The 72,089-nt window shown below is 35.3% G+C and overlaps 1 long non-coding RNA gene and 1 other non-coding gene across 3 annotated transcripts; one reads left to right on the forward strand and one right to left on the reverse strand.

Moving 5' to 3' along the window:
- Positions 1-19,746: 19,746 nt before the first annotated feature.
- LOC138698336 (uncharacterized) lies at positions 19,747-25,576 on the forward strand. 2 transcript variants are annotated; one of them, XR_011331835.1, is made up of 5 exons: positions 19,747-20,864; positions 20,971-21,221; positions 21,484-21,609; positions 21,836-22,043; positions 22,274-25,576. It is a non-coding gene; the product is annotated as an uncharacterized lncRNA (long non-coding RNA). The 2 variants fall into 2 exon arrangements; XR_011331834.1 differs by having other exon boundaries at positions 21,484-22,043.
- A 37,996-nt stretch (positions 25,577-63,572) lies between these two features.
- On the reverse strand, positions 63,573-63,644 carry TRNAC-GCA (transfer RNA cysteine (anticodon GCA)). Its single transcript has one exon. It is a non-coding gene; the product is annotated as a tRNA-Cys (tRNA).
- Between the last annotated feature and the right edge of the window lie 8,445 nt (positions 63,645-72,089).

Consider the following 72,089-nt stretch of genomic DNA (forward strand, 5'->3'; position numbering starts at 1 on the left):
TCCTTTCATCCATTATCCCGTTACTTCTTCTGATTTTCAGATCGCTCTACAGGCGGCTCTCCAAAGCTGCTGCCTCTCTCGACCGGCCTCCGTGGATTGTATTCATATGATGATGGATAGCTTCTGCAACGGAACCCGGGACAGACCTTCTCGAGGGAGGACTTCCTCCTCGGACAGTTATGGGAGCCTTCGGGGCGTTGCCGAAGCAGGAGTGGTATATGGACTCTGTTGGCTGTAGGGACCGGTCGTTAAGGGGATCAAGTGGTTAGGTCGGTGCGCGTAGAGGATCGGTGGGCACGCAACTCATCCCATATAGGGGGTGTACAATAGACCTCAGGTCGTAATACGTGGGATGTTCTCTCTCTCCCTCCCTCCTAACAAAAAAGGCGTATACTAGTACATTTTAAAATGCAAGTTGCAATTTCAAGTATTCACAATATCTGTCGCAAAGAATTATCTTCAATAATAAATTATTATGTTCATTACTACACTCATTAAAAATGTTGTTTTAAGCACTTAGTACAAGCACTAAACCAAAATGAAAGTTTCAAATGCCATTTCCTTCGAACACGGTTTTCTGGTATACGCCCCTTGTACACATAGCTCCTCTATTATGTTTATTAAATTAATTAGTTCGATATATACTTTTTACTTTCTTAGAGGAATTCTACAAAAGAATACATCTATGAAATCGGTACCAAAAAACGATTTCTCACAGACTGTTTCATTTCGACAGTCATTTTTAATGATTCTCGTAATGTGGACTCAACAAGTGTCTGGACTTCCACTTAATGTAAACCCGACGACACATTGACAATATACAGATAGGCCTACATTTGTTGTGGTAGAATTCGAACCCATGACTTGGAAGTAACACAAAATTTGCATCTTAATCACCAATTCAAATATATTTATTTAATATCATGTTCAACTGCTCGTCCTGTGATTTATTACGCAACCTGTATTAGAATATGTATCAGATATATTATAATACATTAATTATTGCTGTATATGTTGCTCTAATCAGTTAGTAACTCTATAAATGAATACAAAGTTACTGTTTTGTTGTAACTCGCAACCATCACCACGGAGTTGATAGTATGTTACAGAATGCTGAACAGCTGCCATCATGTATACCGAATTAAACGCCGTGTTTTTACCTTCTAACAATGAAACAGATAATAGAGACGTGCGTGTTTATTTTTATTATCAAACAACAAGTTGCATTACAAAGAGTAATACTATGTACACTGGTTTGGTTTTATGTACTGTTATTTACAAAAATTCCTAGCATATATCTTATTGCACATTATTTCTGATAATTATAGTTTTATACGTATTAAAATACAGTATTGCAGTCCGTTCCAACTGGCCGTCGAGCGTGTTTCCCCTCTTGGAGCAGATCTGGTAGAGCACGTGAGGGAGGTTAATGTGTCTCCGCTATTTAAACATCTCAATCCCTTCCATTGCCACTCCCCCTACTTTACCAATGAGCGTATTCCGAATCTCAGCGCTGAGCAATCTCATGGCATCACGGTGTTCCGAATTTCAACGATGACGTCACTGATGTTCCACCGGTGTCATACCGGTGCCATCAGCTTACAGAGGTTGTGGCAGTCTCCATCAGCCCCCACCAGTGAATCTGATTGGTTCTTGTATAGGGCGGGAATTAGCAGACGAATGACATCATACACTGTTGTGTCATGGCGGTGTGTTCTGCTTTAGTTCTGCTGTATTGTTTGTAATGAGCACAACGTAAAAACAGTATGTTAATGGCTTGTGAGCAAACATGTCAACGGACCAGTTATTACTACTGGTTCAAGAAATAAATTGTTTATGCTCTCTTTTCTTTGAGCGAGATGACAGTATGGAATTTTCGCAAAATCTTGCTAGCGTAGCACAATAACTTGTACAGCCGCCATGATAGCCATTGAACCTTCCAGCAGTTTTGTTCCTACTCCGCTGCAGCGTGACGTCATTGATGTTCACCGGTCCGGTGTGATTCGGAATACACTCAATGTTTCCTCTCTCGAGGCGCTCGAGAGCAGAGGCGTGTGACATCACAGAGCCAGCAGTTGGAAATTCCTACAATTACTTACTTTGTAGGCCTACTCTATAATACTTTTGTATCTTATAAATTCTGTGAATAATAGCATTGATAAAGTTAAGATACTTTTTTCATAAATTGTTTTACTAGTTTGTGTGTATATGTGAATGTGTGTGTGCGCGAGCATACGCGTATGTGTCTTTTTTTTCCAACCTTTTATTTACAGCATGCCCCAATACAAGATGTAACACTAGACTCATTTACTGCTAGTTTTAATATACAAATAATATAGTATTTTACATGAATTGTTTTCCTGCCACTTATGCATTCCAATTTGTTTGTAATGTGTGATATGTTAGAAGTATTTAAGGTTTTGGCCATGAGTTCATTTTTGTTCATAGGTCAGCAGCCACCTGTATTTAATACAATCCTACGAAATTAGTTTCCTTCAGAATTTAGCAACTCTCACTCCCAAAGGATATGTGAGGGTGTTTGTTTGTATACTTCTATAGGGGAGAGTTGGGTAGTATTGGATATCGGGTAACATCGGACAGTGAGTTTCTTTCATCTACCACCAGATAATAACACCTGATTGACACGGTTACGTTTCTGTGATGTCGCATACAGAAAAGTAACCATGTCATTTAGGTACTATCATCTGGTGGTAAATGAAAGAAACGCACTGTCCGATATTACCCGATGTCCGATACAACCCAACTCTCCCCTACACATATACATATGTATATGTATAGCTGTATGTGTGTGGGGGGAAGGGGGAATGATATTCTTCAGCATTCACACAATTTTATTGTTGATCAATTAGACGAACAATCTAAAATGTTGATTTTCTGTTTAAGTAGCACAACAAAGATAGTTGAAACAGTTATTTAAGGGTCACCAGGTTATGAAGACTATTCTAGTATCCCATCAGGCGTCCGTTGACTTATCTCGACACTGGAATGGCCATAACCATCCTGTAAATTAGATCTTGATGTGAAATGACATGAAACTAGAGGGAAGTATTGGATGCCATAATATTTTTAATGATGAAATAAGCGGAAAAATCTTGATCTTGCTTTCTTGTCCACAGTATCACTATCGTCAACGCTGTGAATATAACCAAAGTTCGCGGAAAGAAAAAAACTTCGTAGCACTGAGAGACAGGGAGTAGACTAAGGTAATATTGTAATAGTGTCATTTTCAGATTCTTTCCCGAGGTGAAGTTTACAACACGGTTGTCATGCATAAGTGAGTCCATGAGTATTGACGTGAGTCTGTGAGTGGCCATGTCAATACTCGAGTAAATTAATACATGGGTCAGTGAGTGAGTGAATGAGTCGGTGAATTAAAGCGTCAATGACTTAACCAATTAGTGAGAGAACGATCTTGAGGGATAATGTTTGGGTGAGCGAACAAGTGAGTAAATCGGACAGTAGTTACCGAATGAATTATTTAACGATTTGGTGAGAGTAAGTAAAAATGATTATTTTCGTGAATCAGTGAGGGGGTAATGTTTAAATTCGATATGAAGCGAGTTGATTAGTAAATGAATTCACAATAGAGTGAGTCGGTAATTAAATTCACTACCCGAGTGAGTGAGTTAGTGATTGATAAGCTACCGAATGAATGAGTTAGTAATTAAATTCGCGATCAAATGAACGAGTTATTGATTAAATTCGCGATCGAGTGAGTTAGTGATTAAATTTGCAATCGAATGAGTTTGTGATTAAATTGGCGATCGAGTTAGTAGGCCTATTGAATTCCCGATCGATTGAGTTAGTATTGAATTCCCGATCGAGTGAGTTAGTATTGAATTCCCGATCGAGTGAGTTAGTATTGAATTTCCGATCGAGTGAGTTAGTATTGAATTTCCGATCGAGTGAGTTAGTATTGAATTCCCGATCGAATAGGTTAGTATTGAATTCTCGACCAAGTGAGCGAGTTAGTGATTCTTTTCTCGATTAAGTGAATGAGTCAGAGATTGAATTCTCCACCGAGTGAGTGACTTATTAATTGAATTCTCGATCAAGTGACTGAGTTAGTGATTGAATTCGCAATCGAGTGAGTTAGCGATTTAATTCGCAACCAAGTGAGTGTGTTGGTAATGAAATTCGCGATCGAGTGAGTAGGTAGTTAAATTCGCGATCGAGTGTATGAGTTAATGATTGAATTCACGATGGAGTGATCAGCCGACACTGACAGGTGGGCAATCCAGCCTGTTTATGTATTTAATTACTTATTTAATTATCCATTAATTTTTATTTGTTTATTTATTTATTTAAATATTTATTTACTTATATATTTATTTATACTTTTATTTATTTATTTATTTGTATCTTTATTTATTTATTTATTTCTTCATATCTTTCTTTCTTCATTTATTTATTTATTTACTTATTTATTTATTCATCCATTCATTTATTTGTTTTTATTTACTTTCCCATTTATTTATTTATTTATTCATTCATTTAATTAGTTATTTGTTTCTATCTTTCATTTGGCTCGATAGGTGAAATTGACAGTATTAATATTAAATTAAGGGTTCAGAGCCATAGTGGGCCAAGCGCCATTTATTAAAAACGGAAAAAGCAAGGGTTAAAGTTAAGTGAATACCATACTGGGTGTTCAGTTCAAAGTGTGTCATGGCTCGCTGTATGCCGTCATGTGGCTAGCCGATGAGTCTAGAAAATTCAATCTTCCTACACTTCCGCAAAGGTGTATTACCTAGGAGGCAGAGAAGTTGCCTAACAAGTACGGCGTTCATTCTGAAGAGTACGTACCGATGCGTACGATAACGCCGGTAGTGGCAGGAATGTGAACTGTTTGGAAATACGTACTGTCGGGATATGGGGAGAGGGTTAAGACGATTACTTACGTATTTGTTGACATTAACTTCGACGGTCAACATGGACTAGGAGTATTTTATTTGTGTTGTGGAATGTTACCGTACGCAACCGATGATAACAAATACCCTGCGTACGACTTGCCGGCGCAAAACACAGTTCGAAAGAGGTTATGGTAGCACACAGACCGTACAGACCGCCATCTGTTGCTACGACGTTCAAGTTATACCGTACATGTTCTCAAGTTCAGATTAAAGAACGCCTTGAATAATAGGCAACTTCTCTGACATACAAGCTGAAACTCGCTTCAAATTGGTGACTCAACAACAGTGACGTCATGACACACTTTGAAATGAACACCCAGTAGTTGAAGATTGACATATCATTTAGTTTGAATGTGTATACTTTATATTACTTGCTATATGTTTGCATTGAATTATGGTGATAACTTCATTTTAACCCTTTTTTTCTACGGTTTTAGTAAATGGCGCTTGGCCCTCTATGGTTCTGAACCCTTCAAATAACACAACAGACACAAAAGAGATGTATGTATGTATTTATTTACACTGCAAGTGGGCAAGCACCCGGTGGCAGTTGTATATACAATATTAACAATACACAATAAAATGATAACCAATACACAATAAAATTTACAATACACAATACAATTTTACAACACATATACAATTTTACACACAATACAATAATAATACACAATACAATTTAGCACAATAATAATAAAACATAAAATAAAGTACCTAATTTTACAATACAACCTACATAATTATCTATAGGTCCTACATAAGTTTCAATAGTCTTTCACTTTACTCTCATCTCATTCCCTGTAGTGGCACTATGACGCATTTCACTGACACTTTAGCACACATTTCACTGACACTCTGTAACACATTTCACTGACACTATAGAACACATTTCATTGACGCTATAAATTATCACTGATCGGAACTGTTCACTGCACTGTAAAACCATAACTTCACTGACTCACCTCGCTTCACTGATACAACAGTTCAAATAAGTCAAATAATTACATCTTTATGCATACTTATAAACAGAACTACATTTAAACTAAACATTTCTAGTCTAAGGCCCTCTTACACGCTAGTTTTAAATAATTTACAATTCAAACCAAGGAAGTAAATTCGTCAGCCTAGATAAATACATGTCACCTTAAAAATAATTAAATGTTGAATGTCACCTTAATTTTAATTTTCACTTTATATACAACTTTTTAAATTATTCTTGAATCTCCTTAAGGAAGGACAGCCCTCAAAGACCGCTGCAGGTAGGTCATTCCAATCATTTATAGTTCTATTTAAAAATGAGTATTTACCTACATCCGTTTTCTGTTTCCTACATTTGATTTTAAAATCATGATCGTTCCTACCATAGTACGTTGGCTTTTCTAACCGAGCCGTTATGTCTACCCATGCTTTCTGACCTAGATGTGCTCTATACAATGATGTTATTCTAGTTTTCCAACGTCTGTTTTCCAAAGTTTCCCATTTAAGTTCTTTTATCGTATCGTTTCCATCTTCTCTTTTACCTTTAACAAATTTCGCTGCCCTATACTGGATTCTTTCTAAGGAATTTATCTGGTATATTCTATAGGGATCCCAACATGTAGTTCCGTATTCCATTAATGGTCGCACTAACGTTAGATATGCTATTTCCCTCGATTTGGGGCTAGCCTTTCTCAAGATTCTCATAATAAAGTGAAGTGCCCTCCATGCTTTACCCGTAACATTATCAACATGCTCTCCCCAAGAAAGTTTGGAGTTTAAATACACTCCTAGGTATTTACAACATTGTTCTTGCGGAATTACAACACCACTGAATTCGTAATTAAGACTAGTTTCCTCTCGGATTTTACAAAATGTTATAGATTTACTTTTAGAACCATTTATTTTCATCCTATGCTTTAACGCCCAGTTAACTATGCTTTAACGCCCAGTATGCAATAATTATTATTAAAATTTAAGTTCACATAAATCAACCAGACAAAAATTCATCATTAGTATAAAGCAGTGTCACCAATGTACCTTTTTATAACTGTTTCAAATTGCTGAACAGTGAATTCCTTAGCTATTTCACGCAATCTGTGAAGTATTTAAACCCCATTACAGTGAAACTATTTAGATTTTCACTTAACCAAGTATGAAAAATATTAATATTGTCTCTGTTCATGAGGTGTGACTATTAAGCTCCTGTTTTTTGAGCTCACTCTTACAAACACAGTAAGAAGTCACAGCAATAGAGAAGAGATGAGGCAATTATGATTAAGTTAACTAAGAGCTACCAGAGGAATTGTTACAGCCACGTAATCGTACATTCAGGAAAGTTCTATTTTATAATTCTGCTGAAGACAGGATAAAGCACTGCCAAGAAAGATATGGACGCAACTTCATTAAGTTCCTTGGTATCAGAAGGTTTAATTCCAATCTTTGAATTCAGAAAAATAAGAAGAAAAACAAAAATAATATGAAACGATGAAAATACTAGACCATGAAAGGACCACAAAATCAGATTCCCTCTTCTGTACAAATAGCATTTCACGGAAGCACGTAGCGCTGTTTTACAGTGAAATGAAGCGGGCAACTGCTGGGAGTTATAAGAATTCCAATTGAACTTTTATCGCTTGTAAGAACCATTGATTTTATTGAAATATATGGGACGTGTTTCTTGGGGGTTAAAAGTTGCGCAGTAGCACGCTAATGGTCGGGGCAGGTTCGATAAATACAGAGCACCAACTGCCGATTTTTTCCATCATTACCTGCTGCTACATGATAGAGCGACCCCGCAGGGAACGTGCGACAAGGGCGTAAAGCTGTGATTACAGCTTGGCGCTATACAGAGTGTGCCAAGAATCCTCTACTTCAAGAATGAAGTGTTTGTAGAATATTTATAGACTGCTCGTTGCATTTTATTCCCTTTCTTGTCAAGCCTTCGTCTTTATTGTTAGTCCGTGTGCGGCTTCAGTAATAGATAAGTTTTCCGAAAAGATTAATAAACTTTTCATACTAAAATATTACTCTTAAGAGATGAAATAGCTTTTCATACTCAAGTACAACGTGTATCTCTTAGAGGTATCGAGAAATAAATGCACACCATTTAAAATCAAATAAAGATATCGTTGTGATTTACATCTGACAAGATGCAGAAACTGTCCAAGTTTATGTACCAATGGTTTAAAAAAAGTTGCATGTTCATGCGCATGCGCAATAACGTTTATCGCGGAAACGAGCCTGACGCCATTCAGTAGAATAATGTTAAATGTTATGTTTTATTTAACGACGCTCGCAACTGCAGAGGTTATATCAGTGTCGCCGGATGTACCGGAATTTTGTCCCGCAGGAGTTCTTTTACATGCCAGTAAATCTACTGCATGAGCCTGACGCATTTTAAGCACACTTAAATGCCATCGACTTGGCCCGGAATCGAACCCACAACCTCGGGCATAGAAGGCCAGCGCTATACCAACTCGCCAATCAGGTCGATTTCAGTAGAATATTCCGTCATTGAACCATTTTTCTTCATCAAGGCAACAGTCACAGGGAATGTGTACCTTGACATGGTGCAGAACTTTTGTTGTTGATCAACTCCTCCCAGAATCGGTTTTTCGGCAACATGGGGCTCCACCCCATTACTCTGGAGCAGTGCGTGGCTTCTGGAATGCAAACTTTCACAATAGGTTGATCGAAAGAGGAAAACCCTTACCTGGCCACCTAGGTCAACCGACTTGACGCCCATTGACCTTCCTCTGGGGATTTGTGACAAGTGTTGTGTACGGGTGCAATGCATTTGCGCCAGATTTATTGTTTATTTGCAATTGGAAAGTACGGTCATATTTAAGAGTAATGAGTTTGCGCCAACGACTGTTTTGGGTAAGAATTTTCATTTTTCTTAATTAGTAGCGCACGAAATCTACTAGTGCACGATACCCAGGTGGTGTGTTTTGTTTTAGTAGTATCATTGAGTGGGAGGACATAAACATTGTGAGGGAGACTAATGACTAGTGAAGGTTGTCGTGGAGGTAGTCCAAAGGTGCAGCAACAGAGGACAAGACTTACTTGTAAGAGATGGTTTTAAGTTTCGCAAGGCGTACACATATGTAGATGGACGTATACGTTGGCGTTGTACAGTGAAGAATTTCCCTGCAAACATAATAATTTTAAACAGTGAAACGAAAATTTAGGCGGTCATAATCACCAAAGTAATGAAAGAGATCTCGTACGGCAAAAAAAAATACGTGCGTCGTGTAAAAGGAAATGGACTAGTGATTTAAGTGAAAAACCAGGCATCATAATATCTACAACATTCAATGAGAATCCAGAGCCTTGTGCTAGTGTACTGCATTTCACTGACATTAAACTATTACGAGAAGCAATCTACAGAGAACCACGTCTCCATATGACAAAACTACCAACAACCTTACTTGAAGTTCACGAAGCTGTAACTGAATTGCAACCAATGTCCTCCTCTAACGAAGATTTTGTATCGTATCGTAACATCTTAAATATTTTTTACCAACCTACGAACAAAAAATTTGCATATGACGTTTGAGTTACTGGCGCAAACGCAATACGGATATACAGCAACCCATTTGGCGCAATTATAAGTGGCGCAGTCATGGTGGCCCGTTGTGTACCAACGTGGTACAGTTGACACTTTGGAAAAACTGAGACAACGCATTATAAATGCAGCCGCGCTAATCACTCCACAAATGTTATGGAACACTTGGCAGAAGGTTGAGTACCTTTTAATGTTTTCAGGGTAGCACGACGCGCACACATCGAGTTGAACTGACAATTATCCGAAACTCGAACAGTTTTTACATCAAGTTATACAAAAAGTTATGTTATAAAACCATTATTTATACTTTAAATTAGCACTTATTTCTCGATCCCTCTAAGCGGGACACGGTGTATTGCAAAGTAGGCTTATGCATATTTATATCTTTTATAAAATCATAAATATAGGGTTATCATAAAATAACTCAACTAGTTGAAATTAATATAAATTCTAAACAAAATTAGCAGTCAAGATGAACTAAATGACTAAAGAATGTATGAATAATGGAATTTTGTTAATTCGTGTTAAAGCAAATGCTTCCACTGCTTAGAGCAGCAATTAAGAAGTCACCGGCGTAGCTCAGTCGGCTAAGGCGCTTGTCTGCCGATGCGGAATTGCACTCTGGCGCGGGTTCGAATCCCGCCTGGGTTGATTACCTGAGGTTTCCCCAACCGTAAGGCAAATGTCAGGTAATCTATGGCGAATTCTCGGCATCATCTCGCCAAATATCATCTTGCTATCTGACGCTAAATAGCCCCGTAGTTGATACAGCGTCTTTAAATAACCAAGTAAAAAAAACAATATTTGAAAAAAAAGTTTGTTAGCAATTTGTCTTATTTAATACACACTCCTTCCAAGTTTCAAAAAATGAATTCAAATCTTCAAACAAGAATTAATCGTCACGTCCATTAACTTTGGATAATGAGACATTAATGGTGAGTGGATCCGTATGAACTGAAAGAACTGCTCCAGCGACGTGTCATTGTCCGTAATCAACTACTCGGAAATCAAATTGAAAAACAATTGAAGCTTAATTGTTTGAAAGTTTTAAGGCCGACGCCAGTAAATTTGTTTTGTTTATGCCACGAAAGATATTTTTATTGAGAATAAAATCTTTTTTCTTTCCATTTTCAGCCACAATGTCATAATGATAAAGTCATGGCATAATATATTAATGAACCTGATGTTAATTACTAAAATAATCGTAAAAGAGAAAGGAGCCATTATGTATAGTTTGTCTCTCTCAAAAACAGAACAAAAAAGAACATAAAAACACGAGGTTGTAGTCGAACGCAGGGCCTCACGAATAAGAGGCCTGAACGCTACCATTACGCTATCGAATAACACGCAGAATACTTCAATTATAACTGTAGATATCAGGCAACGTGGTCCAACAACATGTAACATCGCCTGTCTCCGAATTGTAGCGAAGATACCAGAAGGGAACTTTGTTTCAGGAGAGCGGCCACTTTTTCTTTTGACAACTGTACAGTAGCTAGTGCAGAAATATATTAATAACTGACGCGACTGCACCAAGTTTTGAGGCATCACTGCGGTACTCAGCTCTGATCGACAGAAAGCGTGCACTTCTTGATATTCCAGCACATCGGGCAAAATTAACTAAAATATTCATAAATTGAAAGAGGTCTAAGTGCTGCTTCATGCAGTATGCAGTTCCATGTCGCGCCGTCAGATTACAGACTGTCGTAGTGCATGGAAACATTTCTGAAAATATGACTGTTTAATGCATTTCAAAAAGATAAAAGTGTTCTGTCAAGAGTTTCTCAATTCCAATTGGAAGCATTAGCATCGTAGAAAAGTTCAAGTGTGGCAGATATTTTGGTAGCGTCGTAATTTAAGATGTTACGCTGCAAGCAGGAAGGTCATTAGTTCAATTTCTGATGGGTTCTTTCTGGCCGAATTATGGCACTGAGCTCACTTAGCTCGTAGTAAAAATGAGTACCAGGAGCATAGGCGACGAGTTCGTGAAACTGACACCCACACTGCCACTCAGTGTCCCTGGATGAAAGAATTCCACGCAAAATTAAGTGTCAATTTCAGCCAAATTAAAAATTTAACCTCGTTTCCTTCGCGCTAGTTTCACTGCTAAAGGCTTTGCTCGTGAATTCGATGTTCAACGAAATCATATATTTTCTCCATTAATCTAATGCTTCCGGCCGCACAAACTTCTGGATTTGACTCACCTCTGACAGATATGAATAAAATTAAAATCAACCTCATGACAGGCTAAATCGGCCCAGAGGGTGACGATAATTTAAGGCTCCCATCTTTAGAGACAATCGGTATTTAATGGCAGTAAGGGTGTCAATCCTACGTGCCCGCCGCCTTTACCCCAAGAAAATTCTACTGGTACTCATTTCTGTTAGAGGCTGAGTTGACCCCAGGGTCATAGTGTGGTTGGAAGGATTAGATCAATGTAAAAGCCATGATACCATCGGGAATCGAACCCGCAACCTTCCGTCTTTCAGCGTTACACCTCATCCGCGACGCTACCGCGCGCCCAAACATATATGAGTATCAGAGTCATTATCTTGAGGCAAAAGAGTCCAGCACTTAAAACTGACTTCCCTACTCCTGAGTGAAATAATACAAAAATAAGTTAATATACAGTTTGGCGCGCGTGAATGACATATTTTGAATCGATTAACGCAAAGTCATACTTGAAGTCGGTAAGACTATGATACCGCCATACTGTTTCTTGAGCAATGCCATTTCAGTTCCATGAGGCAGTGGTTGGAAGAGCATCATGAATTCGCAGTGAAAACAATGATGATTGTGTAGCTGCAAGACGAGAATTTCGATTGATAGATGCAGTATTGTCACGAATCTTAGTCTTTAGTTCATTTAGAGTTTGAGGACGACTAGTATAAACACGATCCTTTAAAAATCCCCCCAGAAATCGCACACTGAAAAGTCAGGCGATCGCGCGGGCTAGTCCATGTTGCTGTTGTCCCACATTAGACGCTTTCAAAAGAGCTGTCGTAATGCAGTGATGAATATTGATCTTCACATTTTGCTAAAAAGAGTTCTGAAAAATTATTCCTCTGTTGGCATCGCCGGCTTGCAATTGTTGGACGGTCTGAAGCTTTTACTGATGCAATTTGAGATCTGAAGGCAATATTCTGGCCACAGTGCGAGTTCATAAACAGTGTAAGACGCTTCAAGAAGGTAAATAACTTCCGCGCGGGAGCGACTTCAATTATCGTTCCTTTCTTACCACCACTGATTCGGAGCGACTTCGTTACCAGCAGAAATTCTCGTCGTGCAGAAATGTCAACAATCATTGTTTTTACTGCGAATTCACGATGCTCTTCCGTACACTGCCTCATGGCAACTGAAATGGCATTGCCTAAGGAACAGTATAGCGGTATCAAAATCTAACCGACTTCAGGTATAACTTTCAGCTAATAGATTCAAAATAACCCGTTCCCGCGTGCCTGTACTACATTTCACAGAACAATTTTGTATTATTTTTAGCATTAGTTACCAAATAAATTATAGGTTTACTATCATAGGAAGAAATAATCAAGAAAGTTTAATAAACACGGCATTGATTCAGCCTGAAGAAATTAAAAAGTCCTTTGCGTAATATGAATAGGTATATTATTCGATTATTTTTTATTAAATTTAAAGCCAAATTACAATGTGATAGAACAGCTGAAAACATTTCACACCGAATGACAGTTCCTTTAATTTTCCTGAGCCAACGCATTACACAAAATTACACAATCGTTAACTATGAACTACACATTCTACCCCCTGGTACGGATTGTTTTCACGACGGGGCAAACCGGTGTTAATTACTATACTTTGCTTACGTTTTGTTAATTACATCATATTTGTTAACGTCTGGTCAACCCACATCGTGAATACAATATCCTACTTCATGGCATGCGAGTGTTCAATCGCTTGCGATCTACTTACTGGAAACCACTCACAGAGTCGGAGCTACCTTACAGTAGTGCAACAAGATTAATTCCGCTCTGCATGTGGCTCGCAAATAACGGGCCATCGGTGCATTCGTCATTTTTCTTCCATCCCATTCCGAAGGCCAGTCGTTACCCCTGCCCCAGACCCCCTGATATGGAGAAACAACATGTGGAGTAAAAACAAAGCAGAGGATAGGGTTTCAATATCGTAAAAATGAATGGTAATGTTATCCCGATAGATGGCTCCACTGGGGCCTCATCAAGAAAAGTTGCTGCGGGTTGAACTCCCTCCCCCACAGATAGTGGAGAAATACACGCTAGCAAATTTCGATCTATAGTGGCACAAGTAACAAGCACATATATGTACAGTTTCGTTTTTTTACTCGTGGCAGTTCATCTGAGCATTAGAGGAAATAAAAAGGGAGCTAATTGGGAGACGAAAACCAAACAAACTCATGGCAAAAATTTCCAAGAAGACATGATAGTAAATAATGTGCATCTGTGACAAATTCAGGACTAGATGTACGTAGGGCAAACAAATTCCTTCAGAAAAAGCACCAGGAAAGCAATGGCAAAAATTTTGTAATCGTTCATTTGGATGAAGTCTATTTCATTAAAATCAAAAGTGAAATAATTAATACCAGAAATAGCACCAGGAAATCATGGGCAAAATTCTGGAAGTTTGAATTCATTTATTTCGGTGAAGGCTATGGTATCAAAATCAAAAGTAAAATACTCGTAATTAATAACACAAATAGCATCAGGAAAGCATGGGTAAAATTTCTGGAATCTTGAATTCATTCATTTGAATGAAGGCTATAGAGTCAAAATCAAAAATGAAATAACACCAGAAATAGCACCAGGAAAGCATGGGAAAAATTTTTGGAATCTTGAATTCATTCATTTGGATGAAGGCTATGGCATCAAAATCAAAAGGGAAATACTCGTAATTAATACCAGAAATAGCAACAAGAAAGCATGGGAAAAATTTTGGAATATTGAACTCATTCCTTTGGATGAAGGGCATGGGATCAAAATCAAAAGGGAAATACTCGTAATTAATACCAGAAGTAGCATCAGGAAAGCATGGGCAAAATTTTGGAATATTGACTTCATTCATTTGGATGAAGGCTATGGAATAAAAATAAAAAATGAAATAATTAATACCAGAAATAGCACCAGGAAAGCATGGCAAAAATTTTTGGAATCTTGAATTCATTCATTTGGATGAAGCATATGGCATCAAAATCAAAAGTGAAATAATTAATACCAGAAATAGCAACGGGAAAGCATGGAAAAAATTTTGGAATATTGAACTCATTAATTTGGATGAAGGCTATGGCATCAAAATCAAAAGGGAAATACTCGTAATTAATACCAGAAATAGCACCAGAAAAGTACGGCCAAATTTTTGGAACCTTGAATTCATTCATTTGGATAGAACCTATGATATTAAAAACAAAAATGAAATAATTAACACCAATGTTCTCCCAATTATTCTGTATAGAATCAAAACTTGGCCACGAGAAGAAGAAATGCTGAGAATATGCCAAAGAAAACAGAAAGGAAAATACCAGTATGTGAGGCTACAAGACAGAGTTAACAATAAATAACTGAGGAGAACAAGGGTGAAAGAACCTGAAATCAAAGCCAGACGTCTCAAATGAACCTGGGAAAGGCATGTGAAGAGGATGAATTCATCCGAACCACAGCCGGGATCCAAGAATCGGCTTCAGAAACGTGAGTGGACAGAGAAGAATATGGGAGGACGACTTAGATTAATTTTAGCAGCCACTAGTTCTACTGTACAACGACGAAGAAATGGGTATAATTGGAGACAAATCACAAAAGATGCGTCCAAGAGCTTAGTTCTATCTTTCTCGGTGAGGCAACCCGGGATTTCACAACTCAGTCATTTTGCTTTGGCAAAAGGCTTTTGATCTTTACGGGATTTCATAGACACATTTATTGTACTTGTAATTGTAATTTGGAAGTGAACATATAAATCTGTTTCTCTGCGAGATGTGAAGAGAGAAGGCTAGCACTGGATATATAACTCTAGTGTCTAATGATATATATATATATATATATATATATATATATATATATATATATATATATATATATACTAGTGTCCAATGTTTCGCGAAAACTCAATTTCAATACCAAAATCACTTCGCCACATTTCAATTATTAGACTGTACGACATAATATGTGTGTCATCCAACGTTGGAAATGCTGATCAGAAACTACCACTAAACATGCCACGGCCAAAGACGCGACTTCTGACAGCTCCCCAACTCCCATTGCTCGCTGGATTCGATAGCCAATGAGAACTGGATTAGTCACTTACCTTCCTGGCGACAAACAGAAGTTACGGCAGCGTTTTTTTGCTTACTTGCTCGCTTGCTCGTTGGTTCGTTTATTTGTTTCCTTCTTTGTTCCTTTTTTTGTTTCTTTCTTTGTTTATTTCTTTGTTCCTTTATTTGTTTCTTTCTTTGTTTCTTTATTTGTTCCTTTATTTGTTTCTTTCTTTGTTTCTTCGTTCCTTTCTTTCGTTTGTTTCTTTGTTTATTGATTTATTTATTGATTGATTTACTTAATTTTTACTTACTTTTTACTTATTTACTTATTTATTTATATATATATATATATATTTATTTATTTGTTTATTTATTTATATATATTTATTTATTTGTTTATTTATATATATATATATTTATTTATTTATATTTATTTATTTATTTATTTATTTATTTATTTATTTATTTATTTATTTATTTATGCATTTAAAAATAAAAATCTCGAGTAAATACGATATTACCACAAAAATTGTAACTCTCAAAATGTTGCCTCTCCTTGTGAGTTGAAAAAGGTTCGAATTTAAACTTACACGAGGTAAGAGTTTACAATTACTATAAAAAACAAATTATTAAATTTATTATTTAAAGAACTAGTAAAATTTAAATAAAAACACTCCAAAGGATTACGCGCGTTATGAAAGCACCATGAGAAAGAAATGGCAAACTCACAAAATACACGAGAAATACAGCTGACCTCTATTGACACCACGGTACATTATTTTTCATAATTTTATTCAGGAAGCAAGGAATAAGGGGTCTCTGCGGCCCACTGTATGAATTGTTGCTGCAGCCCCTCACATATCAGCCCCTGGGAAATGGAATATTTTTTAATCAGCAGCTGGAATGGGGCGGAACATTCGAAGGTCGACCAGCGCTGGCTGGCCTACAAACAACTGTTAATAAATACAGACTTTTTCATTCCCAGTCGAGTCTCATTATATCTGGCCTCCGCTGTTATCTTGTTATAGCGCTCTCCAAACATCAATTTATTGTTAAACATTCTGGTTGGGTTCGCACAGGGTGCACCAAAGAAAAAGTTACCTTTATGATCATTATTAAATATGTAGCAGATTATAGGGAAGACCAGGTAACTTGATACCCCAAGGGTGAAACCTAACCATTTTTCCCCCCATTACTACAAATGCTAGTGGATTATGGTGATTTTCTAGTTTGAAGGTTGAATTTTCTTTTGCCAACTTCGTTTCGAATTTCGATACTGACAAATACTATAAATGGTAGTGATTTTGTAACCGGTATGTTGGCAGCTGAGGCAAATATCGACAATATTTGCCGGTACTGGAGTTCCATGAAATTAAAATTGTACTAGATTTCTCAGCCGGTTACTGGAAGATAGTGAAATTCGAACTTATTAATAATTAATTAATATTAGTATTAATATTAATACATAATAGTTATGTTATGTGTTGCGTTGTGGTTATAATTCAAGAATAGTCAGATAAGTACGAATGAATATAATATACTTGGGCGTGATAATGCACGTGGGTAATGGATAGAAATATTATTTCAAATTTTAATGAATTTCTTTCGTGTTTAGATTTTTATTACTATGTCAAAAAAATGAAATAGTGTTGCAGTGACTCCTCCAAGGAAGAAAATGTGTGGCATTCAGAGTACGCTTCAGAAATCTGTAGTTCACGTGTATAATGAGTTGAAGAAAGAAGATAATGAAGAAGGAATTATGCTAACGGAGACAGCAATTACAACCAGAATAGGACAATTATTAGGAGTAAGTATTCTTAAGCATACATTTCAAAGTGGTATTCAGTTTTAGGAGTTTGCACTAATAATTTCATGATTGTGGTCAAACAAAACAAATTTTTAGGTAGGCCTAATGTTTAATCAAGTCAGTGATTTTCATATTGCCAAACTAAATAACATTTAAGATACTGTAATACTGCAGTAGGTGATAGCTTAAATACATTTACAAATTAGACGAACAAGTAATCAAACAGCACGAAAGTAAATTTCCAGTTTTCTCTTTTGGTATTAAATTAACCGTTCAGATCACAATTTACATGCCACATCGGCCGAAGAAAATACAAGTCATATTGTAATTATTAACTTGATATTGCAGCAAATATTACATGAATGTTGGCCTGTTATGGTGCTTAAACATAATTCAGTTTTATATAATAACTATATAACATACTCTATAAAGCATAGGAACGTTGACTCTGGCTGAATAATTTATTCATGACTGGTCTAAGTAATATTAAATATGGTGTTTCTTCAGAAAAGCTACCCCACCCAAAGTACTTGTTAAGATATAACACTCGAGAGGACGAGGACGCACTACTGGGAAACTAACCATTTCTCTTCGTCCTGGACCTCTCGCATGTTATATTGGTAATTAGCAGGGAAAGGATTTATATGTAAATACATATTTACTTATAAAGCTAATATAATTTATATTTTGCATTATCTTTATGTTTCACAATGTGTAGGGTTGAAAAATCCTACTTTTATTTTCCATATTTTTCCATATTTTAGAGTTTAGTACATATTTTCGTTAATTTCCATATATTTTCCATATTTCATATAAAACAGTCCATATTATATTAGGTTTAACAATAAAACAAAACAAAATTCCATTAACTTTTAAAAATACATTTCAACAATAGAGATTTAAACACATGTTCAGTAATCCCTTTAACATCAGAGTTATTTGAAAATTAGCAGTCCTATCAACAATGGGAAAGTAAGTTACAAAACTGTATTAATTTAATTTAAAATTTTTAACAGACTTCAGTTGTGCAGCTCAACAGTTAAATGCCAGTCAGAGTACACATAGGTTCAGTTTTGTAAATCATACTATAAAGACGGTAAATATGCCAAAAGTACGTCATTCAGTCAATTTAAAATCAAAACTAACAAGTTACATTTCAGAATTTAAAGAAGATGGTTTATCAACTGACAATAAAATATTATTTTGTAATTTGTGTCAGTGTGCAGTATCATCTACACAAAAGTTCCTGGTGCAACAACACATTACAACTAGTAAACATCAGGCCAACAAACAACTAAATTCCAAGCAGAGACAATTGTTTTTAACACAACCAACAACATCGAATGTAAGATCTGAGTTTAACATCGACCTGTGCCGTTCTCTCATCTCTGCTGATATTCCTCTCTACAAACTAAAGAATAAGGTCTTCAGGGAATTCCTTGAAAAATATACTCAACATACAATCCCGGATGAGTCAACACTTAGGAAGACGTATGCTCCATCCATCTACGATGAGACAATACAGAAGATAAGAGATGAAATTAAAGATAGTTCAATTTGGGTTTCCATTGATGAGACTCCCGACAAAGAAGGTAGACTTGTTGGTAATGTAGTTATCGGTTTGTTAAGTGAACAATATTCTGAACGAATTCTTTTACATTGTGATGTTCTAGAAAAGTGCAATAACAAAACTATAGTTAAACTGTTCAACGAAGCTATGGGTATCCTGTGGCCAAAGGGTATTATGTACGATAATGTGTTATTCTTTATTAGCGATGCTGCCCCTTATATGGTCAAAGCTGGACAAGCATTATCTGTTGTATATCCTAAATTGACTCATTTTACTTGTGTGGCGCATGCATTTCATCGTGTGGCAGAAGTGGTCAGAGACAATTTCCCTAAAGTAGATTTGTTGATTTCATCAGTGAAAAAAGTATTTCTCAAAGCTCCCAGTAGAGTTAACGTGTTGAAAGAAATGTACCCTGAAATTCCATTGCCACCAAAGCCAATTTTAACTAGATGGGGTACATGGCTAGAAGCAGTTGAATATTATGCCGAACATATAGACTCTATTAACAATGTTCTCCTTGCATTGGACTCTGAAGATGCAGTCTCAATTGATACTGCGAAAACAGTTACCTGTGACATAAGTGTGAAGAATGACTTAGCTCACATTCAGCATACATTTTCATGCATCATAAAAACGCTCAAAAGTCTCCAAAATAGGCACCTTTCACTATCTGAAAGTTTTGAAATTATAAATAGTACTGTGGAACAACTGAATCGTGGTAGAGGTAAAGTTGCAGATGCAGTAAGAGCTAAGGTGGACACTGTACTTTCAAAAAACCCTGGATATGAAGAACTACAAAAGGTTGTTGCTGTGATGAGTGGTGAATCAACAGTGAAGATTAACTTGGACTTATCCCCAGCAGACATTGTGAAATTGAATTATGTACCAGTTACTTCTTGTGACGTCGAACGCTCTTTTAGTCAGTATAAATCTATCCTCAGAGACAATAGAAGAAGATTCACTTTTCAGCACTTGAAAGAAATGTTTGTAACCTATTGTTATGGTAACAGACAATAAAAATTGTGTTTTGTTGAAACTACATTGGAAGATAAGGTACGTCCATTATATTTTTTGTTTAGTTTGATTAAAATGTACCAATATTTAACGTACATAGTCATTTTTTTATAATTTTAAGTCCATATTTAATTCCATATTTTGGTAAAAATCCATATTTAATTCCATATTTTGGTAAAAATAACTACATATATATTTACATATTTCATATATTTTTAGTCCATATAAATCCGTTCCCTGGTAATTAGTAACAAGTTTGAGGGAGGGACTACAACAATGCATTAGAATATACAGGTAAGTGTCAAAGGATTTTTGTGCTGAAAGTATTTGTGGCTGTGCCCTAAAACCACGTGTTCATCACTATGTAAATATCACAGAAATCAATTAAACAAAATAAAATTATGCCTTCTTTGGTGTATTTTTTCTGGAAAATTACCTAAATATTAGCCTACTTAAACCTATCGTAGACCCAACCTAACATGTTGATCATTTTCTATTCATATAGCTGTAAATGTTGGTATCATGCATGAATTTTATGATATAACAATTTTTAGAAGTATTATGTTATTGTTTGTTATTACAGCTTGGCTTAACTACAGCCACGAAAGTGATAAATTCACACAAGGGGACCCCACTCGTGACACCAGGAAAACATAGACTACGTAAACATCCAGTGACTGATGCTGATGATTTTACGAAAGATGCAATTGCGAGATTTATTTATGACAAGTTACATAAAGGTAGGGAAGTTACAGGAATTATTGTGTTGATTTATGCAATGTAATTCTGATATTAGTCATAGGCCTATGTATAAAAATATGGCATAATTTTCATTTACTGTTACAGGGGAAGTACTAACAGCAGCAAAAGTTCTGGAACATATGAATGATGATTATGAAACATATTTATTTAGAGTATCCTTATCATCGGTGAAAAAAATTTTGAAAGAGATGAAATTTCTATGGAGCAAAGGGGATCCTTATACACATGTATGAGAAAGTGATGTTATTCGTTTTTAAGAGAATATATAAGAAATGTGGAGCGTGAGAACCCTAAACCCGTAGTATTCTTGGATGAGACTTGGATTTTTATGAATGGTAAATTTCAATGTATTGTGAGACATTGAGTGATTGAATTTTTTACTAACAAATAGATTAACACTTATGTGGAATATGAAATTGCAATTAATATAGGCTACTAGTAATGAATTCAGGTGGGAACAACATGTTTTGCAATTAATAGTTTCATATTATAACTAGAGGTTAGTTATAAAATTCTTGAACGGTTTTCCTGTCTTTAAAATTTTTGTGTCTCTTAGAGTGTCAATGTGAATTGCTTTTCTCTCTCTGTTTTTTTAAGTATGATCACCCACTTATTCATGAAATAAACCAGGTGAAGTTTCCAGTGACATGAATGGTGTTATTCATAGACCAACAAATGAGGGTGGAAGATTAGATGCCGGAACGAAAGGTGGATTTATACTCGGTAAGTTATATTGATTTATATTTTACATAAATTTGGCAAGAGTAATTTTTTAAATCAGGGTACAAAAATATAAAAATTGGTGACTAAATAAAAACGTGGGAAAGCCTTTCACCAAAGAGGATCTCATGTCATGTCATGTTATGTTATGTTATGTTTTATTTTCTTTATTTAAATGCTGTGAATTCATGTGACGTAATTATATGCCCAGGTATAATTTTTATTGCAGGTGCTGATTTAATTTTTTCATGCAATTGAAAGAAAAGTCAGGACTACCATAGTGCTATGAATAGCCCTGTAGTTGAGAAGTGGGTGCAAACACAGTTGTTGACCTGAGAACATTAGGGCAATGCGTTATTGTCATGGATAGTGCTGCATATCATAGCAGACTTGTGAAAAATCAGCCAACAACAAAATGGAGGAAAGAACAGCTACTGGTGATTGCAACTGAATATAATAGATTTGTTGTACTAAATGATAAGAGTTGATGGTGTGAAATCACCTTTTGATATTACATTGCAATATTAATTTCCATACTTTACAGTCATTATTATTATTATTATTATTATTATTATTATTATTATTATTATTATTATTATTATTATTATTATTATTATTATCATTACTACTACTTCTACTACTTATAGATGCTACTTTTTTCTTTCAGGTGAAATTGAATCTACATAAGAATCCTAAAACAACAGAGCCTTGCCAATTACTGTTCTGAAGCGGCCTTGTCTTATGTGTTGTGTCTATATACAATCAATTCTTTCAGTTTTTTTTCCCCCTTCAATGTAATGAAGTTGTTGGTTGATTGATACCAAGTGTTCAGCAGTTGATGTCATTTGTTATCTTGCACTCCACTATTTAACCAGATGATTGAAAGCTGTGTAAAGTTAAACAGTCAAGACAATGATCCATATCTTCATTGAGATTTCAGAAATGGCATGGGGAGATTCTGAAATATCAGTTCTTTGTAAATATTTGAGACAATCATGGCCTGTGATAATATTAGTACTGCCACTGTAGATTTTCATAGAAGTTCAGTTATTAAATTAGGTGTATTATTTTTACTATGTATTGTACTATATTTTTGTTTCGCTTAATTGATGAATTATATATGCTGTAAATTGAATAGTAGACTGTAGGTCTATAGCTTAACTGATGAATTGTATGTGCTGTAAATTAAATAGTAGGCTGTATACCACAAGTGATGAATTGTTTATGCTTGTAATGTGAAGTAATTTGCATGATATTTATTATCAGTTTCTGTATATTTTAACTGATTGAATTGTTTATACTTTTAAATTGAATTAACTTGCTTGCTATGTATTATATTTTATAGCTTAACTGATGAATAATTGTTTAGGTTTGTCAATTTAATAATCTGAGTGCCATGTACTTCATATTTTTAGTGGAGCCACCAATGTAGCTTAGTCGGTAGACTCGTTGGCCTGCAAATTCAGAGCTGCACTCGAGGGTAGTTTGGATCCCCCATTTGGTCTGATTAGTTGGTTTCTTCTGAGGATTTTCCTCCATCGTGGAGCAGATGCCGGATGGCCTATTGCAATTTTTTCATTTGCTTTAGAATCATTCCGATTTTTGTTACCACATTGTCATGTTCTGATCTTGTTATTCTTTTAACAGTGTGGTAAGATGCAGGTATAGATAACCTTACAGTAATTTTGCTACCTTTCAGCTACCTCATTACCTCCCACTCCATAAAGTTCATGGATCCACAGAAGTACCAGTCGTCGATGTAATTCGACCATTTTGCTTAAAATATTAAAACACTGTAAAATATTGAGATTTCATGCTGTTACGTCCATTACTGCAGCGAGAACATCTGATTTTGAATCTGATAGTATGACAGCCTTCTCAGATTTATGAAGTCGATACTGGAGATTTTGTAAGCTTAAAAGTGTATCTAAATTTTCACTATCAAAATTAGTCAGTGTTTGAAGTTAGTTAGTCAGTTAGTGGCATTTAAAAAGGGCGCGTCAGCTACTATGGCTATTTGCGCCCTTATCTAAAATCTTTCACTAAACACAAACACAATACAATAACCAGAATGTTTAAAAAGCTAAAAAGCGTTGTCACGGTTAAAATGGGGCAAACAAGTGTTTGAATATAATTCCCTGTAAAAGGGAATATACTGGTATTGTACTACAACACCACTACATCTATGGCTTGGTAAACGGGATCCATCTATAAAAAATACTGTATGTAGTCACTCACTGACCAGATCATTTATCGTTTCTAATGATTTTTAAAATGTCTGGAGAAGTATCACATTTCTTAACATCATCTGTTAAAGTTAACTTATATACTATTCATTTTGAAATAACTTGGGATTGTGTTTTATTAGTAAAGTTTCCCTTAATTGAGCAAGTTTGAGTTCTCCAAGTAGAGTCAAAAAGTCTGTTGGGATTTTGGCTCAGTTTATTAATATTTGTGGACTGTGATTTTTTGTTCTAGACAACCATATTATCTGCAAATGATGAGATTATCATAAGATCTATTTCTTTAGTTAGACCATCGACATTAATATTGGGAAATGTATTCCTGAAAACAACAATGTGGGAAGCCCAGATGAATCTGTCTCTATTTACATATTTGTGACAATGAATCAAATAATCAAGTCACTGACCCAGTGTAACACTTTATCATGGACACCCTAAGTTTGCAATTTCTTAAGTGATTTATATCTACAGAGCCATATGATCCTTGAAAATAAATTAAAATTGTTAAGTTGTTTTGTTTTCTGTTTAAAATATCTTTAATATCTTGACTAAAATTTAAAATCTGTCCATTTGTTGAATGCAATTCTCTAAAGTCAACCCAATAAAATGAAAGTTAGTTACTAGATTCCAGGAACCAATTCAATCTATGAAATCATCTCTTCCATAATTTTGGCTATCATACTAGTAAGTGGTATCTGTCGATAACTCGAAAAGATATTAGTTGAATAATTGCGTTTCAAAATTGATGTTATGATAGATTTTCTCCAGACAGATATTGTATTTTAGATGAGATTACAAGATAAAAGTAGTGAGTTTGCTTGTTTGCCAACATGTTTAAGAAAATCAGCATGTGTATTGTCTGGACTTGGAGATGTTTTGGGTCTTATGTTATTAAATTAATAGTAATATTCAGTTCTTGATTAAATATTGTTATGTAAAGTAGATAGTAGATTTAATATTTCTTTCAGTTTTTCCTTAATAGTCTGACGTACACAGATAAAACTAACAACCACACCACCAACTAATCTAATAGAAATTAAAATATAATTAAATGTAGAAAAAGTAATTAAAATTATAAATACACGTAATAAACCATAACCCCCTAATTTCAACAATATACTATTTTATTCCCTTTTACAGCTTGTAGATAATTATTAATTATAGTTATTACTTATTAGCATAATATTTATTGAACTTATTGGCTATTTCACTTCGTTTGAAAGATGTTATTGTGTACAAAATGCATTTTTTGATGATCGTTTCATGCTGTATGTTGTGTATAAATCTATGATTTCTGGCCATCTGTTCTGTGTAATCCATCTTTTGTATAGAATTAATAAAATATTCTTTTGGTAGTAATTATTTTATTAATTGAGTATTTAATTTTCACCAGCTCACATTTCTTGAATCATTTGCTTTTTCTTATTTAAATTTAGGACACAAGAGCCTAAAAGAGACTTCACAGTTATGTATCATACATTTTTTCAATGACAGACGTGGAGTTGCAGAAATAATAAGTGTAAGTGTAGCATTATTAAGCAATTTACAAACAAATGAAATCTTTAAAAAGGTATCTAGAAGTGAAATTACTTATGGCTTTTAAGGACCAAAATTATTTTTGTAAGTTGATTTATTATTATTTCAGTTTTAGCATAGTTGTTATTATCCATTTCCTTACTAATTTCAAAAGATAATCAGAAGTTCATTCGAATTCCAACCAAAAGTCAATTGGTTATTAATTTATCTACCTTTAGGAAGTAATTACAGTATATGTACGCTGGAATCTTTGAAGTGAAGTGACAATAATTTAATTGGTCTTGGAACAGATTTGATTCTTGAATATTATATACTATACTTTGTTGTATATTTACGTCTAGTAACCTATTAATGCTAATACTAATAATAATGTAAAGGAATAAAAGAATAGAACATAGCAATACATTTCTCATTATTATTGAAACTATTTAGAATAACCTTCCAACATTAAGGTAAAGTACGGTGAGTAAAGAAGTCATTCAGTACATAGGATCGTGATTTTACTACATGTGATATCTGGTAACAGTTGGCAACACTGACAAGGCGGAAATATTTGCTGTTTGGGAACTGAACTTACGTGATCCTCACTATACTCGATTTTATGCTTCTCTATATCATCCCTCATAATTTTTCCTCTTTACACAGTTATCCTCCAATCTCTGTCTGGCTTCTTATATGTGTCATCTTTCTGTATATTTTGTTTGTGGTGCTGAAAGAAAGATGCTGAAACTGATCAGGGAGAGAAAAAGGAATTGGTTGGGTCACTGGCTGAGAAGAAACTGGATATTGAAAGATGCACTAGAAGGAATGGTGAACGGGATAAAAGTTCGGGGTAGAAGAAGAAATCAGATGATAGACGACATTAAGATACATGGATCGTATGAGGAGACAAAGAGAAAGGCAGAAAGTAGGAAAGATTGGAGAATGTTTGTTTGCAGTGAAAGATCTGACAGTTGGAGAAAACTATATATGATTATACACGGTATTAAAAAAGTATCCATCTGGCCGCATCTCCCGAGACTTCAATCGCCGGTCCATTTTGTTCCAAAGGTGCTCAAAGGATTGAGATCAGGACTCTGTGCAGGCCAGTCCAACCGGTGAACATTATTGTCTGCATACCACTGCATAGTAGCCACCGAAACATGGGGCCAACTTCCATTGTCCAACTGAGTGCCATGTTGCAAGAGGAATGGCGACGCATTCCAGTGGATATCCTACACAAACTAGTGGAGAGCATGCCTGACAGGGTGGCTGCTGTTATAGCAACAAGAAGTGGTACCACGAGGTTCTAAAGGGGAAAAAAACAGTGCCCAATTACTTTTTGGTAGATAATGTATATAAAGAATCATATAAGTGAATATCAGTTAAAAATAATGTAAATTGTGGCGCAAGGGACTTCTTATATAAACCAATACAATATTTTATTAAGATATTAATAAAATGCAAACCATTTATCATAGAGAGATGACATTTTCTACATGTGTTATTATTAACCAGATACACCAGTGATAATAGTTTTGTGAATGTAGCTTTAAAAATACGGAAGTTATTAATTTCAGTACAGTGTCTCCCTAAGGTGTGTAAAAACAATAGGTCTATATGTGAATTGCAAACTAACAGAAATGTTAAAGGTAGTTTTTTCATATATCGATATTTGTCCCCGGAAATTGTGAAAAGGATCTGGTAACCTTATACATTCGTGTTAAGTAGTATAGGCCTACAGTGCCATTCGTTTAGTTGTCCGCACGCTAGCGGTGCCTGCAAACGGCGTGTTGCGGTAGCGGTCACAGACAAGAAGCTTGGAAGGACGGTCGTTAGCAGCACGTTGCTTTTATACAAGCACTCATTCATTGTCACAGGCGCAGTTTCACGAAAGTCAGTTCTGAGTAACTATTCAGTAGTGTTGTTGTTTAAATAATAAAAGATGTGCGTTTTGCTCCGATGCCATGATACAAATATATAATAAAATATAGAATTATATGTAGACCTACTACTCAAATGTAACAACAGGTCCTCGAAGGGAAATGACAAACGAATTCACTGCTCAGCCGACTCCACATAAAGTTAGTGTGCTTAAACGTGTGAAGGAAAATTAATTTGTGTGTAATAAAACTCCGAAAATAAATCGACTTTTGTTTACTGACGAAAAATTGGAAAATATTGAAGAACGACTAGACCACTATCCTCTAAAATCTCTTGGGAATGTATAACTTCTGAGGAAAGGAAGTTTCAACATTTATCTTTTTCTCTTAATAACGTACGATTTCAATTCATTAATGTTATATTTTATTTAACGACGCTCGCAACTGCAGAGGTTATGTCAGCGTCGCCGGATGTGTCGGAATTTGTCCCGCAGGAGTTCTTTTACATGCCAGCGCTAGACCAACTCGCCAACCAGGTCGACTTTCAAATCATATTCCACTATTATTCAAATGTTTGTTTATAGATTTTAGAAATAAAAAATTAATTCTCATCCTCCCATAACCGACAAATCTCTGTAGCTTGCGTCTGTATGTGAAACAACCCTCCTTTTTTGTGTTACGAGAAGAAGTTGTAGAGAATTTTTTACTTCTATCTTTCTTTATTTATATTGTTAATCTCTTTGTACCGCTGTTTGCTTGTACCTATGTTTTTTGTTTGTAAACTTATTTATTAAAAGCTATAGGCCTACTTCCGCTTTGCTTACATATTAATCTATCACTGATTAACTTTACAACTTCTCTGCTGTGTTAACATTTTAGGAAATTACCTGGCTGACTAGTTTCGAAGTGTTATTCTTCATTGTCCAAAGCTTAGTGAAGGTCCCGCGCTATCTTCTGGTTTCCTCTTTTGGTGGGGTGTGTTCATGATTGTCCCGAGAAGGGTGTGTGTTTTGAAATAATTGAGTTGAGTGTTCAGGATGTGCTGGGGGTATGTTTTTGTATGTTTCTCAATTTCATACTGTTCCAGAGCAGCGGTCATCAGCACAGTGCACCCTCGGGCTAGCGTCTTTTACCCGCGGATAATAAATTGCATTACCGTGCATCCGTGGTTGCTAGTGGGTATGCTTTCGCTCCCCACCCTCTCTCTCTCTCTCGCTCTCGCTCTCTCCCCCTCACTCTCTCTCTTCTGCACGATGGTGCATATTCCAAGAGACTGCTTATACTTTACCCATTTCAGCGCATGCTGACGACCACTGTTCTAGTGTCAAGTTTCAGGTTTTTTTGGCTAAATATGTAGTATTTTTATGCCAGTGCCTATGTTGCTGTAGTTGTGATTTGAGTTTTTGATGCATTCTGCTTAGTTGAATTGTTGTGTAGTTTGGTTATGGCTGTGATATTTTCCTTGTAATGTGTTTGAGATGATCTTCCAGTCTGTCCAATGCAGAAGTCGTAACTATTGCATGATAGTTTGTATACTCCTGTTAAGTTGTATTTATTTATGTGTCTTGTGTGTGTGTTAATATGTTTTTGTAGTGTGTTCTGTGTTAATATATTTACACGTTCATTTATTTATTTCTTCGTTAATTTATTTGCTTACTGATTTAGTTACGCACTCGTATATTTATTTAATTATATTTCATAATAAAAAATTATTTTTATAAACTATTTAAACGATTGCGACTTAGTGAATAAAAAGAAATTTTGAAAAAGTCTTCTGCGTTGTATTTCATTTGTTTGGAAAACTCAATGCGGCATCTCAAAAATTCCAAATTCAATTAATACAAAAGCATTTCGCTGGTTGAAAATAAAGCGCTTCCTATAAAACCTTTCTCTTACTCTAAAGAACGTATATACGCTTGAAATGCGTATAAAATTCTCTCAAATTTGGAAATAGACGGTAGAACCCTCTCCGAGTCCTCGCCTTGGCTGAGTTCGTAATGAAGTTAATACTGCCAACGAGCTATGAGAAGGTCTCATTAACGTCTTTTCACTGTGAACAAATTGTGATTATCCAACTACAAAATAAAGGCGGACGAGGGAATAAGAATAAGACTCCATTGTGGGGAAGCTACGTGTTTTGAATTGCACTGACAGCTGTTCAATGCAAACACTGTTACCGCTATACACGACTGGGAACTTCATGGTGTACTGTTGGGTTATTCAACAATAATTATTATTTCTATCTATGACGAATAAAAAAGTTTAATTCTAAAACAGGATTTCATCTCTTCTTTATAGCGGTTCAGCCATAGCTCAATCAGCTAAGGTGCTCTTAGCCTTATTAATGAAAATTGGATATCAATTTCCAACAAATCCGTGGGATGCGTATTTTAAGAAGAGTGATCAGGCTAGGTTTTCTACTGAACTGTCTTTGCTTTTGTCTTTATTCCACTACTGCATTTTTTTAGTCATATTAGTCCCTTACTCAGGGTGCGAATTAACAGGGGCATGGGGGATTTCCGCCCTGTTGGAAAGTTATCCCCCTTTCATAAATTCATATTAACATCCCTGCCAGGGATAACTTCTATCCCCCCCTCACAAAATATAATTGCTTTAATACAAGTAGGCTATACTTCATAAAGTACAGTATAAAGTAAGCAAAGAAAATAATATTGATGTATTATATCACCGGCAAGCTGACAACAATCAATAACTTAGGAATTAGGCATCTTATCTTAAGCCTGTTCAGGGTTATAAGTAAGTATTAATATAATAAAGATGCAAGACAAGCAACTCAGTGCGACCAAGCGTTGAGCCGTATCGAATGAGGACAATAATAATTATATGTACGGTATTCTTTGTCTAGGATTCTATCCCCCCTCCTCATCAAAAATCTTAATTCGCACCCTACCCTTACTTAACGTAGTACTGGGAAACAGGCTTATGTTTCCGATAATTCAGGATTGAATCCCTGTCGTTGATTTGAATTATACGAGTATTTCTATTGAACCAAATAAATGTTATGTTTTATTTAACGACGCTCGCAACTGCAGAGGTTATATCAGCGTCGCCGGATGTGCCGGAATTTTGTCCCGCAGGAGTTCTTTTCATCCCAGTAAATCTACTGACATGAGCCTGTCGCATTTAAACACATTTAAATACCATCGACCTGGCCCGGGACCGAACCCGCAACATTTGGCATAGAAGGCCAGCGCTATACCAACTCGCCAACCAGATCAACTGACCAAATATGAGGAATCCGGTTTTCAAAGGATCTCCTCTTATCCTTAATTTCATAAGTTTCTTTTCAAGAACACATTCAATTTCTTCGACGCAAGAATGGATGAAAGAGAACGAAATGTTAGGAGAAGCAATTAAAAGGTATGCAATCGCGCGTTCTATCAAGAGAATTTGGGTTGTGAGGAAGAATCAACGTGAGTTCCAAGCCGGTTGGCCATTTGTCTCACTCCAATTCTTTGCTATCTCGCTGCAAGAACGTAGATAATTCTGAAGATAAAATTCTGAAAATGAACGTAGCCTAACAGGTGTGATATGAAGGGGAGAAATATCGCAAACACTAACCGCAGCAGGGCAGAATCACTGAAAATGTTATAATCCTGGACACAGTGAGTGACGAGAGGTAAGAGCCGCTATCCTCGCTAGAAAAGGATTCTAGCCTTTGGATCAGGCGAGTGATGGTCGAGTAAACTCTTTCATAAATACCTACGACGACACGCGAAAGCCAAGGCACCAATTTATATAGGCTTCAATTTGAAAAGTATGAAAATGTACATGAACGGGAATTAGGCCCGTACAGCTTGATTCAGGGATTTTGGCCCCTGCAAAAAGTAAATAGATAGAAGTAGATAGACTAAGAGCGAGTTACTCATCACTACTGACGAGCTGGGTCACACAGGTCAGGCCGCGCAGTCATAACACCTAACACTTCCTTCTTATCATGTCGCGGTACATTCCATCTTAAAACACAATATTCTTCCACACGTTCCGTTACTAACCACTACGTCTGTTGACTAAACAATGTCATGATGACTTATATTTTCTTGACATGAGTGTCCATCAGCTACGAGCATAGATATATTAAAGCTCGATTCACATCACTGTCACATCACGGACCAGCAGCGTTGCATCAAAACGTTGTACAACGCGTTTTGTGTGGTAGCGTTCACATATACAGGCAACGGCACGGACCGTCTGGGATTCTCGAGGAGAATGTTTTGATGTGACGTGGACGGTTTGATAGCGTGAAATGTTTATGATTTCTTCTTCCTCCCTGTTATTTATACTCACTTTAACATCTTTGGTCATATTGCTAGTATCTTTTGATTGAAATCCGAAGGTCTGTTCTATTGTTGTGAACTAGATGGTGACTGTATATGTATTACTGATTTGTTATGAATATGATTTCGGTGATGAATGAGGCCGATTCCATCTTTTCAGGTCCAGAATGCAAAGTGAGGTGGGTTTCATTAAGGGATCAGTTTAGAAAGGCATTAAAAAAGAGGAAGACTAAGAGCGGACAGGCAACCAACAGCGAAAAAAAATGGAAATATGAAGATTATATGTTATTTCTGATCCCGTTTATTAAAGAAAGAGAAACTATAGGAAACGTTGAATCTCAAGGCAGTGACGATTCGAACAAACAAGGAGAAGAAGAAAGTTTGAACAATGATACAAATGAAGAGACTGCAGAGATTGCTGCTTCACATCCACAGGAAAATCAGTACTGCCAGAAGCAAGAACACTGATCCTCTAGTTACAGGGTCACAAAGGCGTCCAAAGAAAAAGGTGCAGGAGAAGGAAACAGCGTCATCTCTCGTTATGAAATATTTATTAGAAAACAATGAAAAATAAAAGCAATTGACGTCTACCTGCAGTGCGGACCCAATATATGCATTTTTCAACGGCATAGCTGCCACAGTGAAACAGTTTTCACCATTAAGACAAAATCTGGCAAAATAAAAAATTTTCAATATAATTTCTAATCTTGAATACGAAGAAATTCAAGAAAGTATGTTCCAGTCCCAAAGCAATGAGCAGCCTTCGATCTCTTCAGCACCACCAGCTCACTATCAGCATCCCGTACTGCAACACAATCAGCTGCAAACAGACGGGGTTACTTATCGGACGACCTCAACTACGTCACATGATCTGACAACTATGCAAACACCGTCGCCTACACCATCACACGTGTAAGGAATATCATCAGTTCAAACCTACTATTAACAATTTTTCCCTGTGGAATAATTAACGTTTTCCTGTGAGTGATTTTATGCAAGGAATGACAAACAATAATTTGTTTTAATTGACATAATTGCTTTTCCATTTCATTGTTTAGACTACAATCTAGGACGACTTACCTTAAACAAACCATCAACTTTTCTTTTGCTGAAATTTCTTCTCTAAATGTTGTGTTTTGTTTTTGTATTTGTATTTATATTTTTTGAAGCAAAATATAAAACTGATATTTTGACATTCTAAAATACTTATAGAAGCAACTTTCATCATCCTCCAACTGGCGGTATAGTGTATGATATTCACCTATATACTTCCTCTTTCTGAGCATTTCTTTCATCCATATTCTGTTTCGTTTTCTTCTTTCGGCCTCTTCTTCGTCCAACAAGACAGCAATTATCGCAAGTTTTGCTAAATATCGGCATTATTCGAGAGCACAGTTCCTACAGTCTTGATGGCGGCAAACTGACGGTCACTTGCCGTTAAATGTGAATGAGTTTGCAAGTGATGGTCCGTGACGGTGATGTGACGTATAATGTGAATCGAGCTTAATTCTTCCTCTTCCCTCTTCCCCTCCTATGCATATTTGTGGTTAAATTTCTTTCTTATGAACCAACACACAGCTCGCTCACTAGCCAAACAACCAATGACGGGGGCCATTAACGCTTAATCGAGCTGTACATCTATTCTTTTAGGACCCATCCTGGCATTTGCCTTAGCGCCTTATGAAAGCCACAGGCAGAATTAGTTGTCTCTATTTAGGAGACTAGCTAATATATATATATATATATATATATATATATATATATATATATATATATAATGCAAACAGCCTCAAGGAAACTTACTTTCTAAACGGCCTCCTAATTGCGCTCGAGTGACTAAAATTTGTAGAGGCTTAAGAACTTCTTTTGACATTATTAACATGGTGCAAAAAAAATTAACTTTTTCAACTGCCCCCATGAGAATATTTGCTTGTTAGCGAACGAATTAGGCCACAGCTAAATGATGATAATAAGTATGACTTCAACTTTAAACGAGATGGCGCACTGCTGCATTTTTACCGTGAATGAATATTACCCACTTACTAGGCGTTGGGCAGGACGTGCAAGAGGAAGGTGGCCTGCCCGTTCGCCAGATGTAACGCCCTGCGACTTCCTTCTGTATGTTCCACTTCTACCACACAGTCTTGCTGAGCTGAGACTGCGGATTATCAGGGCTGTTGACAACATTGATGGTGCTATGCTGAGAAGAGTGTGGGAACAGTTTCATCACCTTATCGACCGGTGCCGTGTAATACGGGACAATTATAAAATGAACAACTTTAAAAGTTTGAGAGGTTTGCCTCTTTGTGGTGTAAGTTACATGAGTCTAAGTAAAATAAAAAATGTATTAGTAATTAAAGAAAATCATCTAAAACTTTGTGTTTACTGTTCATATCAAAGCATCTCTATGGACAATACTAATTTTAACAAGAGATGGAGCGCACACTAAACTCACGTCCTGACTTGATCTTGATCCAAATAAACACTAGCTGATTAATGCGTAATAGCAATAAAGTTTCGAACAAAAGAGGAGTCCATCTCACATCAAGATCGTGTTATTCAACCGCGAGACGGACACTCGTTGTAAAGTACAGAAAAAAAAGTAGCCTGTGCAATAACTTCTGAATGAACGTAATGTTTTAGCAGTGTGTGGAAGATAAAATATTAATTTTTATAGGCATAAATTATTTTATCTATCTGTGTTACGTCAAAGTCTCGTATTTATACTGGCTTATACACGAAAATAAAAATCTGTGTAGCTTCAAACTTATGAATATTTATTTTTACGATCTATTCGATCTTGCAACAAGTCCAGTATTTATATAGTGTCAAAGAGTGACGAATATCGATTGTGAATACAATACGTGCGCGAATCTATGGACCTTATGAATATGAATGTGTGCAGAATGTTGGCAAGGCAAATAATCTTCAAATGCTGTACAACATTTCAAATTCCATGAAAAACACAGCTTAGCCATCGTGCCGTCGGAAAATGCAATCCCTTTAAAGCGGGACATATCCTCCTGTATGCAAAACATCTACTTTACATCACAAACAACTGCACTGGAATTTAAATCTGTTACGTATGAATCACAGAACATTAATCTCGTCTCTGAAATCATAACGCTCACAGTAAGTCAAAAGGCTTCCTTCGGTATAGAACTCTGCTAAAATTTAAGCGGAACCTCAACAAAGAAGAGATTACTATAGGCTGCATTGCTGTTCGGGGCTTGAACTACACCTTCTCTACCTAAGTAATCAAACGGAAGCGAAAGGTCGATAGAGCGCGGGTTTATCATTACGCAACCGGGCGTAATCTGAAATCATAATTTTATTCTACGTAAGACTGCAGGACGTACGTTTTCCCGAGTTTCTTCCGTTTCCTGAAATACTCCAAATTTTCATCCTACCACCATATTTACGTGGTTTATGTTATTTATCTACGTACATACTTATCCAATTATTCGCGTTTTCATTTATTTTTTTGTTTATATTTTTATTTACTCGTTTCTTTGTCTATTTATTTAATATTTTCCTGTCTTTTTATGTATTTGCATACTTATTTACTGATTTATTCATTATATTTATTTGCTTACATATGCATATATTTATTTACTCATTTATTATCTGTTTAGTGTTTATATCTTTATTTATTTAGCTTTCCTTCATGCCTTGATTTATTTAATCATTTATTATCTGTTTAGTGTTTATATCTTTATTTATTTAAATTTCTTTCATGGCTTGATTTATTTACTCATTTATTATCTGTTTAGTGTTTATATCTTTATTTATTTAACTTTCCTTCATGCCTTGATTTATTTAATCATTTATTATCTTTTTAGTGTTTATATGTTTATTTATTTAACTTTCTTTCACGCCCTGATTTATTTAATCATTTATTATCTTTTTAGTGTTTATATGTTTATTTATTTAACTTTCCTTCATGCCTTGATTTATTTACTCATTTATTATCTGTTTAGTGTTTATATCTTTATTTATTTAGCTTTCCTTCATGCCTTGATTTATTTAATCATTTATTATCTGTTTAGTGTTTATATCTTTATTTATTTAAATTTCTTTCATGGCTTGATTTATTTACTCATTTATTATCTGTTTAGTGTTTATATCTTTATTTATTTAGCTTTCCTTCATGCCTTGATTTATTTAATCATTTATTATCTGTTTAGTGTTTATATCTTTATTTATTTAAATTTCTTTCATGGCTTGATTTATTTACTCATTTATTATCTGTTTAGTGTTTATATCTTTATTTATTTAACTTTCCTTCATGCCTTGATTTATTTAATCATTTATTATCTTTTTAGTGTTTATATGTTTATTTATTTAACTTTCTTTCACGCCCTGATTTATTTAATCATTTATTATCTTTTTAGTGTTTATATCTTTATTTATTTAACTTTCTTTCACGCCTTGATTTATTTACTCATTTATTATCTGTTTAGTGTTTATATCTTTATTTATTTAACTTTCCTTCACGCCTTGATTTATTTACTCATTTATTATCTGTTTAGTGTTTATACCTTTATTCATTTAACTATACTTCATACCTTGATTTATTTACTCATTTATCTATTTAGTATTTATATCTTTATTTATTTAATTTTTCTTCATGTATTGATATATTTACTCATTTATTATTTACTTAGTGTTTATATCTTTACTTATTTAACTTTCCTTCATGCCTTGATTTATTTATTAATTTATTATTTATTCATTCATTTAAATATTGTTAAGTTATTTATTTACTTATTGATTCATTTGTTAATTATTTTAACATTTACTCATTCATCCATTCAATCAATCAATCAATTATTCATATCCTCATTTATTCAGTTATTTGAGGAGTTTGGTATCAAAGTTGGACAACTCTACTTTCACTTTTTTTTTTACAGGAGAGATGAAAAAGTCGATCCTTGGAAACCGTTATACGTACATTTTTTTAAAACATTCTCATGGGTCATAGAAATATTTTTCAGCCTCAAAATGTGGTTAAAATTAACATTCAGGGCGAAATTTAAGTTTAAAAATTGGAGTTGTCTATCTCTGAAACTGAGTCATGGAGTTGTCTGTTTTATTAAACAAAATGAAGCCATATTTAAAGTGGAGTTGTCCACTTTGAATTAAGTCTCTTCTAACTCGGTTTCAAAGCAAATTTACGTAAAATAGTACTTATTCATCCACAAACCGATTATATAAACAATCAGCCATGTTGGATTCGCGATGCTTGATGGGAAAAAGTGGTATGAATGTGGGCTTCTCATTGGCCTAAATTGAAGCCAAACCACAGTGGAGTTGTCTACATTTTGAATCTAAAACGCACCATTAAGTGCTATTTTCGCTCTGTTCCGTCAGTTTTTTAACCCAAACAGTTCCAGAATAGCATTCAGCACACAAAATTCTACGAGAAACAGTCAATATATGCAAATCTAAAGAAATGGAGTTGTCTAACGTTGATACTATGCTCCTCACATGTATCTTTATTCTTTTATTTATTTGTATAGGGTAATTCCGAGTTAGATGGTCATAGTTTTTTAATCACATAGAACAGGATAACCGTTTGGTAAAGAAATACGAATAAAATCAAATACGTTCCTTTAAGGTTGTATTTCATCACCTGAGACATGGTTGCTGCCGAGTATTGCTATATATTTTGTAGGCATCTAGAAATAACGATACTTTTAACATAATAATACTCCTCAGTTGTAGGCCATCTATCCTGGAAAAATGCTAGTCATCTCTCCCTTTTTCCCCCCCTTTTTCAGTACATAAAATGACTTTAAGCTGCAAAAGCCACAGCTTAGATCAGCGATGTCAAGGTCAAGAGCACGTACACCGTTCTGCGTACGATCAATCGCTCATTGGTTGCGATGAATCAATTCTGCAGGCAGCAACAGAGAATGAGAAGGGGTATTGGCCTATCACTGCAAGATGAATTAAACTCTTTTAAATAATAGCTAGCGTGTTGCATTCATACAAGACAACAAGTAATCAGAACATGTTTTGTAGTGTACCTCTCTAATAAATGCAATGAATTATAAAATAGTAGGCTACAATAAATAATAAACATAGCTTCTCCTTAACTTATATAGTTTCAGATAATAGCTAGAATATAATTAATTTTTATATAATTATGTAACAATCCAACTAGTATAAAATCACTGTTTTCCTGTTTTAAACTTATCAATATAGAAGTGAAAGAAATTACAGTACATTGTGCATACGGAAAAATGAATAAGGAGCCTGCAAGAAATAATAAACATAGTAGGCCTACATTTTCTTTATCTTAGCGCTTTTAGATAATGACGCCTACCTAATTAATATTGTTGTGTAACTGTTACATACTTATTATATGAACAGCACATTTCTATAAACAAATTAAATTCCTGACTTCTCGTGTAATACAGAAGTGTTTTTTCTTGTTTTCACTGACACCAACCTTCTTATGTCCGACGAAATTATGTTTCCTGCAGCATGACGTAGCATAGCACGCTTATTAACTTCTGATAATCTTGATATTAGTCTCGGTTTTGTGAGGTTCATAAGTGAGGAAAATTGCTTACATACGTGCTTACTGCCAAATATAGAAATAATTTGCTCCGCAAATATTCGTACCCTGGATATATTACTCGGCAAAGCGAACTTCCAACTTGGCTCTGTTCACGCAATTCAAAGAACCTGGAGAGGACTTTTCCTCGGCTTAACCAAAGAACATCACAATGGTAAGGAATATTGTCAAACTGAAAATCTATGGACGACATATCTTCACAATTTTTAGACAGAGTTCGTAACGAGTCTACGCTATTAGTATCATACTCTGTTTGTACTTTATTCTGTAAACTTAAATGCAATGCAGTGCGAAAGAACCTCTACAGTATATCTGAAAATATATTTATTACTATTTAATGTCAAAACAACAAAATTTTAGTACATCATTATGTACATCAATTAATAATTTCAGGCTTTCACATTGCTTCTCTTTGCAACTAATGCTTTCCATATATCAGACAAAGAAAATTATCTCCTCTCTCACTCATAACAAGTGAAGAGTCCAGTCAGCCTAAAACTTACTGAACGACTTCTTCCTCAATGGATAAATGACAACCCCTGAGTTCATCAGTGACTTGTACCTGCGTGCCGTACGTGCTCTGAACAGCGCATACGGATCATGAGGCAGCTTGCGCTCTCTTTGACTTCACTGGCTTAGATCCCATCCATTTAGAAATGATTCTTGTAATTCATTGCCATGCCAATTATAGCAGGCAGAACCAACAGGAATGAAACCATTAAACAAAAAGCTAATTATCTCATTGTCGTGTTAATATTTGAACTTCAGTATTTTTAGTCATGAAAGTGACCGATCAAATTTTATTCAGTGCCCATTTTGTTACCATAAGTGCCTATTTTGTCTTTGTAAATATTTATTTATTTATATATTTATATTTATTTACTTATTTATTTACTTATTTATTTATTTATTTACTTATTTATTTAGTTATTTATTTATTTACTTATTTGTTTACTTATTTATTTATTTACTTATTTACTCACTCAATCATTTATTTATTTATTTATTTATTTATTATTTTGCTAATAATTGTAACATAAAATATAATATATACAGAAAAACTTTAGCTCGCCCCTGAAAGAGTACAACTCGTGTTCAGGGGCGGATTCCTGAATTGAAATTAATAATTATACAATACAATTTGTCTTATGTCTACTATGCAATTATAGTATATAAATTTAAATTTACAATTTTTCAATTTTTATAAAATCCATACATAACTTTTTTAATTTAATACTAGAACTATTAGAATTGACAAGATTAGGATATTTAAATATAAATTTGTTATATATTCTTGGGCCTAAATTACTACTATGATTAAATACTGTAACAGTGTTGCATTTTAGTTCAACAATCTTAAAGAGTTCATACCTTTTGTTTCGTAACTATGAGAATACAATTCAAAATTATTTCGATTTTTATGTATGAATTTTATTAATACAATATAATAAATTTGTCTTACGTTAAGTACATTAAAGTCTAAAAACAAATTTTGAGATGGAAAATCAATAGGTTTATGAAGACATATTTTAATTATTTCCTTCTGTAATAAATAAAGTGGATTAAAATTGGATTTAAATGAGCTACCCCATCCTGTAATTCCATACATAATTATCGATTGAAGTAAAGTTAAACATGTTGTGCGTAATAAACTTATCGACAAGTAATTCTTCAATAAAACAAAATAATATACTATTTTACGTAGGTAATTAATGTGTTGGTTCCATTTTAAATGATTATCGAAAATTATACCTTCAGAGGACTCTTTAATAATCGGACATTTACACTGTATACGACAACGATCAGAATTATGTAATTTAATACTTAATATAGATGTAGGAGGTTTGTTACATTTTTCAGATAATGAGAATGGAATAAGGTTGGCGCCTAAAATACACAGTTTTAATGCCTAATCATTCGAGGTCTAGATACAAGTGTAAAATAATATAAACCTTCTTAATACAGCCATGAGGAATGCTGGGTTTGCAGTGAAATTCCTGCCCTTGGGCAGAAAACAATGAATGAATTAAATAATCCTGGAATAGAACAGTGGGATATGCAGTGTCCCCGCGTATTTTATTTATGTCGAGGATTATGTGGACAGCTCTGCTTACTGGCAGCCTTCGTGACTTAGTTCGAGTGTGGCTCGTTTCAGTAGCTGCTTTGACCTTGCATTAGTGAGATATATCCTGTGTGTACCGCTGTGCTTGGGGCATCACGTACCCCAATGTTCTTTTTATGTCACTTTATGTACTATTATTCATGTAGGGCTAAGGACACAAAAACCACTGTTACTTGCAGCTAGTGCGGGAAATTTGTTTCCAAGGAAAATAGTTTACCTTTCTGCCAAGAACAAAACTATCCTCAGTGTTAAAAAAGAATGAAGAGTAATATCATATTTGTGAGTACAACTTTTTCTTTGTTAATTTAATCCCAAAATGCTATTGTACCCAATTTTGATGTATATCGGGCAAACAATTGATCCTCTCTACTTTTCCCGCCAAGCGAATGCCTCCTTCTTCTAGCTGTCTCCATCTGTCAGTTGCTATGGAGCTTAATAGTACATTATGCAACGAGCCTATAATGGTAGTAATTAAGTCACGAGTATGTTTATGAAACGAGCGCAAGCGAGTTTCATAATTTTCATAGGAGCGTCTTAATTACCATTATAGTCAAGTTTCATACGACTTTTTATGCTCGACCATATTGATTTTTTCCGGAAATTGGTGAAATTAATTTGCGGGAATATGCTTTGTGAAAGGTTGGAAGATGACGATGAATTGATGTTAATTTGTGTGTTGTTTTTTTCGACTGAGTTTAATATTGTCTAATCTCGCGTTAGTTGTCTTTCGATTGCATATCCGAGAATAATCGATACTTGCGCTTTCAAATTGCTAAAATGGTATTTTCTGATTGGTGGGATACCTGAACTTTAATGAATAGGTGTACTTTAATGAGGTCTATTAAAGGGCTGCTACCAGGTGTATAATTACTACATTTCGACATGTTTGAGCATAAAAACATTTTTTCACCTATTACGTCATTTATATGTATCAATAGCAACACAGTACTACTCAATGACGATAGCATTCTAGAGTTAAATGTGTTTTTTATTGAAGGCAATAACGTAAGTGTCCAGGTTATTATTAATCCAAAAAAGTTATTACCAGTTCTATTTTTCAAATTAAATGTGTCCGGTGTTAAGAAATTGATTTTTAATTTATGGGGCCCTCTGTGTCCCACAATTCCATCTTTGCTCAAATAATCCAACTGTTCCATTCTAGGGTTAATACAGGCAGTGGCGCTATAACACCTTCTTGCATGTAATTCATTAATTTAAGTCCGACCATAACACCTATTCTTACATACAGTTTCCCTTTCTCGTTTCTAATTATAATGCAGAATCACGTGAATAAGTAGTTAAAAATTATTTTTAAAGTCAAATGTTATGCAGTAGTGTATGTAACTTGGAAATTTTTATTGCACTTCACCTTTAGGAGCCGTGCGTCCTTATAATGGCCAGCTAATATTATAGTCATGACGTGATATAGTATGTTATATTTTATATAATATATATAAAATACGTAGTAGTAGTAGTAGTAGGTTATTTTACGACGCTTTATCAACATCTTTGGTTATTTAGCGTCTGAATGAGATGAAGGTGATAATGCCGGTGAAATGAGTCCGGGGTCCAGCACCGAAAGTTACCCAGCATTTGCTCAAATTGGGTTGAGGGAAAACCCCGGGAAAAACCTCAACCAAGTAACTTGTCCCGACCGGGAATCGAACCCGGGCCACCTGGTTTGCGGCCAGCCGCGCTGACCGTTACTCCACAGGTGTGGACTATATAAAATACGTTGATATTCTTAAATTTTATATAAGAATAAGGCCATTGCACTTGATTAAAACAATTTTTTTTTCTTAAAAAAAAAGGAGCAAAATCATTTCAACTGCAGTCAACTGAAACCCCATCAGCTTCCATGCGTACCATTACACCGATTGTTTTACATGGACCGTCAACATCCTTTACCACAGGCTCAATTGACTGCAGTGGTCGGGACACGAACCTACAATCTTTACAATCTTAGACACGATAAGTTGGCCGGACACATTTTGTGCGCCTTAAACCGCTCGGCTAACGAACCCGACACAGACTTACCCGATCACCCAGGTATACGAACCCCTGGTTAAGAGTTACACATTTGCATGCAATAGTGGTATAATGTTTCTAAGGGTTAAACGTATTGTACATTGTGTGTACAACTAAAAATGGCAAATTTTTGTTATGTTCCTATATGTAAACACCAGGGAAAGCTTTTTTCCTTCAATCATGTCCCGAAATATTTTGAATATGTATATGCTTTAAACCTTAAAATATATAAGTAATTAAATTGCTCCTCGAAAGTTCTAGCTATTAAATAAAAGTAACTACTTCAAGTAAGGAATTGTTGACTACAGTTTCATTTTGGAAGAGGAAAAAGAAAAATTAATAAAAACATATGCAACCTCGACAGCGAGCTATGTTAGCTTAGATTATATGCAGTAGTTGTAGAAGTCTCCGAAGTTTACACCTGCAGTAAACTCTCGATAAACTGGGATGTTTATTATTATCCAGGACGATCCGCAGTGAAATCCATTTCGTGAAGAATGCTTTTAATGTACTGTACCATAATTATTAAAACCATGTTTTAACTTCAAATTTTCAAAATCATCCTACACAGTATTCAAAACTGCATGTCCTTAACCTACAAAACGCACGACTAATCGTGATACTACTGCGATCATATTATATCATCCTATTAAAAATTTCATTTGATCTTTCTGCAACTACAGAAAAAAATACAAGGAATTCAATCTCGATAGTCCCTTCCCTATTTAAAGAAAAAAACATTGGTGGCTGCACATCCTGCTTTCAGCGTACGGTTCTTAAATACTAATGATTAAAGAGGGCAATATTCGCCTTCGACATCCCGGTAGTTCCTATTTTTTTTTTATTCGTGCACCTCGTTCTCTGAGTTCTCGTTTAGGTTCATGAACATTCAATTTACTCGCATCTATATTCTGCATATTGCAGACTTCCCCACCCATCTCGGGGAATCGCTCAATATTATACAGGTTTACGTTATTATTTATTGTAAATTAAATTAAATTATGAGATAAGAAAATATTGAATTATATTAAATTATACTAGGTTATACAAAATAATTGTAAATATAATTTTGACACGCACGGAAAACCAACAAGCGGGAAAACGTAATCAACTGTAGCATATGACATAACATGGCCCTACAACATGTTGTGCCGCATGGAACGCTCCTGCCATCTAGCGGTAAAACTTCGCATAAGATATCCCTATACCACAGTTACTCTATGTCTGGCAACACTGTCTCTGTCTTGTCGAAGACATATTGCCAGACTTGTGAAAACTGCGTATTCTAGCTCCTCCTCCTATTTGCGATTGTTGTCACGCAATCACTATGAAGCCGTTGAGATGTGATCTGTTCTTTGAAAGCGGATGCCTGACATTGGCTATTTTAATTTTAGAGAACAGGTCTTAGTTTCATGGACTCATGTCTGGTTAATTAGGTGTGCCTTCAGAAATTTCCCACTTCTTTTTTGCAATAGATTTATCACTATGGAAGCTGCGTATCGCCCAACACAATAGGTTCCACCTAGAGGAGATGTGGTTAAGACGCCGTTCTGCATTCGTATGACGTTCCTAGAATGTACAATGAGAAGCTGCATCTATTCTTGTACCAGGAGCTATTGTTTGCATGGGGATTATCTCCTTGTTCCTTGCAATTAATATCTTTAATAGACCCTCCATTACGCGGTATCTTAGTGGGAAGGCCATTCTGCAGGTCGTCACTTACTTGACTGTATTCTATCTCGGATTTAAATGAGTTTACAAGAAAACCTTCCAAAATTTCAGGTCTTAATTATTATCATTTATTCCCTTAATATCAACCAACAAAGATATCGACAAAATAGAAGCTTCGATAAAATATTTTATTCTACGAGCTTCAACATCACCAAGTCTATTATTTTTAATTATTGGGTTGATACAAAAGTTCGTAGCGTTTTTTCGCTTTGAAAAAATTTTTTGAGATGAACAAAAGACAGAAATTGGTCAGCAATATATTCTCCTACATTATCTACAGTATGACACTGCCAATGCTGGAGTAGTTTCTCGATTCCGCATCTGAACAAATTTGCTGGTTTGGAGTTAAAGAGGTCTTCAAGCCAAGTTTGTGAAGCATCTTTAGTTACCAAAGGAGTTCCCTTGAAGATTGTTGGACAGAAACGGAAAGGGTGGAAATCTCAGAGCGCAAGATCAGGAGAATATGGGGCATGTAGAATCACCTCCCAACCAAGCTCCTGCTTTCGTCATGTTAGCGGAGTCCTTATCAACGTGTTCTACTTTCTTTCCCTTTCTCTTTGTTTCACTTTCTACTTCATTTCTCTTTGTTTGACTTTATTTTTCTTGTCTCCTTGTTTTACTTTCTACTCCTATTCTACTTGTTTTTCTTTCTTATCCTTTTCTCTTTTAATTTCTTCTCCTTTCCTCCTTGTTCTACTTTCTACTTCATTTCTCCTTCTTTTACTTCCTACTTCATTTCTCCTTCTTTTACTTCTACTTGTTTTCCTTTCTTATCCTTTTCTCCTTTAATTTCTTCTCCTTTCCTCCTTGTTCTACTTTCTTCCCCTTTCTCCTTGTTTTACTTTCTACTTCATTTCTCTTTGTTTTACTTTCTACTCCATTTCTTCTTGTTTTACTTTCTACTCCTGTTCTACTTGTTTTTCTTTCTTATCCTTTTCTCCTTTAATTTCTTCTCCTTTCCTCCTTGTTCTACTTTCTTTCCCTTTCTCCTTGTTTTACTTTTTACTTCATTTCTCCTTCTATTACTTTTTACTTCATTTCTCCTTCTTTTACTTTCTACTCCTGTTCTACTTGTTTTCCTTTCTTATTCTTTTCACCTTTAATTTCTTCTCCTTTCCTCCTTGTTCTACTTTCTTCCCCTTCTTCCTTCTTTTACTTTATTCCCCTTTTCTCCTTGTTTTACTTTTTTCTCCTGTTCTCCTTGTTTTACTTTCTTCTGCTTTTCTCCTTTTCTCCTGACTTTGTTTTCTTTTCTCTTTTCTACTCTTCTTCTCCTCTATTCTTATGTCTTCAGGTTCCCTTATTCCTGCTCTGATCATATTTCACTTCTCTACTGCTTTCTGTTTGCCTCCATTGTTCATCTTATCGTGATTTTTACGAAATTTTTTTCACTCTTTCATCCTAATTTTTTATCACTCTTAGTATTTAAAATTCATTCTACGGTCCGCGAGTTGTACTCGAATAAAGAACCCACTCTATATAGCAAAGGAATGATGAATTGCAGGATCATAAAGGATTCCAAGGGATACAAGATGCAGCAAGAATTTCATTGACAGACATAATTAATTAAATTTTCTCTGAAAGACGTCCTTTCGAGGGGAAGATACACCTTAGACCTGAAAGCATCTTCTTCTACTTCATTTTTCTCTGCTCTTTTCTCGATATTAATTTATCAAACACGTTTTAACGGTTTTCCCATAGTTATTCGGGAAATATCCTTAGAACAGGTCTCTTACTTAAAAGAGGAGCTAGCTCTATCGCGTATAATGCATACATATTTAATTAGTGCCAATGTTAAAATCCCTCCCAAGTCTGCCTTCTCCAACCCCTGCCTCAGGTCTCACTTACAATATTCTTCTTTTTGTTAGCATCCAGAATAAAAAGCTTTCGACTTTATTCACGAAGGTTCTCTTATAAAAGCCTCTTCCTTTATTTTGTTTCTTTTCACAAAAACTTCAAAGTCAATTTGATCCTGGGCATGTTGATTTTCCACTTTGATTAATTTGCTTGGAGAAAGAGTTAAATTGGTTTAAAAAACACTCTTTTGCCGTAATTAAGCATCGATGTGAAAGCCATGCTTTTATGTAAAAATTTGAGATTGCACAAACGTTAACATGGTATCAATCCTATTAATTATAGCTGAAATATCGTCGACATGTCAAATTCTGCAACTCGCAATACATCCACTTCACAGGAGAGATTTATTCTTCCTGCAAGACGAGATAAGATGGAATAATTCATAGTTGAAATTGGATGTATTTAAATTAAAGCAGGGGCGGTATAAATTATGTTGTCTGCACCTGATCATGCCCACGATTTATTAAGCAATTAGAAACCAAGTGCGGGGACACCCTCCAACCTCGACGCTCTCTCCACTTCATTTTTTAGTCTGGTTATAGCGCAAAGATAGCTGGATCGGCAAAGCATTTTCTATCCACGACCGAGTCCAAGTTCAAAGCCCGTGGGTCAAAGGAGGAAAAAGTTCAAAATCGAGTCGCTACTCCCTTTTAAATAACAAATACAAAACCTTGCCTTCATTTACATGGTATACCGCGTGATAAAAAAACAAATCCACAAATTTACTCTACTTGTAGCTTACCACTAGAGAAATATTCAAGTGACTATTACACTTTTACTACGTCATACCACTTTTGACCAATAAAATGGTACGAAAGGACGTCTTTTAACCAATCATGGCTGCTTAACGCACAATTTTATCGCGTCTCTAACATTTGTTTAATTTTATCGCCTCCCTAGCATTTGTTTATTTTTATCACTACCCTAGCATTTGTTTCTATGTTTGCCAACATTTCAAATTGCACTGGTCTGGACGTCAAAAAAAAATTACAAACCACTCCAGTCAATGCACAGCAGTTTCAAATATGACTCGCATTGGCATTCAAGAACAAGAATTAGTAAAGATCACTGGTCATAACTATGCATCTTCCCTGAAACCCTATTTAAAAATAAATGAAGAGTATCATTCGAAAATCCTGAGTAAGTTGAGGAATATACCATGTATGTATATCAACGAGTTCCATTTCTTTTATCCACACGTCCAATATAACATCAACTGAACTACCAACCACTAAAACATTCAAATTTGAAAATTGTACTTTCAATAATTGTTCCTTTTAAAATTACAGGCCAGTTACTTTATGGTGACAGCTCTGGCCTGGCGACGCAGTGGTTTGGGCGAGTTCACTGTTTGTTCGAAGGGGTGTTCCTTTTAGTCTTCCCCTGGGTGCGATAGCGGTCACATCTCGGGAGCGTTAGTGTGGGCGTACAGTCGCGCTAAGGAAGTACTATACCACCACTGTCTTGTGTATTGCAATTTAGTGTGTTTGTTACGTACATTTCATTTAGTTACTTAAATAGTTGTGTGCTTCTGTTTTGTATTGTTTAGTATGTAGTATTTATTGTCTAGATTCACTGCTATTTTCTGTTTGTGAAAATACTGCCTGTTAGAAGCAAACTGAAAGGTCGGGTATTGCATTCGCAGTCGCGAGAAGTCGTGAGCAACGTGTAGCGCTTTATGAAGATAGCGTCGGAAGAAAAAACGTAACAAATGTTGGAAAACTTGTAGCAGAGTTTACCGCTGTGTCTGAGAGCTGTGTTAGCCAAATAATAAGGGAGGCTAGATACACTGATAATCGGCGCCAAAATCAACTGTGGACAACTTTCATGAAGCTGTCATAAGACGAACCAAAGGACGAGTTCTATATTTCACAGAAACAGCGGCCCACACTTAAAAAATATATATATACATATATATATATATATATATATATATATATATATATATATATATATTTGAAATTGAAAGACTATCGACTTTGAGGAAAGTTATTTTGAAATTAGGATTTCACTGAAAAAAACACACACACAAAATAATCGCCAAATTCTGGTCGAGCATCACAGCATTAGAGCCAAAAGTTTGCAGTATTTGCGGAAAATAAAGAAGTACAGAGAAGAAGGCCGCTCCATCTTTTACATGGATGATGATGATGATGATGATGATGATGATGATGATGATGGTGGTGGTGGTGGTGGTGGTGGGAAAGGTAACAGTGAAGCACTGATGAACATTACCGATATTTCCGCATGAATATATTTCATTATTAATTAGTGATTAACTGTTAAATATAGTGATTCGATTGCTGCTCAGAGTATTTCCACATTAGTGCTTATTAGTGAATATTGTTCCAAACTGCTGCTCATTGTATTTCCATTAGTTTACTTCTTTATTGTTTATTATTGTTCCCAACTCCTGCCCATTGTATTTCCATTAGTTTACTTCTTTATTGTTTATTATTGTTCCCAACTCCTGCTCATTGTATTTCCATTAGTTTACTTCTTTATTGTTTATTATTGTTCCCAACTCCTGCCCATTGTATTTCCATTAGTTTACTACTTTAGTGTTTATTAGTGATTATTGTTCCAAACTGCTGCTCATTGTATTTCCATTAGTTTACTTCTTTATTGTTTATTATTGTTCCCAACTCCTGCTCATTGTATTTCCATTAGTTTACTTCTTTATTGTTTATTATTGTTCCCAACTCCTGCCCATTGTATTTCCATTAGTTTACTACTTTAGTGTTTATTAGTGATTATTGTTCCAAACTGCTGCTCATTGTATTTCCATTAGTTTACTTCTTTATTGTTTATTATTGTTCCCAACTCCTGCTCATTGTATTTCCATTAGTTTACTTCTTTATTGTTTATTATTGTTCCCAACTCCTGCCCATTGTATTTCCATTAGTTTACTACTTTAGTGTTTATTAGTGATTATTGTTCCAAACTGCTGCTCATTGTATTTCCATTAGTTTACTTCTTTATTGTTTATTATTGTTCCCAACTCCTGCTCATTGTATTTCCATTAGTTTACTTCTTTATTGTTTATTATTGTTCCCAACTCCTGCCCATTGTATTTCCATTAGTTTACTACTTTAGTGTTTATTAGTGATTATTGTTCCAAACTGCTGCTCATTGTATTTCCATTAGTTTACTTCTTTATTGTTTATTATTGTTCCCAACTCCTGCTCATTGTATTTCCATTAGTTTACTTCTTTATTGTTTATTATTGTTCCCAACTCCTGCTCATTGTATTTCCATTAGTTTACTTCTTTATTGTTTATTATTGTTCCCAACTCCTGCCCATTGTATTTCCATTAGTTTACTACTTTAGTGTTTATTAGTGATTATTGTTCCAAACTGCTGCTCGTTGTATTTCCATTAGTTTACTTCTTTAGTGTTTATTATTGTTCCGAACTGCTGCTCATTGTATTTCCATGTTAGTTTACTTCTTTAGTGTTTATTATTGTTCCCAACTCCTGCTCATTGTATTTCCATTACTTTATTTCTTTAGTGTTTATTATTGTTCCGAACTGCTGCTCATTGTATTTCCATGTTAGTTTACTTCTTTAGTGATTATTAGTGACTATTGTCCCGGAGTATGAAGTGAACACAGTGACAGGAGCTCAAAATTATGCAGACGCTGCAACGTGAGACTTCATTTTTGATATGACTGTATTTCCCTCCCTCCATTCCCTCCGTCTCGGATCGGTCTCCCTCCCACAGTCGAACCTTCTCCTCTCTCGTGTCGACGAGCTGTCACCATAAAGTAACTGGGCTGTACTCATGTTTTTTTTTTTATTTCATCGTCGCTATTTAAACCTTTTCTTGTTTATTTCATCATCCCTAATTAAAACTTTTCTAACACTTGTTTATATTATTTAGGTTATGTTATAGCTTCTGCTATATGACATTATGGATAGTCACGTATCAGAGATTGTTTAATATTAAGATTTATTGAAAATCATCTGTCAAGTGACGTTGATTACTGGGATCCGGATAATTGAAGTGGAATGCAACTGTTTTAATAAAAATGAAACTGTATCAACAAAGCCTTCTTGACTAGTAACCGCCCACAGAGTTCAATGAAGATTCCATAGTTGGCACAACTGATAACGAGAAAACAGCTAATCATAACACACTACTGCCATCTAGCGTAATATTTGCAATGCTGAGTTGGTATAATAATACATTTGAAGACAGTTGTATTTTCGTAATTCAATTAATATTTTATTGTCCACACCTGTGGAGTAACGGCTAGCGCGTCTGGCCACGAAACCAGGTGGCCCGCGTTCGATTCCCGGTCGGGGCAAGTTACCTGGTTGAGGTTTCTCTGGCGTTTTCCCTCAACCCAATATGAGCAAATGCTGGGTAACTTTCGGTGCCGGACTCATTTCACCGGCATTATCACCTTCATCTCATTCAGACGCTAAATAATATAAGCTGTTGATAAAGCGTCGTAAAATAACCTCTCCCTTTTAGGTTCATTTACACGACCCACGCCACACGGGCCTTACAGGGCCGCGACCTGTCGGGAGATGAATTAAGCTATTGAATCACATACATACTTTTTTGACCACACTATGCCAGGGCCAACTCCGATAAAACACAAACATTTAAGACAGTACACACCATTCACTCACACATATGAAAGGATTAAGGGAAGGATCGCCGTCCATGGCCGGACTTTCAAGAGGTACAATCCCGGCATTAGCCTGGAAATAACTGAGGAAACCATGAAAAAACTCAGCTAGGATTGCCGGCCCCTGGGATCGAACCCCGGACCTCCCGAATGCAAGGCCAACCCTCTACCACGCCGCTAGCCCGCTCGGTAAAATAACCTATCACATATATATATATATATATATATATATATATATATATATATATATATATATATATATATATATAAAAAATTGTATTGGAGTACTTCGTTACTTATAATCTTTATATACTTTCTTCTAATCGTGTAATAGTCAATTAAATCCCACTAAAGTTTCGATTTTCTCTAGATAAATCAAAACCTCTAGTGAGATTACTGTTGAAAATCTCACAGTTCTATCTTAGAGAGTTTTCGTTTTATCAATTTTTTAATCTGTCAAATCTTGGTTCCAATGATGACGGTTAAGGAATGTGACGGATGAAATTTTGGTAATTTTCAGTCAAAAATCACATTTTCGTTTTCTTGTAAAAAATGAATCAGCAATCTCTTATTCATATGTTGAGCAGTTTCAATGCTCTGCGGTGCTCGAAATCATAAAAATTACGCAACATATAAACGGTTGCACCCCTGAACTTCAATTCCATACAAAGTTTACAAGCTGTTTCCTCACACTTTTTTTCAGCACATTTCGTCAGGTTACAAGTGTAAAGGCTCTACAATTTTTATGCTAGGAAAATGAAATTTTTACTGCGTGTTCTGTACACTGTGGTTAATAAAATAACGCATGAGTTTTGTGATTAAAATAATACTTTTTAAAATAAAAAATGAAATATTTATAGTGGCAATGGAAAAATTTATATTTTTAGGTATGCAGTGGTCATAATAATGTTTCTCTTTTTGTAGAAAAACTAATTAAACTGTATTAAATTGCATAAAAAAATCAAAATTATATCATACTTTAAGATACTTCAAAAAGGTATTTCATACATACATTTGCAGTATTAATAAAAAATTGTTACTTAATATAGATCAATTTGTATAAATTACATATGACCCTTTTCTAAATTGAAAAATACAACTAAATTTTCATATAAACTGGAGACGAATGTTTTACTAGCAGAAAATGAGCATAACGATTTAGGAAGGCCTATATTATTTAGTAGTGTTTCACATTTCCTAGTCATATTAATGATATTGTAAATTTAGCCTATAAAAGTTTAGGTTTTATCATGAGAAATTCTTGTAAATTTAATATCAAAACTATATATAAATCCCACAAGGGTAGCTGCCCTTCAGTAAGGGTTGCCAAAAGACACAGCATACTGAACAAATAAAATAAAGATAAACATTTGCGTTATCACTATTTACGATGTTTATTTTCAAATGGAAGCTACCCTTGGGAAAGTACTTTTATTCAATAATTGTTAGTAATGAAATAGAATATAAGGAAATTTAGGTGTACAGGTGATTACGTAAAATCTGAACAGAATATTTCATTAGTCTATAGCAATAATTTTCAAAATATTTAAAGGAATTCCAAAAGACTTAAAACATTCAACTGAGAATTTTGGAATGGTTCCCCTTGCTCCGAACAATAGTCCAAATACTTCAATCTGTCGTTGTACTGTATATGATAATAATCTCTAAAGTATTGAATTGTAGGGTCATAGATGGTCTTCTTTCATTCATGTACTGCTACAGGTTGTTCAGCTGCATTGTTCCATCTAAATTAGAGTATGCTGTTGTTATCTGGAATCCAGTTACTAACCAATATAATTCTGTTTCTAGATAAAATTCTGATGTATAAGCAAAAAGGTGTGTGTAAAAATGAACACAGCAATACAAAAAAACGGTGGTTTCAATTCATTATGCAAAATTGCAAGAGTTTTGCCAGATGACAAGTGTACTTGTTATAAACTTGATGTAGAAGTGAAATTATTAATCATATGAAATATTTTACATATACGCCCTTGGTATCAGCCGATGTTGAACGCAGTTTTTCCGCATACAAGGTTATACTATCCGACACTCGGCGGTCATTTTCATTTGAAACTTTGAAAATGAATGTTGTTGTTTATTGCAGCAGCAACCGAAACCAGTGAACAACATGCAAGAAAAATAAGGTACGGAATTGATGTGATAAATAAATTAATGTAACGGTTAAATATAGGGAAAGAAAAATTGTACGCCGTATACGTTTTCGGCATTCTAAACTGTAATGCAAAACTCTAGATATTAAAAAAACATCTTTTCAGACCTATGTTTTGCCACATTTGTGACAATTTAAGTGTGATTTCCAACAATTATTCTCAACCTCACCAGCATTTTAGACCTTTCCAATATTAACCCTTATATACAATGATTGTATTGTCTTGATTTTATAATATGCAATAATCATATACAAAAACACGGAACGTGCTTGCTTAGGCGTGTGTCAAATTCGCTTCCGCTGCCTCTACTTGAAACACGTCGATTACATTCTGTCCGGCGTCTTATGTTCACCTCAGACTAATACAAATATACCGATGTCACGGCCCTAATCCCCATTTCAGTTTCGCTGATAGGCTTTCCCCTCTACTCACACTCTTTACCATCCGTGAAGGGGAAGATGCTACTGTCTATCTTACTAACGTTCGTATAATTGACTTTGAACATAGTGAAAACTCATATTATTGAAAATGTTTACCGCTACTCTATATTTCGAAAATCTATACTAAGCGTTTCTGTTTCATTTTATTGTTGTTTATATCAACTGGCACATTAAAAAGCCACTGAAAGCAGAAGATAAGTGTTTTCTTCACCGCTAGTTGCTACTCTAAGCATACACAACAAGACAATCAACACTGTGTCGCTCCCCCCTGACTTCATAATACAAACTGACATCCCTTGATTTAATTAATTTTATTAGTTGAAAATATTGTAAGAACGACACTAAAATATACTCAAACATGTAATTGTCAAACATCTGTGTCACTGTATTTTATATCCACTTATGTATTTTATTTAATATTTTATTTTCTTGTGTGTACAGCTTGGGGGGTGCAGGTATAAGAGGTAACAGCTACCGGTCTGTTACTGACGAACTCAGGGCAAGTAGAAGGGGAAAGAAAGCCCTTCGCATCCTCTCAACTTGTATGAAATGTCGTTTAGTTATGATACAATGCTTCAACATTTCCAGTTCACTAGTTTGTAAATAGACGCAATTGGCATTCTTTAAACTTTCTTAATAAATTATTAACAATAAGTTCAACTGTATTAGTTTTTATTTTTCTCAGTTGGTAGAGCAGCTGGCTACGGACTGGAAGGTCCGGGGTTCGATCCCAGGTGGTGACAGGATTTTTTCTCGTTGCCAAACTTTCAGAACGGCCCCAAGGTTCACTCAGACTTCTATAAAATTGAGTACCGGATCTTTCCCGGGGGTAAAAGGCGGTCAGAGCGTGGTGCCGACCACACCACCTCATTCTAGTGCCGAGGTCATGGAAAGCATGGGGCTCTTCCTCCATGCCCCCCAAGTGCCTTCATGGCATGTTACGGGGATACCTTTACCTTTTACCTTTTATTATATAACATTATATGCATCCAAGCTTCAACAAAATTTCGCAATTTATTTTCGTACCAAAGGCAAATACTGAATCACACGAAAATTCTCCAGTTTTCCAAATGTTGCAATTATACAATAAATTGCATTCGTATCCGAATATTGAAATTTTCAATATGGAATTTTCTGAATACAGAATAAATTAATTACATATTTTTCAGAATATTATTAGTTATTTTCAAGATACTTTCACACCTTATTATCATTTCCTTGTTTAATTTCTCTCTTTCCTATTTCGTTTCTGTTGTTTAATAAGTATGTTTCGTTTCCCTTGTTTATGTACTTTAAATTATGTAAATTGTAAGTCATGAACACTATAAATTGGGCTTTGCCTGTTATGTTCACAAAAATAAATAAATGAATGAATAATTTTTTTAAGGGGAGAGGATGGTATTTTTTGGTGAAGAATGAGTAAATTAAAAAAAAATCTTTAAAATACTCTGTGATAGGTGTGGAATTCATAGCCTAACATTTTGTGAGTATGTGTGACCTTATCGGATGTTGAGTCGCCATTTTTAAACTTCCTGCGTCATGGATTTTTAAATCACTCGCCCACTTTTATTGTTGTTTCTGGTAAATTAAATTTCCAAAAAAAAAAAAAAATTCTTTAAAAACTATTTGATATGTGTGAAATGCATTGAATAACATTTTGTGGGTATTTGTGTCCTTATCGGATGTTGAGAAGTCATTTTTAAACTTCCTGCGCTATGGAGTTTTAAATCACACGCTCCCTTTTATCGGTTTCCAGTAACTTCATTTTTTGTTTTGCTACATTGCCAGACAAAAATAGATATAATTTCTGATCTATTAAAGATACATGCATGAAATTTAGAACACACATTCCTTAGACTATTAGGAAACTTTTCTCTGTAACAGAATTTTGTTAATTGATTTATTTTAAAAATACGTCTGTTTGTGTGCAAGAAAGGAAATCAGAAAAGTGTTATTAAATTTTAATTGTTTATTTTACAAACGTAGGGACTAATATCAAAATTCTGTTACAGACAGTTTGTAGAACATGCTTTTGCAAATACATTGCAAAAAACTGTTTGAATCTATCTTTAAAGACGGTTTAGATATATCGGTTTTAGTACAATTCTGCATTGGGTATACTTTTTTCAAATTTGGAGCCCAAATATATATTTTTTAATATTTATATTTGGTTGAGTTGCTACAGCTATGAGCTCTCTACATACAAAAAATTAATATTTTTCACCAAATAGGAAAAAAGTTAAAAAAATACCATCCCCTCCCCTTAAATTATTTTTTATTTAACGACGCTCGCAACTGCAGAGGTTATATTAGCGTCGCCGGTGTGCCGGAAGTTTGTCCCTCAGGAGTTCTTTTACATGCCAGTAAATCTAAAACGACCTCGGCCGGGATCGAATCAGCAACTCGAGCATAAAAGAAAGATTCAAAAACAGGCTCTCAAGTGTTGTCGGAAAAATTCACCATTAAAATGGGACACACTCAAGGACAGGGGAATGCGAATTTGATTATGCGTACTGTTCAAAACATACAGAGGTGAGCCTGCCTGGAGAGAAATAAAAAATAGGTTGCAACCGCCAAATTACTCTTCAAGGAACGACCACTCACATAAATTGAGGGAAAGAAGACAGAGGACGGACACTGGAAAGTTTTCTTTTCTCAATCGTACTATCAGGGACTGGAATGCTTTACCTGCAGACTTACTAAAGGCTTTACCAACAACCAAAAACGTATTTCAAAATAGGCTTAAGGACTTTACTAATAGACGATAATTATACACAGTATGTAAAGGATGTAAATGATATTTTGTTACTGAAGTGTTGTATCAGTGAAGAATTATGTTGTGTCAGTGAAGTGTGTTGTGTCAGTGAAACGTGTTCCTCTGTCAGGGAAGCTTTATAGTTTATAGTGGCAGTGCAAAGTATTTGAACAGTGAAATGTTTTTGAAGTGTTAGTGAAATCAGGATAGAATCAGTGAAATGTGTCGTAGTTCCAGTGCAGTGGGTGAGTTGACAGCGAAATGAGTGTAATGTGGAAAGGTACTTGTGCAGATATGAACATATCATACTCGTGGGTTTTAGTTCGAACTTAGATTTAAGATAAAAATTAGATTTATTTTAAATGTTATTTTAAGTGATCGTGCTTCATTTAATTTAGGATATTCACTATTATTGTTATTATTATTATTATTATTATTATAAATTATTGTTAGTATTATTTATTTGTATTAATTATTGGTAATATTATTAAGTGTATTTTTAATTAAAAGTTTATTATTGTCATTATTGAGTGTAATTAGTTACCACTGCCACCGGGTATATACCCATTGCAGTGTGAATAAATACATACATACATACATACATACATACATACATATATACATACATACATACATACATACATACATACATACATACATACATACATACATACATAAAAGGCCAGCGCTATACCAAACGTTGGCGACTGAATGAATAAATAAATATTAGAATTAGAATTATTAGATATTTTATTCAGGAACATGATTCATATCACATGTAAAATGTTCTGTATTTACACAGTTCACACACTGTATTAAGTCATAAAATTATTTAAAAATTCAGTTCCTTATATTAATGTGTCAGGGAAGAAAGATTCACTATGGGTTGGGAACAAACTCCATTGCAGTGTGGATTAAGCGGAGAGACGCAAACAAATCAGTGTCACAGGCATGAAGAAGGGGCGTCGAGATAACAAATTTGCGACGCAGGGCATCGAACCACGAGTCTGTAAGAGCTTCCAAGCGAGAAGGAAGAGGGGATCAGGTTATCGAGAAGAAAAGCTCCTGAGCTGGAAATTGGAAAATGATCCGGAAAATAACGAGAACGCGCAATAACTCACGTCGGGGGAAAGGGACTCGGACGAAACAGTTGAAGCGGGCGATTGCGCACGACGCTGAGGGTGTTGCGAGACAAACTGCAAAGTCCCAGGAGAGCCGAGACTCGCTCGAAGAGGTCGGAGACAACCGCTGTCGGGGAATAAATCAGATATACAGAGGACAAGTACTGTGCCATATATCGTTGGGAAAAAGGACCAAGAGAAAAGATAAAGGGAAAGTAGAATGACAAAAGGAAAGGAAGAAAGAAAGCAAGCAAGGGAGAGAAAAGTAGAAAATACAAAACAAAAGAAGAAAATCAACGTTACATTCCGTTACGGAACCGAGAAATAATTCTAATGTCCCATTAAAAATATACTCTTTAATTGTGGGAATCGAGGAGGGCATTGTAACCATCAGAGACCGGAACTTCGGCAGAATGCTTTTTTAAATGTGTTAAATTACCATCATTTTGAAAGTAAATCTGTACGAATTATACCTTTGTGATTGAAATTTCACAGTTTTATGTTGCCCTTTTCTGCCTTTTTAAATATAAATGCCTAATTTACAAAATAAATGTTTTTTTGCCTTTATTTGATTACTTATCTATTATTTATTATTAAAAATTGCCTACAGGTACATTCTAGTTTATTTCTATAACCGCTACAATGAAAGTGACTTCACCGAATTTATATTATTGTCTTTCAGTTCATATTCTCTTTGCAACAATGAGTGCTGCCGTGCAAAAATGTATAAGCTTATTATCGCCGTGGCCTCATAGTTATTATAATATGTCAGCATCATACAATAACGTGCGGTGTGCTTTGAAGACATCATTTTGCCGACCGATTGTTGCTGGCCGCGAAACCAAGTGGCCCGGGTTCGAATCCCGGTCGGGGCAATTCACCTGTTTGAGGTTTTTTCCGGGGTTTTCCCTCAACCCAATACGAGCAAATGCTGGGTAACTTTCGGTGCTGGACCCCGGAATCATTCCACCGGCATTATCCCCTTCATTTCATTCAGACGCTAAATAACCTAGATGTTGATACAGCGTCGTAAACTAACCCTATAAAATAATAGTACATTATGCAACGAGCCTATAATGAAGGTAATTAAGAAGCGAGTATGGATATTTATGAAACGAGCGCAAGCGAGTTTCATAATTTTCATACGAGCTTCTTAATTACCATTATAGGCGAGTTTCATACGACTTTTTATGCTCGACCATATTTCTAACTTGATATTATTAATTTCCTTTGTATCTGACCTTGGCCAATGTCCCGTATGTTGTGAGATGTGCGCAGACGCGAAAGTATTGATTTTTTCCGAGGAACAGATGTTCACATTGACCTTGCTAGGCCATAAGAACCTACAGAGATAACACTGAAATTAAATTAGACATTGAAAAACGAGATGACAAATTGAATTTATTTGAATATTATTTACAATTAACGCTAATTATTATAGTAACAGAACATTACCTTCTGCGACAGTATTGGATTTCCAGCCTCCGTGACTTTTCGCTAATTCTCTTTCGATTGCATATCCGAGAATAATCGATACTTGCGTTTTTATAACGGTAGAACAGTTGTAACCTGAGTCGTCATTGGCTGAAAGACCTGACCTTTAATGAGTAGGTGTACTTTAATGACATGCATTAAAGTTCTGCTACCAGGTGTATAATTACTACATTTCGGCATGATCGAGCATAAAAATTATTATTATTATTATTATTATTATTATTATTATTATTATTATTATTACTATTTCATATACGAGTATGTTGACATTCTTAATTCTTAATAACTCTTTAACCCTGAATTACTCAGGTGGGGTGTGGTAAACCCGGGTGCGTATATTTCAACGAAAATCTAAGAGATGGAGCTAGTGTGTACTCTGTGCATCTGTATACTTTTCAATCACATCCAGAAGAGTTCACTTAAGAAATTGTTTTAGTGAACTAATAATAGTATACTTAATTGCGTTTATCTGATTTCTGAAACTTGCGGAAAAATATATTAGTTATTTAAAATGGGGTATGTGAAACCCCACCTGAGCAATGGTGAGAATATTTATAACATGAGTAACGCAGGGTTAATAATAATTTTCATCACATACCTTAATGTTCGTCCTCAGGAAAAGACATTGCAACCTCGGTTTTAGTCCACGTGGACTAGACAAGTAGGTGTCATTAGTAAGAGAAGCAGCTTATTGGTTGCAATATTGAAATTGAGGCGAGTGATTGGAGCTGCGACATAAGAAATTGAAAACAATAATACAATTAAATTTCAAAGACCTGCCGAATGTTATGCACGAGCCGCTCAAAAACCTGCCGAATGTTAACCATGAGAGCGCGGCGATAATAACAGTAAGCGTTTTAATTATCGCTGGTGTTTATTTGACAAGGCAACAATGAGTGCGAGTCTAACGTAATTTTTAACGGTTATTTTTCTTTCAGTTTTCATTGCGACGTTGTTGTAAATATTTCATGTAGCAACATATCAGTACAGCCAACAGTGTTTCCCCCTAAATCTAGCTTTTTTTGGATAACAGTCTCGCGGGTAAAATTATATTATCCCGCTTAGCGGGAATACTAGCGGTTTTTAATCTTTGAAGTTTCTGAAATGAAATTCATATTAGCATTATTGGCTGCTTTCATAATTACATTTAATTCGTTCAGTGTGTATTTTGTGAAATAATGTATGCGTTAATGTAGTGATAATTCCATATGTATGTTACTGTTAAAATCCGAAATCCGTCAAAACCAGTTTCAACTAGTAAAAACAAGTTTAAGCAAATACAGATAGAAAGCGAGTTTTCGTACGCTCTAGAATCAAGGACAGGTTAAGTTTGATTTGTTTAGGTTTTTGTTTGGTAAAAGCCTAAAAAACAAAACAAAAACCTAAACAAACCAAATCCAACCTGTCATTGATTCTAGATCGTACGAAAATTCGCTTTCTATTTATGTACCTACATTTTAAAACTAGTTTTTACTAGTGGGAACTGGGTTTTGTCGGATTTCGGGTTTTAACGGTAACATATATATATATATATATATATATATATATATATATATATATATATATATAGTGCAATAAGACGTGTTCAAAATTGGTTTATAGCGTCATATTGGCAATGATAAAAGTGTGCAGTATTCGTTACATTGGCAGGTGGATGCTTTATCTTGACCATTACTATTATGATGATTATTATTATTATTATTAGTATTATTATTATTATTATTATTATTGTTGTTGTTGTTGTAAAATTGAACAATAATAATAAGTACACATTAAAATCTAGAGATATTTGTTAGAAAATCGCGGGTTTTCGAAAAGTCATCTAGCGGGATTATATGAACAACCGTTGGCAACACTGACAACCAAACACAAAAATGCACTTTCCAAGGCTATTGGGAAGAAGATTTCTTTGCTTCCAACAATAATTGCAACATCGAGTCGAAAACCTCAATTTGCATTCAACTGATGTAAAGCTTTTCTTGCTGCCGAAATCCCTTTGTGGAAAGTGCAAGGATTTGTAATTTACTTTTATTGCGTATGTTAGCTGTTTATAATGCCTTTTTGCCTGCCTATTTTAGCTATTTATGATGCGTTTTTGCCTGCCTATTTTAATGATTCATAATGTCTGAACTTCCGGTCTCTGGTACCATGGTCAGATATAGTAAAACCTCAATAAAAATATAGTATAGGGACTCAATAAATAATACCATTACAAGTATTACTGTTATACTGAAAGAACCATATTTTTTTAAGAATAACGTCTATATGCTACACTAATACAAAAAAAAAATGACAGGATTTTGTAGAATGAAAATTCAACTTCGGTTTCCCGGAAATGCTTATGTCATATTCGATAAACTCAAAAGTATGAACGAGTCCATCCCTATTAGTATCTTGCAATGTTCGAACATGAGAAAGGCAACCAAGACATTAAAAACTTCGTCTTATTTCAAATGAAAAACTAATCACAACATATGTGCTACAATTCTTAAGGGCTTAAAACATGAGTGAAGGACAGCGAATATTTTTATAATTAAGTGGAACAAATACGACAGGCCTCGTTCTGCAGAGCGAATATCGACGAATATCGAACTTCGCCGTACTCGACAAACTTGAACCGAGCATAACGCCTGTAATGCAAGACACTACTCCCTATACACTAGGATCTTGTTGAATAATAATTTATTTACATATTTGCTTCTCGAATTAGTAAGGAAACACACCAAAACGTTCACGAGGAGTTCCAAAATAGACTGTATTAACTGTTTGGCCGACAATGGAACACATTTTGAACACTTGATTTAGTGCAAAATAAACTGTTTCTTATCAGGTTGCCAGGCAAAAGATGTGAAATAAATGAATGAGGTGTGTAAACAATTGAATGCTCTTTCACATTTAAGTATAAAAATATAGGAGTGCCACTTGAATTTTTTATTTTATTTTAATAGGTTATTTTACGACACTTTATCAACAGCTTAGGTTATTTAGCGTCTGAGTGAGATGAAGGTGATAATGCCGGGGTCCAGCACCGAAAGTTACCCAGAATTTGCTCATATTGGGTTGAGGGAAAACCCCGGAAAAAACCTCAACCAGGTAACTTGCCCCGACCGGGAATCGAACCCGGGCCACCTGGTTTCGAGGCCAGATGCGCTAACCGTTACTCCACAGGTTTGGAAGCCATTTGAAATTTCAAAGTGGGAGTGGTTGGGGGATGGGGTGAAATCTAAAATGCAATTAAGCCTGGTTTCAAACTTCCACCTCAATATCTAAATTGACGTGTTTTTTTGTTTAAGTTGAATTCAATTCAAATAATTAGTTATTTAGACTGGGAAGTTTTGAAATGAAAGCTCTGTATACAGGGTTAGTTTTAAGTCCACCGACATACTTCAAGGGGTGATTCCTGACTGAAAATGGATCACAAAAGTTCATATCACCTTATGTCCGGAAATGCATAGTTTCCACAGTAGATGGCACTGCTGACAGTCTCTCTCATAACTTGCAGTGTGCGTTTTGTATGTCGCAGATATTGTGATTTAAGTAACGTAGAAGCACAATGGTCCGGTATTCATTCCAGGAACAAGATGATGTACCGAAAAATGAGTCCAAATGTTGTGTGATGTGGGTGGTGCTGTCTGTCAGGGTACGTGGCTCGGTACAGTGGAACTCCACAAATAGACACAGCAAGGGTCCGTGTGCGAGACGAGGTACGAACGCTGTCTTTCTACGGAGTACTGCGGACATTGGTAAACATAAGGACTGTACAATGTTTTTTATGGCGTGCGGACCGAAACATAGATAATTAACGTATATGATTTTAAATAATATGTTGTAGTATATGCAAAATATATAACAAAACAAATCCGTGATTAAATATAATACATACGTGATACATCTGAAACATAAAATAACTTCTGGAGGAAAATCTCTCTAAATATATCTACATACGGGGCTTTCATTTCAAAACTTCCCACTCTAAATAACTAGTTAATTAAATTGAATTCAATTTAAACCAAAAAAAAAAAAAAACACGTAAATTTAGATATCAAGGGGGAAGTCTTAAACAAGGCTAAATTGCATTTTAGATTTCACCTCGCATCCCCAGCCACTCCTACTTTGAAATTTCAAATGGCACCCCTATATTTTTATACTTAAATATGAAAGAGCATTCAATTGTTTATACACCACATTCGTCTTCGCATCTTTTCTTTTCTATCGTCACCTGGCAACCTACATTTTTGTTATTGTTGATTAGAGCCGAAGAGAATAAAACTACAAAAACTTATTGAGCATTTCTTGTAATAGTTGTGTTTGTGTATTAAATTATTTTAAAATGGCGTATACCCTTCAAGAGAGAACATAAATCATCCCTATTGATTAAATTTAGGAAATACACAAAACAAGCTGTGTTTTCATCCTACAATCAACTGATAATAACAGAGCTTCTTATAATCACTACAGGATGCTTCGTAATTAGATCAATTTTGTTTTATCCTATGCACTGGTCTGATCGAAATGTCAGATTCTTGAGGGATGGCTCTGATTGATTCACCTTTTTTAACCGTTCCAATATTTGTAACTTCTGCTTCAACATAAGTACACATTTTTTGTTCCCTGCCTTGCTGCCAACGTGTACGAGTATCTGCATACTACTGCACTGGTTCAACTGGTTAGCCCTGTGCAGCGCGGGACAGGATGCGTTGACTTACCTTGTATCGTGAAGTACACGAGAGTGAGCGTCTATTTGTGGAGTTCCACTGTACATCCGTGCTGCCTCTCGACCGTTTTCACCTGCTTGGCCATACACGAACACCATCTCGGCTTGTTCCTGGAACGAATACCGGACCACTGTGATTCTACGTTGCTTAATTCACACTCTCTGCAACACACAAAACGCACACTTCAAGTTATGAGAGAATGTCGTCAGTGCCATCTACCGTGGAAATTATGCATTTCCGGACACAAGGTGATATGAACTTTTGTGCTCCATTTTCAGTCAGAAATTACCCCATCAAGTTTGTTGGTGGACTTAAAGCTCACCCTATATAGATAACGATGAAAGAGTAATGGAACGGAGAAAAATTCTCTCCGGCGCCGGGATTTGAACCCGGGTTTTCAGCTCTGCGTGCTGATGCTTTATCCACTAAGCCACACCGGATACAACTCCGACGCCGGTTAGAATCGTCTCAGATTAAGACGGCGCTTATTCCGTCGGATCCCGGCCAACTAGTCACTCATATCGAGTGCACCTCTGCACATGCGTGGACTTCGGTCCTGCGTTCATAGACATCTATGACGTAGTGCAGAGGGCGGCCACTTGAGGGAACCCAAGAGTTGGAGCTTAATCTGAGACGATTCTGACCGGCGTCGGAGTTGTATCCGGTGTGGCTTAGTGGATAAAGCATCAGCACGTAGAGCTGAAAACCCGGGTTCAAATCCCGGCGCCGGAGAGAATTTTTCTCCGTTCCATTACTCTTTCATCATATGATGACGCAGAATATCTGCATGGAAATATCATATGTACTTCGGTACATTAAAATACGATATAGATAAGCCTAATTTCCTTTATTACAGTTTTTAATGTTCTGTGTTTTTATTCTATTTTAAGCTATTTTAACCAATGACATTTATATGTATTACTGATATCCATTATGTTTCTTTTTTAACTTTATACATACTTCCCATGTAACGGTCAGCGCGTCTGGCCACGAAACCAGGTGGCCCGGGTTCGAATCCCGGTTGGGGCAAGTTACCTGGCTGAGGTTTTTTCCGGGGTTTTCCCTCAACCCAATACGAGCAAATGCTGGGTAACTTTCGGTGCTGGACCCCGGACTCATTTCACCGGCGTTATCACTTTCATTTCATTCAGACGCTAAATAACCTAGATGTTGATAAAGCGTCGTAAAATAACCCAATAAAATAAAAAATACATACTTCACTGATTGTTTGCATTATATAAAGTACTCTGTAGATTTATTTATTTGATCTGAAGATGGTTCTTTAAATATAAATATGTACAAATAGCATCTGTGTATACTGATAAGTTTGACAGTTGTAACAATACATTTTGAATATTATTACACAGCTTATCGGACCCAACATGGTTTTCAAATATTTTTGTGGTTTAGAGGGAGTTCTGAAGCCAAATCATAACAGTTGTATGTAGAGTTGTATTTGAAGAATGCGTGAACACAGGAAGCTCATTTTCGTTATCAAGTGAACAAGAGACGTTTTGAAAATTAGCTCATATACTTTTTGCTGACGATCAGATCTTAATGGCAGAATCGGAGGATGACTTATACATAGATGGCAGCTTATCAACTGCAATTAATAATAGAAAAATATAATCTTAAAATTTCTAATCGTAAAACAAAAACAACCCTTCGAAGGAGTTGATCGCAGAAGACTTAAAATAGTATTGTGCGAGATCGTGCGTATTTGCTTGCTTTCCGCACAAAACCAATACGCGGTAAGTGTGAAATACCACATTCAGTATTCCCAACTTAACACACATAACAATTTCCCAATTCTTACCGCTTAAGCGTCATATCCATTTTATTGCTTTAGGCTTTTAACATATTATTTTTAAAGACGTTCAATATAGTAATAATTATAAATTGGAAACTTACCACTGCAATTTCACCTAAATTGCACTGTTAATTATTGTTTTTAAATATTTGCAAAAATTAAGTAAACTCTAGAACACCACAAAAGTTACTGCATTTGTAATACAAGTAACATTAAGGAAGCCGTGGAAAAATCAACAAGATTCCAGACTCATCATAGACTGGGGGAAAAAAAAGACAGACGTGTATCACGGCCTGCTGGAATATAGTAAACACAGAAAACATTTTATAGGAACAATGTTGAAGATAGATATATTTGTTTTCCAAAGTTGCCGTCATTGAGCAGAAACCAAGATGGAGATTTCATTGCAACTAATTAGAAATTCCTCTTTCAGGTATGTAATAAACGATCTTCGCACAAAATAATGTACGATACACGAGCGGTATGTTTGTTTTCATGTTCTCGGAAATTCCTCGAACATGAAAACGCCAACATACCGCTCTTGTAACGCATATTACTATTAAAACATGAAAACATAGAACAGGTGCGGTATCCTCATTTAACTATTTAGGCTGCAATATATCATACTTAAAAGAACAAGACGTTAAAAATAAAATGAGTAAATTTCAACAGATGTGTGGAACAATACGAAGGACCTTAAAAAATAAAACACAACGTTCAACACAACTAAAATTTTATACAACGTTAGCTGTCCCACTATTAACCTATGGTTCAGAAAACTGGTCTATAAACCGAGCAACTAAAAAGAAAATTGAAACTAGCTAAATGAAATTCCTCCGAAGTGTTGCTGGTCTCACTCTTTTAGATCATCAAAAGAACAAAAATATACTACAACTAAATATTTTTAATTTGGCTGAGAAAATACAACAACAAAAACATAATTTGTACCAACATGTAAGAAGAATGAATGACGACCGGTTACCTAAAGTAATACTGAACTATGAACCAAGAGCACAGAAATGTTTGTAGACCAAGAACAAGATGGATAGACGACATAAACTTTGAAGACGGAACAGACCAAATAGGCCTAATCCCTGTGATTGATGATGACGATGACGATGACGATGACGATGACGATGACGTGCGATCACGCAAATAAGAATGTCGGGAATATAATACGGTCAAAAACTTACTCTTTTTCTACGCCAGATTCTCTTTAAATACTATACCATACATTATGGCTCTGCGCCGTGGCGTCGTGGTCTTGTCTAGAACTCGCTGCAAGTAATGCGCGCTGCTTCGAATCCTCATGAGGGAAGAAATTTTCTCATGAAATTTCGGCCGGTGTATGGGACAGATGTTCACCCAGCACTGTGATGAACTTGGGAAGCTATGATACGATAGATAGCGAAGATAGCGAAATCCAGCTACGAAAGGCAACTGTAACGGGTGGGGGGATCATCGTGCTAACCACATGACATCTCCATTCTGGTTGGCAAATCGTTCATCTCTATTGAGGCATGTGGATGCGAGGTCTTGGAACTTCATAGGCTATCGCGCCACGAATAGAAAGAAAAAAGATATTATTGTTTTTATTATTATTATTATTATTATTATTATTATTATTATTATTATATAAAGGACCTCGGTATATATCTTGATTCTAAATTATACTTTCATGACCATGTTGATCACTTATTTAATCATTCACTAAGAATGTTTGGTCTCATTAGGTCTATTACTTATTCCTTTTCCTCTCCTGATACACTACTTACATTATATTATGTTTTAGTAAGGTCTAAATTAGAATATGCATCTGTTGCGTGGAACTCTATTACGTCTACTGGTTCAGCTAAACTAGAAAATATCCAAAGAAAATTCATTTCTCTTTGTGCGTTCAGATTTGTACCCAACTCCTCTTCTTTAAATTATGAACTATCTAGTAAATATTTTAACTGTACCAGTCTGTATTCGAGACGTCAGAATATTGATTACACTTTCTTTAATAATGCTATTAATGGTGTAATTGATTGTGATTGTTTTATACATAACACCTACCTTAGAATTCCCGTGAAAGGTTTTCGTGGTGAAAGAATTTTCTTCACTAAATTATTTAAATCCCTTTCTCCAATAGCCAGATGTATTAAAAGTGCCAATTTCCAAGATCTGATTTGATTTTACTTATGCATGATATTCCTTACTTGTTATTTAATATCTTTTATTATTTGTTAGATATTGTCATTTATTTTGTTGCATTTGGTGAATGATTAATGTTGACCATTATATTGATTGTATTTTATCTCACTGCCATTTTCTGCCATTCATTCTCATAATCATTTCTTCTGCTTTGTTTTGTTTTTTATTTTGTGCTAAACTGTAATTGGCTTTGTGCTGTTGTTTTGCACATTAATATTCGAAATAAATAAATAAATAAATAAATTATTACTATTACTGTGATGGCGCTGAACTAAAGTAGACGTTCATCATCCCATAGATTAGCTCGCAATTTCACTAAAATACGAATAGGCTATCAAACACACGTTTGTATCTTTCGCGCAGCCGCGCGCTGTTTTGGTAGGTTATCCAAGTTGTTCTGCCTTTTATGTCAACAAAAATTAAAACCCCATATGTAAGTAAGCTTAATGGTATTGTAGAGGAAGGGACTGTACCGCACAGCTGTTTAATATTCTGCAGGGGGCAGATCACGCACCCCGGTGCAGATAATGTCCTGCCCTCACAGCATTAAAACTCCGAGCCGGCCTTGTTAAAACTTTAATGAAAAAACTCGTAACGATTGTTTAGCTTTCTTAACAGAATGTTAGCGCGCTCGCTTCTGCTTGTAATTAAGGGCGGCTCACAACCTCACCCACAGTTAACCGATTGACCGACTTCGTTTAATTTGTTTGCAGAAGTTCCATCGGGTATTATAAAGTGCACTTCCGTAAGAAGATGGGTGTCATTAAATGATATAGGAGGAACTTGACTAATTTTGCAGTACTAGGAGGAAAATATGTCAAATTTATCATTTGTTATTAATGGAGAAAAATTCGCTCCGACGCCGAGGATCGAACCTGGGACTCCCAGTTCTATGCACTGAGTGCGATCTTATACAAGGACATCATTTTATTTTTACTAACATTTGTAATATTAACCTGACCATACCTTTGGATTAAAGGTTGCTCTGGAGTTCGATGACACTGGCGTCATGTACAGGGAGATCATTTTATTTTTACTTCAATTTTTATTGTACCTGCGTTTCTAAATGTACTTGACTCCCACCCCTTTCACTAATATCCTTGCTAACGTCAGTCACACAAACTTACAGCCGCTGTTGCTAGCAGTGAAATAAACAGTACAGAGTACAGTGTGTTTCAGAAATATGTTGCATTTTCTATAGAAGAAAAAGCTTATATTATTCAAGTTTATTTTCACACAAGTATGGTGTGTAGGATAACTGAATTTATCTGTGTGGACTGAGCACAAGTGAAGATTAGAGTTACCGAAAGTACGGTACCCTATAATATGGTACGGTACTTAACAGCATTATTTAAACAAGAGTTTTGTTTTACTAATTGTAGGTATGAAGGACGATGATGGAAACTGGAATTACAATGTAACCGAATGTGAACAACAGTTTTTTTTTCTTCACAATTTCCTGATTATATCATTAAGGAATATTTTCGTAGAAATTCATTTATCTGGCAGATAAATTTAGAGTAACAGAGTGTACAGAAAGGAAGAAAAGTGTAAGGTGGCCAACAAAGGTGACAGAAGATGCTGTAGAAGATGCTAGAGGAAGGATGCAGCGTGGTCGTAATAAGTCGGTCAAGAAGTTATCTGTAGAAATTGGGGTTTCTTACGGAAGTGCTCACAAAATTCTCAGGAATAAATTAGGTTAGTAATATGCTGAATTTTCTTTTTTTTTATTATTGGGTTATTTTACGACGCTTTATCAACATCTAGGTTATTTAGCGTCTGAATGATATGAAGGTGATAATGCCGGTGAAATGAGTCCGGGATCCAGCACCGAAAGTTACCCAGCATTTGCTCGTATTGGTTGAGGGAAAACCCCGGAAAAAACCTCAACCAGGTAACTTGCCCCGACCGGGATTCGAACCCGGGCCACCTGGTTTCGCGGCCAGACGCGCTGACCGTTAATATGCTGAATAAAGTAGACATTACATAATGCATATAACCGTCTGAAGACTTGAGTTTGTGAAAAAAATTGTTACTATTCTACTGTTTTTTTTTATAAAATACTGTAAAGTAATGACCAAACTGAAAATCGTAACACTATATTTCCCTGTAACATAAATGGATACACTAATTTTCTCTCCTCCTATAGCTAGTAAAATGATTTGTTTACATATTGCACTAGCAACTCCAAACTCCTGTAATGGAAAGGGGGGGGGGTAACAGTGTTTCCGAGTATAGCCAGGTTAATGTTAAAAATGTTAGTAAAAATAAAGTGATGTCCCTGTACAAACAAATCACTTTACTAGATATAGGAGCGAAGAAAAGTAGTTCATCCATTTACGTAAACTAGGAAATATTGCGCTTTTGAGTTTGATAATTTTCATTAGGTTTTTGTATAATCAAAATACAGTATAGTATTAACATTGAGTGTTTTTACTCACGAACTGAGCTATCCATTCGGACGTATTCATTATGCAGTGTATATTATACTGTCTACAGCACATTAGCGTACACTATATAGAATGAAGTTAAATTGAAAAACAATCATAATATGGATATTTAAACACATTTTTCAAAATGGTGGGGGTTCATTTCGATACAGGCTTCAGTTCTAATGTGTGTAATTCCAATTATCAGTTTCGTCCTTCGTATTATAGTCCCGTCGCTCTAATTTCCGGCAGCCAATCGCATTGCAGGTCGGCTACATTTAAATGTGTGCGTCTTGTGATTCGCTGATTCATTTCTTAAGGCTCGATAAATACTTAATATAATCGCCCGCCATTTCAGCTCTTTCGTTGGCGTTCGCAGAAAGCACACGAAGACGTTATTTGCCGCTCATTTATTTGCTGAACTACATTGCGTTTGATTTATTATCATAGAAGCTACGACATGATAATGTTTAACGGTGTGGCAAATAGATTCCTCGTATGGTAGCTCGGCAACGTAAGAACAAAAATGGCGAATGATACTACCTACCTAGACTTTATAGAGCTTCACTTTCTAAGACGTAAGCAAAGAGGCGGAGTCACGCCGGAAATAACAGCGTCGGGACTATAGTAACTCATGTTGAAATAATTCTGTACCTACTCTATAAAAGAGTACCATACATACTGTAAATTCAATCTTCACGCCCGATCCGAAAAGATAAAATTACTCAGACATACTATCTACTGTCCGTCCAAGTGGTTATGTCGCAGGATCGTAGAAAGGAGGGAAATCACGTGACAGTTAATTACTTAACGAGGCCCTTTTATTTAAGTTATTTTAACCAGTTGTATGGGTATAATATTACGTAGATGTCCAATTCCTAACAGAAATTAATGTTCTCAGAAAAGAGCTAAGACAGCGCAGCCACTAGCCTTTAAAGAGAGGCGAATAGAAGCTGGTGGCGAAAACCGGAATGCGACGTAGGCAAATGGACGACAGTACCTGTGCGAAAATGATTCAATATTGAAAGTTCTTTCGTCATTGGAAAACGTGAACATATTTTTGGAACGTACTGTTTACTATGACAGTAAGATTACTACGACTGTATATGCGGTCTTTGATCTGTGTGGAGGACTGTTGAACTTCATTAGTAGAAGGGGTGGGAGTGAAGTACATTCAAAAACTCAGGTACAATAAAAATTGAAGTAAAAATAAAATGATGTCCCTGTAGATGTCGCTACTAACTAGTACTGAGATGTGTTTACTCTTAGTTCGTCAGGCGGTGTACTGTATGTATGTACATCACACCAGTGGTTCTCAACCGCTGTGTCGCACAGCCCCATGGAGTGCGTCGCGAAATTATGGAATTGAAATAGTAATATGCGTTACAAGAGCGGTATGTTGATGTTTTCATATTCGAGGAAAATATTGAAAAAGCGAAACGTAGTTGAGCTTTTTTAAATTCCGAGAACATGAAAACAAACATACCGCTCGTGCATCGTACATTATTTTGTGCGAAGATAGTTTATTACATACCTGAAAGAGGAATTTCTAATTAGTTGCAATGAAATCTCCATCTTGGTTTCTGTTCAATGACGGCAAATTTTAAAAACAAAAATATCGATATTCAAATTGTTCCTATAAAATGTTTGCTGTGCTTACTACCTATATTCCAGCAGGCCGTGATATACGTCTGTCTTTTTTCCCCCCCAGTCTATAAATGCGAACTTAAAACAAACGGTAAGGTTATGTAATGATTTATTTTTCATTTTAATATTTTAACAATATTATTTATATAACATATTGCAGTAATAACATCGGCATCTGGAATCTTGTTGATTTTTTCACGGCTTCCTTAATGTTACTTGCATTACAAATGCAGTAACTTTTGTGGTGTTGTAGAGTTTACTTAATTTTTGCAAATATTTAAAAACAATAATTAACAGTGCAATTTAGGTAAAATTGCAGTGGTAAGTTTCCAATTTATAATTATTACTATGTTAAATGTCTCTAAAATAATATGTTAAAAGCCTAAAGCAGTAAAATGAATATGGCGCTTAAGCGGTAAGAAGAGGCAAATTGTTATGTGTGTTACGTTGGGAATACTGAATGTGGTATTTCACACTTACCGCGTATTGGTTTTGTGCGGAAAGCAAGCAAATAGGCACGATCTCGCACAAACTAAATTTTATGCCATCCAGAAAATGTCTTTACAACGCATTTTTTATTTACAACGCAGTCTTTGATATGGTATATTTTATTTTGAGACAGACTTCTCCAATGAAACGTGAACACCTGCAACAATGCTCAGATTAATTTTTCTGCCTGGCGATAATTCGAATGAAAGTGAACACCTGCAACAATGCTTAGTAATTCGTTTATTCTTCCCACTTAGTAATAAACAGAGTTTAGAATCGTCAGAACATATTGGTCAGTTTCAATAACTTACGTG

Source organism: Periplaneta americana, chromosome 4 (assembly GCF_040183065.1).
Source record: "Periplaneta americana isolate PAMFEO1 chromosome 4, P.americana_PAMFEO1_priV1, whole genome shotgun sequence".
NCBI classification, from domain to species: Eukaryota; Metazoa; Arthropoda; class Insecta; order Blattodea; family Blattidae; genus Periplaneta; species Periplaneta americana.